Source organism: Ambystoma mexicanum, chromosome 1p, assembly GCF_040938575.1.
Source record: "Ambystoma mexicanum isolate Mex_15411 chromosome 1p, UKY_AmexF1_1, whole genome shotgun sequence".
Classification (NCBI taxonomy): Eukaryota; Metazoa; Chordata; class Amphibia; order Caudata; family Ambystomatidae; genus Ambystoma; species Ambystoma mexicanum.
In genome coordinates this window covers 819,592,244-819,664,332 of record NC_090921.1, presented here as the reverse complement: position 1 = coordinate 819,664,332, position 72,089 = coordinate 819,592,244, and positions in this window count along the sequence as shown.

The following is a 72,089-nucleotide window of genomic DNA, read 5'->3' as shown; positions in this document are numbered from 1 at the left end:
TCCTGCCCTATGCTATGGGGAAGTCTGAGATATTCATAGCTATTGAAATAGATGTTCACACAGCTCATTGCCTTACTCACCTTGCACTCTGCCTTAAAAAAGGTCAATTTCAGGGCCGAACAGCATCTCTGAAATGGCTAACAGAATGGTCAGCACCAGATGAAGATGGTTATGTGCAAGATATAAAGACAAGAGCAAGAGCACACACTCATGTGAGAAGATATGAACAGCCTGGCATGAAGGGAGGAGTAATTAAAATGGGAAATAAACAGAAGACTCAATTGTCAAGGAAAAACTGATGAAGAGGTTTGAAAATGCAAAGAAAGAGGCCAGATGCAGATCTGCGGAACAGTGCTTTCTCCAGATGGATGGGAAGAAGGTGTGGCTATATGCAAAGCACATGCAACGCAGGGATCGCAAAAATCAGCTGTAGAAAACGTGGAAAGATTATGCAACCCTCTATGGCCAAAGGTTGCATAGCTTCTGACATGGTTCGAAGACAAAGGAGGTCCATTGCAGATAGTACCTTTGCCTAGTGCAGAACTATGTTTCAGAAACAATGGCACGAGAAAGGTTGGAGAGAATCAGCAATGCAGATGAATCTTTGATGTGCCAGGAATGAAGGTCGGGACAGCAGTGATAATGGATCACTATTGGGCCTGGGGATCCAGAGCTTACATGAAGCTGCCCAAGGATTGGGGAGGACTATGTTCTATAGTGATTGTTTATGTTCCAGCATTGGTGATCCCAAAAAGTGACCTGAACATTGGTGAATTTCCAAAAGCAGATGCTAACCTGAAGAAGAAGAGATCTGCTGAGCTCCTGAATCGGATGAAAACGTTGATAACAGCTTTTGATGCCATCCTATATAAACACAGATTGTTCAGTCAGACTTCATCAATATTCACAATGATCTTTATTCCCAGAATCCAGAGGGCAGCAAACAGTAAATGGTTACAAATAACCAGATGGGAGCTTTTGCAGACGATCAACACCACGGTAAAGGGATTCAATGCATTTGAGGAGATGAGAGCCATAGGACCGATGACTCTTCAGAACAGATATGTCTTGGACATGATCACAGCTATGGATGGAGGTGTTTGTACCAAAATCAGAGAATCATGTTGCACGTTCATACCTTCTCATGACGATGAGAATGGCACCTTGACAGAGGCCATAACATTGCTGACAAACCTACATGTCAGAATGAAAGATGAAGTGGAAGATATTGGTGATGACAGCTGGTTTGGGTACATTTTCTCATGGGTTCCACAATGGAATGCAAACATTTTCAAGTTACTTGGAGCCCAGTTGGTGATGATCATGTTTGGATTCTGTGTGATCAGGATAATAATCACACAATGTAAGAAGACTGCAAAGAAAGCAGTGGGAATGAAGATTGTAATTGATATTGAGTGAGGAGTGGAACATAAAGAGATGACAAATGAAGAAATCAGAGACTACATAAAGACCAGCATCCATGCACCTGAGGGAACGAAGTTCCTGTATCCAAGGAACCACAAGAAGTATGAGGGAAGATGGATCTACTGCAGCCAGAATGGACAATGTGTGCTTATGACCAGGAGTGTTGATGAGGTAATGACAGTGGGAGTCAATGGGCTTCCACTATCTGTCTTTGCCCTAACAGTTATAGCACAAAATAGACAGTAGTTTTTTGTTTTGTATTGTAGTTGTATTGTTTTGATAGGGTTAAAATGATGTATTGTACTTATTCGAGCCCTCTCCTCAAACGTATGTTGTTAGGCTGATGACCACAACTCCGAGTCCCTTTCCTCAAACAAGGATGTCTTGTTGTGAAGATTGATGAGAGAGTGGTTGATGAATCGCACAGAGGGGGGAGAGTAGAGGTGGAGTCAAGCACACCCATCAAAAGCTCCGCCCCCATGCTGCCTATATGATGAGAACCGGACATTGCAACATGTGCAGTGCCAGTAAGGATGCCTTTATGGCAGACAATCCTGGAAACAAGTTATCCATTAAGAAAACCGTATCTGCATTCACAAAGAAATAGTGGCCTTTTGAACAGAGTCCTGGAAGAAGTGTGAAAATGAGTAAAAGAGGAGATTGGTGACATTATGCGGAGCAGAGCTGATGCCCCCAGAAGAGATGAATGAGGAAAAGGAACATAGACATTCTATAAGCTCTGAAGAGGAGATGATGAAGATGAGCAACAGTTCGGGCTCGAGATAAAGATGCCCATGCTACAGAAACGCTGAAGAAAATGTACACCAGTTTACACTTGTACAGATGCAGTAACGCAAGTAGACAAAGTGGTCTTGAGGCTGGCTACGTAGTGAATAGTTTGCGGTCATGCGCCAACGTATATACATAAGAATGTATAGAAACTGTACATTCCACAATGCACTTTAGCAAGGCATGAAAACCCATAATTGGAAAGTGTTTTCAGTGTTGCGCAGTTGGAAAATTACTGATGGCGAAGGAGAAATTCAAGAAAGGCTTGGCTGGCCCAGCACCAAGAAGTTAAGGCCACCGTGAGCCTGGTTGTCCATCCAGCAGTTACATGGAATGTGAGAAACAGACAAACTTATGTTTGAGTTGGAATTGAAAAACACTGAAGGCGTCAAGAGTTCATCATTTAATAGAATTAAATGCTGCAAAAGGCTTGAAAATGCAGTCTCCCAGTCACGTGGTGAGATCAAAATAGACATTGGGTCAAGCTACACCGACAGCAAGAAGATACTGCCTTTATTTCTCAGGCACAGAGAGCTTCTGCAAAGCCGAGTTCAAAGCCTTAATTGACTAGCAGAATGCAAGAGTGATGATAGATGTTGGCCTAATTGGGAGCGGGGGCATGATCACGCCGACCTTCCCTGCACCTGGACCTGGAGTGGTAGCCTGCGTGCTGCTAGCATGTGGAATATTCCAGAAGGGTACAAAGGTACCAAACCACTGGTACGGGCCATGTATCAAAGAGCCCTATAGTTTGTATAACGAATAAAGTGTTGAGTATTATTATGACATGGAAGATGACTTGCACTTGGGATGGGCTTAGTTGCCCACCTGACAGTAGAGACCCACTGTCAGTATGGAACGTATACTTAGGTGGCCCTTGTAATCCTATCACATCCCCAAGTAGGTTTCTGTACTTTGCCACATAGTGTGACGTCACTTATGACGAGTTTTGACTATAAAAGTTGTGTTTTATATAACATGTGCTGAGAGAAATCGAGCAAACGTCAGTTGATGTCTGTTGTAACTCCCTGTTTTAGACGATTGCAAATAAACACACTAACTTTTGCCAACTTCCTGAGTCGGTTTGATTATTGATGTTTGAGTAAATTCTGTATCCCCATCTATCTCAAAGTATTGCTCCCTCATTTTAAAGGGCTCTAGGTAACTGGGTTCCGAGTGAGTGTCGATAGTAGAGAGAGTTTTACTAGAAGGGATTCACAGTTAGCATTGCATGGCTGGCTTTCTGTGAGTGAGATGGAGAAATGATGTTTATGGAGGATTGCTACTCTGTCACCTCTGGAAGGTCTGTTGTGGGAGATAAACAAGTAGCCTGGGGGGAAAGCCTCTTGTACAACTGGTGCAAAATCGTCAGAGAACCAAGTTTCAGTGATGGAGATGAGGCCTGAATTGTCAGAGGATAGGAGGTCAAAGATGTTGTGTCTGTTTCTCGCCATGGAGCTGGCATTGAAAAGGAGGCAGGTGACTTCATGACGCATGGCAGTTTTCCTGACTCTAGTGGTTGGGAGGGCTTGTTGGATTGAGAGGCAGTGTGTAAGGTGTCAGTTGTTGCAATGCAAGGTGTGGTCAGAACAGTCTGGGTTGCTGAGGCTGACTGAGGGGTGGTTGTGGGGTTTCGGGACACAAGTGCTCTTTGAGGTGGGGGTGAGTGTGTACGGTCGATGGGGAGCAGGAAGAGTAGGCAGGCGGGGGTAGGTATTTGTGAGATGTGTTGGGGTGGATCAGGGTAGGGAGAGTGGGCGGTGAGTGGTGCACGTGTGGTGTGTGAGGTCAGGCGAGTTGTTGAGTGTGGTTCGTGTCTCGAGGTAGCAAGGGGTTTAGGTGTACTGGTTGAGATGTCGTGTTCAAAGAGGTGGAGATGGGGAGTGACAGGTGGGGTGGGCTTGACAGCAGGGCTGGGAAAGGATAGGAGGTTGGACTGATGAAGAAGTGGTTATGTATGGAGACTCGAGGGAGAGGACCAGTCACCTTTTCCACATTTTGTGCATTTGGGTTCAAGAGAGTGTTGGAGGGTCAGAGGGGAAGGGGGATGAAGCAACGGTTTTAGAAAGGGCAAGATGTGCTACTTTGAGAGAAGGGAAAGGGGCTAAAGGGAGAGGTGTGTGGGTGGGCGTTGAGGAGGAGCAGAGGGTGGGGGTTTGGGGGTGAGGGGAGTAGGGCGAGACGGTTTTTCAGGTGAAGCAGGGGAGTCGCCGAGCTGTGCAGAGTTTGGGGTTGCAGTGATTCTAGTGGGTCTGTGCTGTGAAGGAGGTGTGGGATTGAGGTGGGGGGATGGATGGAATGCGTGTTGGTGGAGGGTTGACGATGATGGTGCGACGTGGAGCTCTGCATGAGTGGGTGAATGCTAGTGCAGGGGTCAAAGGGGTTTTGGCAGGGGCGGGGAGGGCTGAGGTCAGTGGGGTAGGTTGGGGGGAGTACTTGCGTGATCGCACCAATGTCGCGGTAGTGGTGGGGGGTAGTGGCAGGGGGCTTGCGTTGTTTGGAGCACCAGAGAGCTCCTCTGGCTTGTGAGTTGGAAATTGCGTGGGGTGTAGGAATGGGGGTTAGGGGGTTTTTCCAAATTAGTAAACTGACATTTGAGGAGGGCCATGTCCCTGATTGTATTAAGAATACATGGATCACCCCCCCTATTGAAAAGAACCTGGCCTGGGGCTCCTGATTCCATTCAATTATCGCCCAATTGCAATTTATTTCTTTATTTTTTTTTATTTGTATCGTGCCATGCGCTTGCAAGCATTGGGGAGCCAACATGAAGATGTGAGTGAGGACAAAACAAACAGGCAGGTCATAGGACAACATAACTCATGCATCAAGTGTCATGAGATCATTTAACTGATTCCAGGGGGCATTATCTGAAGAGATGGGTCTTGAGTTTATTCTGGAAACTGATGTATTTCTGTTCCAGCCTGATTTGCAGGGGAAGATTATTCCACTTGCTGGCAGCTTTGATGTGAAAGGCTTTGACCAATCCATTTGCTATCTTGAATTTTGCTATCTCTATTTGTGCCATTTTTACTGAAAATGCTTGACCGAGTAGCCTATATGCAAGTATTGGAACATCTTTCGAAAATAACAACATCTTCAGTTCATGGAAATCAGGCTTTAGGCCGGCTCTTGGGACTGAGCCATCCCTTCTGGACTTGAAGTGAAGTATTTTACATCCAATGGACAATGGCCAAGTTGTATTATTAATGCTGTTAGGTATCCGCACAGCATTTTACCTGGTGGACCATGCTTTGCTGACTGAGAAACTTCAGCAGTTTGCTGCTTTTTCCACCTCAGCAGCGGCCTGGATTACATTTTTTTTGGAGACTCGTTTAGCGAGAATCTACTGTGGTAGTGCTATGGCAGATGCAGTAAAAATCCAGTATGGTGTGCCGCAAGGCACATGTCTGTCATCATCCTTATACAATATATTTACCCTCCCATTATTCCAACTGTTAGAGGACAATGGATGGAAATTTACAAATTATGTGGATGATACACAATGTCTAATTCCTTTGACTGGTGTATATGAAGCGGATTTGGAAAATAAAAAATAAAGTGTACCCATTAATCCAACATTAGATGGTCAAGAACGGCTTAGCACTTAATGACAAAAAGACGAAGGTCATGACCGTTGGTACAGCAGGCAGGATATGGAAACTGATTTGTGAATATCAGCATTTTACTATAGCAGGATGTAAAATAGCTGTACAAGCTGGGGTAAAAACACTTGGTGTATATTTCGATCAAAATATGAACATGCAAGCCCAGGTCCATAGCCTTGTTTCCAATTCAACTTATTCAGCTTGTCCCGGGAGGATAGCTCAGCGGCAGCGTGCGCGTCTTGGAAGCAAGCCGACATGAAGCAACACAGGTTCGATCCCCGGGTCCGCGCTTAGAAACCTCTGGGTGTTTAAGCGCGTTATAAATACGTAACTAAGACAAAAAACTATTCCTGTAACAGCGCCTCGATGCCTGCGGGCTGTGTGAGCGCTTTATAAATGTAATTAATTAAATTAATTAATTAATATCAAACTGTTGACGCAGATACGGCTACGGCTGTATCGGTCGAAAAAGAACTGTGCCAACCGGGTTAGGGCCATTATTGGCAGTATTCTGGTGAGCATCAGTAAGGGTGACGGCTGAAGGTTGCCGGTTAGTCAGAACAGCTCAGTGAGAGCTGTGGAAGGCTTGAAGAAGAATGACCATGTCTTCCAGGCAAGGACAAACCTGCACTGGCTTCCCGTTGAGGCTAGCATATCTCACCGTTTGCTGATGATTACTCACAAAGGTCTAGTCAGAGACCATTGAAATCTAATGATCAGAATTTACTGTGCGTTCCAAAGACTAAATTGATGATGGTAAGCAGAGGTTAATTCTTTGCGGGAATGCGCTACCCCTGGATCTTGGAGGCATTGGGACTCATTACACGGTAGGCGGTAAAAAATGTGATTTACCGTCATGGCGCTATTAGCGTGTCCGCCATCGTAGGAGACCGCTAATAGCGTTCCATTACGAGTTAGCGGACACGCGCATAGGGCCATGCCGGTAAATTACCCTACCGCCATGGCGCAAAAGCACCTTACCGGCTCCGACCAAAGTGCTGATAGCACCTCCGCCCTCATGCTGCACGCTATTAGCGGTCACCGCTGTTAGCGGTCACTGCTATTAGCGGTCACCGTAAAACACCGGAACCGGAAATAGCGTCATCGCACCGGAACGGGAAAGAGCCCGGCGGCCATCTTTAAAAACACAATCCATTGCCATCCCCTGCACTCAGGACCTGCAGCAACACCACGACTGGCAAAACCACATCCCACAAGAACAAACCATGCCCAAGGCCCTAAAGAAAGCCGATGCGCGCCAGCGCAAAGAACGCTTCTCAAACGAGGAATTGAAAATGCTGGCAGACACCCTGGCTGCAAATGCAGACGTAGTGTTCGCTAGCGACATGCCGCGCCCGGCACTCCTGAGAAAAAAGGAAATCTGGGCTGAGGTGGCGCAGAAAGTCAGTGCGGTGGGCTCCACCCCCCGCACCGTAAAGGACGTGCGCAAGCGGTGGGATGATCTGCGCCTCCGTGTACGCAGCATTTTATCGGCCAACAGGAATCTGGCCATGGGCACAGGAGGCGGAGGTGGATCCCCGATGAAGATGCAGGAGTGGGAGGAGACATGTGCCAGCACCATTGGCATAGAATCCATCGAGGGAGTGGGCCGAATGGAGTGTGGTGTGGCAACAATGTCAGACGGAGGTGAGTGACCACGCAAAACACAGCAATGCTAAGCATGAGTCCCTCCCCCAAATGTGAAATGGGAATTAGCTAATGGATGGGGTCATCACACACACATGTACACAACCCTGCATATATGCCGTGCACATCCCCACACAACCACATGCATGCAGCACCTCGCACACATGTCACCCTGACACATGTCCGGATGACCCACCCATCTGGCCAACAACCTGCAGGCCCAAACTAGATGTCCAAATCCAAAGAACTGCAGCAACAACAACATATGCATGATGCACGTTGACCCATCACTGATGTTATCCCTGTCTTGCTCCCCCACAGGGTCACATTCTGACAGTGAGGAGCTGGACTCTGCAACGCAGGCCCCACCACCCAAAAAGCAGGCCAAGGGAAAGGATGCAGGCACCAGGCCCAGTACATCGAGGGGCACTGGGATATCTGGAGTGGCCCAGCGTTCAAAAGCCACACACGCAACGACCACACCAAGGGTCGAAATGCCATCCGACACTGTGGCAGCACCCCCACCACCCACCCCCACCACTCAGGAGCCAGTGCCAGAAGGCACGCCGTCCGCAGCCAATAGCTCCGTCGGGGAAGCAGCAGCCACGGCACCTATGAGTGATGTGGACGACCCATGTCCGACACCGGAAGGGCAGCGTACACCCAGCACCCAGCTGTCCCCACTCCACAGCCCATGCAACACATCCAATGGCAGCATCCATGAGGTGCATGCCGGAGATGCAATGGATGGGTCATTCAGTCCCGTGGCGAGCTCACCTGATGTCGGCCACATGCAGCAAGCTGCGCCGAGGAGTAACAGGGGCAGGGCCGCAGACGACACCATGAGCCTGATACGCCAGCGCCAGGAGGAGCTCAATGCCCTGGTTGCCCGGCAAGTGAGCGAGGCTGCCTCGACCAGGGAGGAGATCCGGGTGTTGTCAAGGGACATGAAAGCTGCCATGCACAGCAACACGACGCGCCTATGTGACGAGATGGCCGCTTTGAGGCAGGTCCTAACGCGCATTGCTGAGGCGATGGAGAGCATGCGTCACTCACAGGGAGCAGATCAACCAGCCACCCCCTCGTCTACTAGCTCCGACCAGACAACCATCCTGCGCAGGTCCAGCCGGTCCTTGCGGTGGTCAGACTCACAACCCCCCAATGGTGGTAGTGGAGGAGGGAAGTAGGGCCAGCCTGTCCCTGTTGACACTTGGGAACTAATGCAGCACTGATGTGCACACCATGTTCGGTGGAGTTGTGGGGGGAGGGGGGTGAGGGTGTTTGGGGGAGTTGTGGGGGGAGGGGGGTGAGGGTGTTTGGTGGAGTTGTGGGGGGATGGGGGTGAGGGTGTTTGGGGGAGTTGTGGGGGGAGGGGGTGAGGGTTGTTGGGGTGGAGGGTACATGCACGTTTGAATGTCATAATGCTCAATACACACGTAATGGCATGGATAATCACATGACTGGACATTGATCATTGTGTATGTGTGCTTTATTGTTGAAGGGTGCACTGTGTTTATGTCCTCCATACCCCCCGTGCCCTGAGCTGAACACCAATTGCACCCTCCTAATCCATGTGCATCAGAAACAATGGTCTATCAGGTGCTGCCGCACAGCACGTCCCTCATCGGCATCGCCACCTGCATGACCTGCAGCCCCCTCTCCTCCATCCTCATCCCCGTCATCATCCTCAGACGGTGGTCGCAGTTCTATGTCAGGGGGCATTGGCACATTCCGTCTGATACACATATTGTGAAGCATGACACATGCCATGGTGATCTTGGCCACCTTCTCATGCCCGTACAGGAGTGCCCCGCCGACCTGCTGAGGCACCGGAAGCGTTCCTTCAATAGGCCGAATGTCTGCTCGATCACCACGCGGGTACGGGTGTGTGCATGATTGTAGTCCTCTTCGTGCCTGTTCTGTGGGTTCCGCACAGGGGTAAGGAGCCACCTCTTCAGGGGATAACCTGCATCACCTGCATGGGTGCAACAATGGGTATGTGTAAGTGTCTACATAATGTGGAGCGTGCACATATCACACAAACAAACATTGCATATTCAACGACATCCACAGATCCAAGCACGCATGGCAATCAGGGTAACTGCAATGTGGGAAGGTGAGGTGGTCCTTGCAAGTGGACATGCACCATGCATGCATACGGCAGGGATTGCCATGTCCCGCCTGAGTTTAAGTGATTTGTGTTTCCTGGCCCTGGAAACGTTAGTGCCACACTGCTAGTACACTGCCATTCCTTAGTTGATGTCCCCATGCTGTTTGATGGCAATTCTGTGGTGGGGTACGGGTGTGCCTCACCACAATGGCTACAGGGGATCCATTTGTATGCACTCATGTGCGCGGACCATTTCTGATGTTGTTCAGCGTACATTTCAGTTGTGATTTTGATATGCATGTTGCTGAATTGTGTAATGGGGGAATGGTGTGTTGTGCGGTGTGCATGTTGTTTGGAATGGCCTGTTTGGCGTAATGGATTGATATGTTTGTCGTGGCACTCACTTCCAGCATGTGGTTTTGTCTCTGGTCCATTGTGGGCTGCCTCACTGTACAGTGATGCAAATATGTATGTCCATTCTTCTCATGACACCAGTTCACGCCCAGTTGGAGTATGCATCTCCCCCCCCCCATTCACGCCCAGTTGGAGTATGCATCCCCCCCCCCCTTCATGCCCAGTTGGAGTATGCATCTCCCCCCCCACTCACAATCCACATCACACTGACATGTGGTCGGCCTGCTACTCACCAAGTAGCCACGAACGTTGTCCAGCATGTCGCTCCATGTATCGTGGTATTGTCGAGTTCCGCAGGACCATTGCATCATGGGTTGAACCGGGATATCGGGCACAGCAATGTGTGATGATCTTGTTGGAGTCACATACCATTTGGACGTTGATGGAGTGGTATAGCTTTCTGTTACGGTACACTGCCTCATTGGCATGTGGGACCACCAGTTCTACATGGGTACAGTCGATGGCCCCGATGCAACTTGGGATGCCTGCCAGTGAATGGAAGCCAACTTTGGTGTTGGAGATCTCCTGGGCAGTCCGTGGCATGTATATGTGTTGACTTGTGTGCTGCAGGAGGGCATCGAGCACCTGGTTCAGTGTGCGTGAGAATACTGGTTGTGATATGCCATGCATCTGACCTACCGTATGCTGGTAGGTGCCTGTGGCCAAGAAGTGGAGCACTGTTACCACCTTCAGTAGAGGGGTGATGGCAGTACGGATGTCAATGAGACTCACAATGTCGTTGTATATCATGTCTACTATGGTGGTGATGGTATCCCAGTCCAGACGGTACAGGGTGTGTATCTGCTCAGGGGTTAGGTTGACTGGACTGGCTCTGATCCTGGGAATTGGTGGCTGCCTCTGTGGTATCACTAGGTGCACTGGTGGTGCTTGCTGTGCCTGTCTTGCCCTCCTCCTCCTCCTCCTCCTGCGTCTCCTCTGTGCTGCCTGTTGTTGTAGCTGCTGCACTGCAATCATGTCCTCTAGCCCATGTAATGCTGCTAGTATTGCATCCATCTTGGTGTGGGAATGGGTGTGGGGAGGGGTGTGGTGTGCTCTTTTGTGCTGCCAGTCTCCATTGCCTCCACCTGTGCTGATTTTGTCCACCTGTGGCAGGTGGGAACTCTGCTGTGCTCTTTTAACGTGTGGTTCGCGATGCCGGTATTAGCGCCTTGCCGGTAAGGGTTCTTTGGGTCTACTACATGCCGGTATTGCCATGTATGCATGGCTCGTGATGCCGTGATATTAGCGCTATGCCGCTATTTCCGGTCTGAGGGGGCGCGCGCTCACGGACTTGCCGCTAATAGTGCCACCGTACTTAGCGGTGCCGCTAATAGCGGTATGTCCGGTTCGTGATTGGGGAGGGGATTTACCGATACCGGTAATCCCTTACCGGTAACGGTATGTCCCTACCGCCTACCGTGTAATGAGGCCCATTGAGTCATTGGACTTGTTCAAGCGGAAATTGAAAACACATCTTTTGTATGATGTGCCTCATGCGACTGTGCCTCGGTGTATTGATCCTACTGGATGATTGTCTTGTGTGTCTTTATGTTTTTGTAGTGCAAGCGCCCTTATGCCTTCGGGTCTGGTTCTGGTGGCGCTACATAAATAAATGAAAGGAAATCAATAAATAATCTTCAACGATACTATCATCAATCAGGTGACACGCGCACATGTAAACAGGGGTGCAGGAGTTGTGCAGGAGAGCTGCTGTCTACCAGCGCGCCATAGTTCTACACATGCCCTTGCAGCGGTATCTGGTCATTGCATCTAATGCCATTCCATCGAATTTTTTCCATCTAAAAAATGTGCATCAAATGCATGTTTTTGGGGGGTAAAGGGTTAATTTTTGTTCAGGAGGATTTTAAAGGGTAAAGAACAGGGGTTTGGGGGGGGGGGGTTCCACCCCAAAACAACAAAAAATAAAATAAAATGCATTAGATGCAAATTCTTTAGATGGAAAAAATTAGATGCAAATGCATTTAGATGCAAGGAATTCGTTGCAATAACTATAAACCCCTTGCAGTGGAGTATGGGTATGTGAATATGTGCGCTATGGGAGGCTACACTGCTATTAGTCAAGCAGAGAAGTAATGTGAGTGAGAGCCCTCAGCTGCTTATTTGTGGACAAATAGACGTCAGCTTTGGCAGTGCTTAGAGTCTTGTATTATAAATACGCCTACTCGACTTCTTAGGCATAAACAACCACAAAAGATTCTATGGGCAGGAAGACTGAATGAAACCAAGGGCATTGTCAATTTACATATAAGAGCATCCCATCATGCCAGGCGATAACATAGCATAACACAAGATAACAACATAGCATTCCAAAGCATAATAAAAGAACAAATATTACCAAGCGCAAATAAACTAGCATGACATCTTTGCAGTGACCTTAAGGAGGTGGAATGGACCATAAAGGGGATTTTAATGCTAAAAAAATAAACATACCCACATACAAACATGTTATTTCATGTTATTCGTTGTATAGCATTCTGCTGACATGTGTTTGGTCTTCTGGCACTGCAGCGAATCTGAAAGAGAGGGGTCAGGGTTAGTCTAGTGCAAGACAAGGCAAGATAGCTTTGCTGTTGCATTGGTAGGTACAGACCGAAGTATCCTGGGCTCCATGTGCATGTCTGCACATAGGTGTTCTGTGTCAGGAGCGTCGAGGCGTTTGTGTCCAGAGAGGAGCCTGTAATGCTGACATGCATTGGCCAGGGCTGGAGTATGCAAGTTGGCTGTGGAGGTTTGTTTGATGTCTGTTGTGAGGGATAATGAGATGCCCTGTGTGAGTGGCATAATTGGTCTGTATATAGTGTGTTTGAGCATAGAAGCTCAGAATGTTAGTGGAGGTCCCATGGAGCAACTCAGAGCATCCATCCGAACATTTCGTGGGGCGGTGGGGGGTTGGGCGACTTCCTGGTAGCTGTGCCCTTTGGGTACTTGTGAAGAGGCATCATGATGCACCCTGTAGTGAGCTGGTAACTCTAGCAGTGGGCAGAGTAATGAGGGCCCGCATCTGAGTCCCTGGCAAGCAGGGTCACTGCCATATCCATCTGGGGCCCATCTGTAAGCTAAGATGAGAGCACCTGCAGCACAAAGCATTTAGGGCTGGTTCATCAATCAGGCAATCCTAGGCATGGGGCTGGGTTGCCACCGTCAAAGAGGAGCACGTGGGTGTTATACTGGTCTTGGGATCATCAAACCTGGACCCATCACAAGAAGGGCAGGTGCTGAAATAAGGCAGTACTAGACAGGTGTCTAGAGAGACAACCACAGAGGGGCTGTAGAGGCTCTGAAGCATCCAATGTGGTCCTAAAATAAGGCATTGGGGCAGGGAGCTAAAATGACAGTTCGTCTGAAGCAGCATGAATCCTTGTACTAAACTTTTATGCATTGCGGTTTCTTTGAAAATGGTGATTTCTATTGTGTAGCATTGATGGTTTCTTCAATCTGAGGCTTTGAGTCATGCATTTATATATTTTGTTAAATGCGTACCATACCAGTGCAGTTGTAGTAGATCTTCAGATAAGCTAACCATCTACTGGGCCAGGCAAAAGTCAGTTTCAGACCTATGAGAGGGACTGAATCGACACTGCTCTCTATCTGGGATGATCTAAAAAGAAATCATGCTCCAGCACCACCTCTGCACTGATCCCATTGGACCTTGCAGTGGCTTTTGGCACAGTCAACCATGCAACCCTCATACAAAGAATAGAAGACACAGGTTAAGAAACATTGCACTACAATGGATGCAACCCTTCCTGACAGAAAGAACAGAAACCACCTGGCTATCCCCTTTAAACTCAACCTCACGTGTATGTGTAGAGAAGGTCCCAGATACGGCCTGCACTCCAGCCCCACATTTTGAGGTACCAGGAACATACTCGCCAAGATATGTGATGTATGAGGAGAAATAAACCAACAGAGAGCAGTGCTAGGGGTCTGCCCAGTGCCGATCAGAAGAGCAATACCTGTTGACGTGCCTATAACCAGACAACAATGGGCAGCACGGTACCCATTGATACAACCGTACCAGCAGCTGACATGAAATGAAGACTACTTACAAGCTGTCCCCGAAGAGACCCAAAGGGCCTTAATGGAAGGCAAATGGTGATGACACAAGGCCCTTGACAGGCGTACTAATGAACAAAATAATAAGCAAGGAACGACACGTAAAGACGAAATGTAAAGAATAATGGTGTAATGGACTTAAAAGAAGAAACGATGTTGCAACACAAAAAGAAGGATGAAAATATGCAACTGGCTAAATGCCTGTAAATAGGCTTGGAACGCAGGAAGCTAAGGAAACTGTACTACTTGCAATGCTTAGTAGAAGAATAGAGCGGCAAGTGCCAACTACATATCTACCTAAAAAGCACATTAAACAAGTGCGACTCCATTTTGTAAAAGCAGAATTAAGCCCTGGATGGTGGAGGACAAACAGGCCAGGATTCAGATACTAGCTCAAAGCCAGACGAAAGAGCAGAATCGAAACTCAGTAAGAAGCAGCTCATGCCTGGGAATTCGAGGTCAACCCCAGGAAGGGAGGAGAGCGGCAACTTCGAAGAAACGAAACTTTAGAGCATAGCAGCCTGCCCCGTGAAGGTGGAGATAAGGAGGCCCAGGCAGGTGACAAGGCTAAAGGAAGAATCAAATACACGAAAAGAAGGAAAATGAAGCAGATTCACAGTGAATTGACATGTGACCAGCCAGGCGCGAAGAGGTACCAACGTCTGATGTCACCCAGAACCCAAGGATGCCATAACTTTTCCTGATAAGAAGCTACAGTTTCGAGGCCAACCTCAGCCAACTAATTGACACATAGCCCTAAAGTACTGAGTGATGGAAGGGAGGCAGGGTGAATCTTGGGGCACACCGCATCTGGGAGTCCATTCTGCATGCTGCTAATTAAAGTGGAGATTTATGTCTAGGGGTGTAACCTACCCAATCACAATGGACCAAATAATCTAGGGTCCTATAGCTAGTAGAACCAGTGAAACGTCGTACTTGTAGTGACGTCTATCATGAGTGATGTAGAGGGATGGGCGTAGATGCCCACCCGATAAGAATTAACCAATCCTCACACTCTGTTACCATATACAGATATAGCACCTATACTTAAGTTACCTTTCCCGACCAATAGAATTGCATGACAAACTTTGAGTTTTACACGTCAATGATGACGAATTTTGCCTATAAGAGTTGCTGTCTGAATGAAGATGTTGGAAGTTGAAGCAAGACAGGTGATCGCATCACTGTTGATTTCCATTGTTTCCCCGTTTTTTGTACTTGTCATTAAACAGACTTCCCTTTGCCAAACTACTGAGTTGTCCTTATTGAATGGTGTTGGAGTAAGAGAATCCTGCACCCCATCCTCCTCAAGGTGCAGCTATCTCGTCTTAAAAGTACTTCAGGGCGAGCTCTGATCCCATGGGCCCGTCAGAGTTCGCTCCGCCCTCCTGTACATATGCACAAGTGGTGTTCCACAAGGCCGATTAATCTCACCACTACTCTTCAGCGTCTGCATGGCTCCTCTCAGGAAACTCGTCAAACGACATGGGTTAGCATGCTACAGCTACACAGATGACACGCAAATCATCTACAAAATCGCAACCAGCAAGGAGATAGACCGATCCCTCGTCAAGTGCCTCTCACAAATCAATGCATGGATGAGCAACAACAATGTTTAACTCAACCCAAATAAAAATGAAATCATGATCATGCCCAAAAGCACTTCTATCCAACTGCTCAAACCATGGTTTATGGAAATAAGAACCAGACAAGAAGTCTCCAATGTGGTTATAAATCTCAGAACCCTGATGAAGAATTAGCTAACACTGAAACCTCAATTTAACACAGTAATAAAGAAAAATGTCTTCCACTTACGATCTATCAGATTGATTTTGCCATTACTCACTTTTCCACACAGAATACTCACCATTATCTCAGTTGCCATGTCAAGAATAGACTATGTCAATGGCATCTACCTTGGCATGCCTTACTACTGCACCAAAAATCTACAATGAATCCAGGATGCAGCAGCAAACCTCCCAATACTCAACTAGAGGGAACACATAATGCAAGCACTAAGATCACTACACTGGCCACCTGTCAAGAAGTAAAGAATCTATTTCAAAGCGATCTGCATCATTCAAAGATCAATTCATGGCCAGGGAGCAGAATTCCTGCAAGAACCAATCTCCATCTACAGACCAAAAAGAGCACTGAAGTCTACCAACGACATACGCCTCAGCCCCAAGCACTATTCAAAAATGAAATATGGTGGATAAACATTTTAAAGCATCTCCACAAAACTCTGAAATCCCTCCCCACAGGAATAAGCTCAATAGAGGAATACCTGACCTCCAAGGAACCAGTAAAAATGTGGTTGTTTCATATGCCAAGCTAACTCACAAGCCCTATGCCGCTGTCAAAGATAGACCAAACATAGATGACCATGGCACACTGAGTTTCAGTGACCCTAGAAGCTACTTGCGCGAATGAGACTTAACCCGCTGCCATGAGGATTGCACTCTTCACCCACACAACCATATTAAAACCCTCCATCCTCCTGCAAACATACCACATGCATACTATGTCACACACAACCACCTATACCATTACCCAACCACCGCACACAATGACACGGAACCGCAGCATACAAACATCCTGCAATAACATATTCAATCTCAACACAGCCAATGCATCCCTATGCTCCTGGCACACAAGGCCTGCCGTATGAATGCGAATGCCGAACACACCCACCAACCTAGACCACCTAGAAGCAAACCCACACACTCTGACCAGTTTTCCCAAACTGAAGCTACCAACACCAGAGGAAAAGCCCTTGGGTGCTCTCCCTCTTCTCCCACTAACAAAACAACTCCTCTCATACTTTTAGATCTGCCAGGGTGCCCGGAGACCATGAAAATGGCAGCCCTGTGTGGCATAAACCCTGCTAGCAGAAACATAATCTATGAACTTTTGTCTCATTAATTACACATGACAATACTTATCGCTTAGTGGGTCATCTGTCCCAGAAAACGAACCCGCCTTTCACCTTCCTAGGTTGCTAAAAGGAGTACCACTGAGGTGATTACTAATAATATATGTTATATACAGATTTATGAAGCCAAAAGACCGTGGGAGCAGCAGCTGTATGAAAAATGAGTCCTTTTTGAGATAAGGCCCAAACTAGCGAAGTGTCTACGTCATTCTTTAGGCACCAAAAACACTTGGACGACCCCAAAAGAGCTTGTCCTATTGAGACCCTTTTAAGCCATGCAGCCGGTCAAAGGGGGCTGTAAATAAAGTGCTCCCCATAATTGGTCATAAAATCTTTCCCTTGAAATCCATTATTCTTCCCGGGCAGAGCTGAGGGGCCGCCAGCCCCATACATTTGTTTTGCATCCATTTGAGGGAAAATTCATTGCCTTCATCCGTGGAAGCAGATTGAACACGATTCAAGGGGGAGGGGGGCTCGATCTTCCAGGGTCCATCTGGGAAGAGAGTCGGGGCGCGCCCCAACACGTGATTAACGGCCCTGGGCGGGGGGCTCGGGGCAGGCAAATATCCCTGTGTGTAACTCACTGGGGGATTTATGTGCACGCCTGGGCCTAAAGCCACACGCTTTGGGCCCGTTCCCTAAAAAATGATACCCTCGTTAATTATAAAAAGTGGAATTATAATAGAGTGAGAAAATTTCATGAATGTGTATTTATTCCAAACGTAAACCAGTTAATTTTACAACATAATGAATGACCCTGTGCAAGTGTGAAGCTCTTGCGTGTGGCACTAAGAAGCCATAGAAGGCGTTTAATAAACAACAGGCCTTTTTTTTTTAAGCGGAGGTACTCTTTTTAAAAAAATTGTTTTTTACCCCAGGCGTGCGAAAAGGCATATCTGAAGGAGGATATCTCAGGGGCAACGTGCTCGCCTTGGAAGCAAGACGACATGAGCACCACAGGTTCGATCCCGGGTCTGCGTTTAGAAAGCTCTGGGTAATAAGATATCGTATCAAAGTGGTGGATTCCAAGGCTCATCACACTGCCTGCCATTATGCTTTCTGGGGCGTACTAGGGCTGTGCAAAATGACTTTCGACTGGGAATGTCAAAATGGCAGCGTGCAGGGCTGTGCCAAACTAGGACCACGCGGCTGGGCTTTGTAACCGTCGCTATACTTGGAGTTTGTAAATAGGCAGTCAAGTTGTCAAACTGGGAGCACACAGACTGGTCATTCATTAGCCTTTTGCATGCTGAGACTATTCTGCAGGTGTGTATCAGTGAAGTCAGAGTGTAGCTTAGAGTACAACGCTAAACTAGGAGTATATAGGAATTCTGTAGTTATAAACGGGGAGTACACTGGAATGGTGTGTACTGGGGTATCAGACGAAAAGTAGAAACTACGGAGATTGTAAAAATGTGAATGTACTGGAATAGTGCAATTTGGGAATGTGGAAGTGCTGTACAACAGAGCATACACCGTGTGTGCTGAGATTGTCGCAGTTGTTGCATAGGGGCTGAAAGAGGAAGTGTAAGACCATCGGCATTTACACTGTAGGAGGACACAATATGAACATGCACAGGTAAATGTGAGAGGACATGTCGCACAGCTACTTGTTCAAACATCTTAAAACCACAGAAATATGTTCACTTTCTTAGTTCCTTACACGAGCAACCATTACCCTAAGAACGCCTCCCCCGTTACGTTCCCAGCTCTAGAAGGCCTCACGCCTCCCATGTAACCCCCCTACCCAATTACGCTTTCCTTGGCGTCAAAACCCACACCCTCCTCTTACCTGGCTCTATAAGGCGCAGGGTGACCATGGCACATCCTGTTTGTTAGTTCTGTTAGAGGTTGGTCCGCAGCTGGGCACACGGACCCTCAGCAAATGCCGGCATTGTTTCGTTGGGCCAAGTGTTTCGTGTCTCCAGCAGTGTTCTTGGCAAAACTGTATCGCATGAAGCCGCTGTTGAATCACCTATAGCAGAACTGGGATCTCCAGTCAGTGGATTGCGATCACCTGATTCCAACTACATTTGCCACATAAATTAAAACAGTGGATCATAGTAGGACAAGAAGAAAGAGGAGTTCTTCCCGAGCAACTCTCCAAGAAGCACTGACTACAGAGCCAAGCGAGATTGGATGGGTTGCGACTAAGAGAGAAAAAGAGCCACAGACCTTGGGCAAGCCTAGAGATTCCCCAGTCCCACTTCCAAGTGATCGTCGTCCACTGATGTAATAATGCCAGGCCATCAAAAAAGCTCTTGCCAATGTTCATTCTTTTAGAAGAGGGCTGGATAACTTGTCTCTCAGTTTCAGTATTATAGCTTGGGGAAAAAGACTGAACTTTCTCTGAGCTGAATTGTGCATCTATAAAGATCAGATCCCCACAAGGACTCAGAACAGACCTTGATACATTTATCAAAACTCTCAACTCTTTAAGCTGCTGTGTTTTTTTCACTTGTGTCTTTCTGCATCTCCTCCTTGGACCCTGCGTCGATCAAATAATCGTCTAGGTAAGGATGAACTTGTATACCATCTTGATGCAGTAACCCTACCACAGGAACCATCGTTTATGTAAGTAAAGACTCTTTGGAGTGACACAAGTCTGAAAGGCAGAACGGAAAAAGTGAAAATGAATTTTTGCAATGGCAAACCTCAGGTATTTCTGCTGATCTCTCCCTATTGACATGTGATGGTATGCATCCTGGAGTTTGATGCAAGTCATAAAATCCCCTTGATTCATCAATAGGTTTATCAAATGAAGGGTCACATTTTGCAGGCCAGGGTGTCCATCTATTGATTGAGCTCCTTCAAATTCCTTCAAATTCGAGTCTGTGATGGTTTTCTAAGTCCTCAATTGTGGTTTTCAGCAGTTCCATATGTATCTTTGCGTCTGCCGATTAAGACAGACGAGGCTCTGATCCACATGGGTTGGCAATCTCCTCAAAATGTTCCATGACCCATCTGGTCCTACTTATGTGATTACCAACACACATGATTCCCATTACAAGATTATCTGTAACACAAGATTTATGTTTTACTTAACAGTTAAGGGAAGCAGGATGTTGTTGGAGTAGGAGAGTGAGGGCATTTTCCATGGGATGCTATATGAAGTCAATTCCAATGTCTATATACCACAAGGAGGAGATTCAGAGTTCCAACTACAATAACCTTTAAAATTCAAACGGTTATCGTATAACGCGAAGGGGTTAAACTCCCTAATAGAACAATACAATTACTACAAAGATTAAAGGAACTTCAAGCATGTGTGAGATGTCTGCAGGAGACTCACCTGCTGCCAAATGACACAATAAGATTAACATCTGGAGTATTCCTATTTCATAAGTACACTACGAATAAGAAAAAAGGTAGTGATGGGTATCCTAATTAGTTGCATATTAATTTTCACTCTTAATGATGTCAAAAAAGATAAAATAGGCCCATTCCTTTTTCTAACGGGGAACATGGATGGGATCCCTCTAATGCTAGCTAGTATGTATGGCCCAAATGAAAGACAGAATGGCTTCCTCTGTTCTGCAGTACAGGAATGAATGGCCTTCGCAAAGGGGCCTAGTGTTATGGCGGCATATATTAACTTAGACAAAAAGGCTCTTATTTGAGATTCAACCAAGCAACAAAGAAAGTAAAGGACTTACTGAAGGACTCAGGCTTGGCAGACTCCTGGAGATATACACACCAAGATGGTAAGGCATGTACCTGTTACTCCCACCGCATCTACTCAAGGCTAGATTACATCTTTGTGGAGCAAGGCCTTCATTAAAATACACAGGAATCAGAAATGAGTCTTGCATACGAGACCAAGTTACCTGCCTCAGGATTGTTCCTCATTTCATTTAGAACGAGAGGTGGTATTGTCATGTATCCGCCCAGGCACAGTTACTGAGCAGGAACCAGCATTGCTTATGTTGGATGAGAAAAAAGCTATGTTATGCTACTTGGAGCGAACCAAGACAGTGAGGAAGTGTACACATTGCTTATTGCTTTTGAAGCTGGCCCTAACGAACTTGCAGGGAGGTCAGATCATTGATTGCCTTGGCGTAGGAATCGCGTGAGGTGCAACTTCCTCCCACTGTGCAGGGGTCTGCTCCTTGGAATGTTTCAGCTTCCTGGGCAGAAACTCTGGGTTTTCTTTGGGGGATATATGTCACGCCACCACATGCGAATCTCCTTACATTTTAATGTTCCATTACCAAATGGTGGTTTGGTCGCTCAGAGGCAGCTTCTGTAGGATCTGCCATTCTTCAAGCCATCTTTGAGCACTCACTTAGTTGTCACCTTTAGTTTGAATAAATATCCCTGTATATGCTGTTCTTTGTTGGTGTTCTGTAAAACACTGCAAGGTTTATTTGGTATATCTTGTTAGAGTGAGGGATGTGACAAGGGAGGAGGTCCTTGGGTAATCCTTAGATTTCATATGGTAATCTCCATTACACCGGGCCTCCTCTCTTGTCACAGTACACTCATTCTTCTTGCTTTGCCTGGAGGAAGTCACATCTTTTATATATGACTGGGTAAGCACAGCATGCCCCATGGCGCCCCTAACCCCAATTTGGCCAGGTAAGAGGAGGGGAGGTGCTAGTGATGCCATGAGAAGACAATTGTCTGGTAACCGGTGTGGGAGCAGTGAGGCCTCATAGAGTGAGGGGTGAGAGGAGAGAGGAGGTCCATTGAAGTCCGAATTACTATAAGTAATTTAGACATTAACAGGCCACTGAGGACGCACACCTTTTCTCTCATGCTGGATATGGCGAGATAACCAACTGTGTTATCTTATTTCCTCCCAAAGTTTTTACTCTGTCTTTCATCTGAATTCCTCAGAATGTTTTTCTACAAGGAAATGTCTTTTTTCCAGCGACCTTAATATATATTCTCTCATTTACTGGCCCACGTGTTCCTGAAAATCAGAATATACTGGTAGTGTGCAAATTTAGCTTGTACTGATTTTGTGATACTCGGAATATACTTTGTTTGCCAAACTGGGAGTAAAGTAGGGTAGTCAAACGCAGAATATATTGAGCTGAGTTTGTCAATCTGTTACTATCCTGGGAGTGTGCACATTAGACATATACACATGAGCAGAGTGGGAATGTGCTGTAGCTGTCAAACTGTGCATTTCTGTGATTGTGAAATTTGGAATAGATGGAGATTGGCAAATCAAATATATAGTGTTGTTGGAAAAACAGCGACTACTCTGAGATGGGCATTCTGAGAATATACTGGGATTGTGCAAACTGGGAATATACCATATTGTAAATATCAAGGGTATGTTGGTTTTTCATATACTGAGATTCTGTGCAAAAATGAACACTGATGCTACTGTCAAACTGGTAATATATTAGGGTTCTGCCAACAGAAAATATATCTGGGTAGTAACTAGGAATATACCACTTACGTGCAACCCTGGGGTATGCACAGGTGGTGAAATTGGTAATAAACTGTGATTGTGAAAGGTAGGGTTATATTAACTTTGGCATCCTTGCCACATACTGGGATTGTGCAAATTGGATTTGTACTGGGATTGTCAAACTTGGAGTGATCAGGTTTTGTTTAAACTATAAATGTATTGAATTGTCAAACTGGATATAAGGGATTATTTAAACTGGGAGTGTACAAGAATTGTCATACAGGCATCATGCTTACATTATCAATACGAGATTGAGCAAAATAGGTGCATAGATGGATCGTCACAGTGGAAATATTTTGGTGATGTACATTTCAGAGGATTCCGAACCTGTGAAGAACTGTATAAACTGGGTTTGCCAAGTTGGCAAAATACTGGGATTGTGCAGACATGTCACATGCTGAAATGCAATAATCGGAAATATTCTGGAGTTGTGACACTGGGAGTTTAGTGGGATTGTCAAACTTTGAATATCTTTGGATTGGCAACCTGAAAACACACTCTGATTGCACAAACTAAGAGTGTTATTGGACTGCCAAATATGGAATATACCGAGACTGATAATCGCAATATGTTTCCAGTGAGTACGAACTGTGAGCATACTGGTTTAGTCAAACTATTAATACACTGAGATTTTAGGATCTGAGGGTATATTGCATTCGTCAAAGTAGAACTATGCTATGTTATTTCATGTATTATACTGCACTCATCACCACTGTAGTGGTCCTAAAGCGCTGAGCCATGTCCCTGTACAGGCAAACTGTGACCCCCTTCCGGGTTGGCAGCCGAAACGGGTTCAAGGAGAGCGGGCAGGGGAATAGGAAAAGTCAGGGAGACAAAAAAGTACTGATTTAACACACAACATATAAGGAAATGTAATCATAAGGTTAAGTGATCATGGTTGTTGGGATGCATGTACAGGGGCACATTCTCAGAAAGAAAAGGTGGGCAAATCTAAGATGCATAACAAATGTTCAACAAATGCACAAGAAACAGATGTGCCTGATTCACAGAGGTGCACATTTCAGAGCACCGCCATCACAAAAGGAAAGTGCAACATGTGCGCAAAAGATGCACAAAATGGGCAGAAAACATGCAAAAAAAGAACGCATGCAAGACGCTAGTGTTTATCAAAAGTATGCAAAGATTCACCTAGAATCTAATTAACAAAGGTTGGACACATGGTTTGCACTAGAAGGTGTGCATTCCAGTTTCCTCCTAAAACCGGAACGAGTGTGCCAAAAAAGTGTGCAAAGGACGTGCCCACCCAAATAAGTGGCATGATCCCTTCCAAGCAGAGGACACCACACAGTACATAGAGCAGCGCATTGAATCAGCCACTCTTTCCCACACTGACTGACACTGCTGTGGGAATCACGCTGCTGCACTAACTCACCCGTAGGAGGATGAGGAGGAGGGCAAGGTTGAAAGCTCGGATGGTCACCATCCAATTGGAACTGGGAGAAGATATGGCCACCTCGAGTCACTCCTTCCCCACCCCATGTAATGCTGGAGATGCACAGGCAGTGGGGAGGGGCCTTTCATCACCTACAATGCGCGGGCGCGCCACCCCACCCCCCAAGGGAAGAGCTTGCTGAAAGTGGTATCACACGCTTCGCTATCTGTTGCAGCAAGTTCCCATATTAATGGCGCGTGTGCATGCATGGTGAGAGCGTGTGTGGGCAATTTGCCTGACACAGTATCAGACATGTAATCTCTCCCCCTGTCCTAGGTGTGAGCCTCACTTAAGCAGGGCTCTTTTTTTCTGTGGCAAGACAGTCAAAATGTTCCACTTCACAATTATGAAATCGTGGAAATTGGAAACGAGGATGAAGATTGTAAAGGAGTGGTGATTAGGTGTCTAATTCCAACTCACAACTAATATGTTATCTTATTGTATGGTCTTTTGGTTGGTGTTCACACATCGCATATCGTTCATGGGTAGTGCACACAGCACCACCAATGAGCTGGTGGAAAATGCAGCTGCAACCCAACATATCTTGACACAGTGAGGAGCAGCAGTGGGTGGCAAGCTGCCACTCAAACATGGCACTGTATCCTCCTATTTAAGCACTGTATCCTTCTATTTCAGCACTGTGTCTTCCTTTTTGTGCCCCCCTCTTCCTTTGGTAAGAATTATGCACCTCCCCATTCCACTGGCAAGGGCCATATGCACCCCTATTCTGTTACTGAGGTCCAGAAGCATTGCCCTTTTGATCGGAGAGGCTCGTGTATGTCTCCTTAGTTTCCACTGGTGATCAGGGGCGTAGGAGACACATAAAATCTGGGAGGGACAGGGCACATCTTGGGGACTTTGCTTTATTTATTTATTTTGTTTTAGTCAAAGAACTCAACCTTTCACAAAATTAGAATTAAATTACAAATATCACTGTATAAAACAAGAGAAAAGAAGAAAAGAAAACAGAAAAATTAAAGGATGCAGCCGCAAAGAACATGTCTTTATATGTTGCATTTCTGGATTTTTCATCTGACTATGAGCTCATGGTAAGAGAGAGGAAATGACAATTACTTCCGGTGGGCCACAGCTAGGACGCCAGCTCATTAAGAGGCAGATCACCTGTAATTGGACTCCTGCCAAAGAAAGGAGTTGAAGCCTTTTCTACCAACTGCAAGTTGCTACTTTTTTGTGTGGGGCAAGGAGACGTGTGTCTCTTGGAATGGAAAGATGGGGTTTCAAAGAAAGAGGAAATCTTGTTTGTACCTCTGAGTAAGCCCTGTTATGGGAGTAGAGGGACCAGGTGTGTTATGTTACTGCTTTGACTGTCCTCTGTGGGTGGGGGGGGTGTACAGCAAACAAGGATGAGTGAGCGTAAGCCCACCCCCTTTTAAGCACTCCCGAAGTCCGTGGCCGGATATGTCGGACCCGGGGGATGCCTAGTAGGTGGGGTGTATGTGAACCCAGGGGGGTGGCCAGAGTGGCAGCCCGCTATGTGGTTTTCCCCTCTAGCACCCCTGCGAGGGCCAGGCTAGCCTCTCACGATCAGTCTGGTCCCTCTTATTCCATCTCATGCTGGCTTCAGAGCCTAGCCTTTCTTTGCCTTTGTTATTCTGAATGCAGGGCTGGACTTTGTTCCTTTCCCGTTTAACATTTGCTGCAAAGCCTGATCTATTTGATTCTCTCGTATTTTACTAGGATGGCAGAGCATGGGTTCTTTGCCCTGTTACATTATTCAAAGAGCCCCTCTGGCCTTTATTTGCCTCTCCCTTGTCTCACTGCTTGCTTGCTTGCTTAATAGATACCTCCTTGCTTGAACACTGAACATATTCTCCCTAACACAGCAAAGGCAGCTGACGTCTGTCTTAACTTCTATTTGTTCTGTGTCTTGAATTGGCCTCTTATTTCCGCTTTTCTGTCTGCAGGGGAAAGGCATTTTCCAGTCACTGCCATGATGGTTCTACCTGGCCATATGAGGGCAACAGCTAGCCAATATTGAAAGAACATGGGCATATTATGCCAGAGGCTGGCAACTGCCTTCCTAATGCCTACACAAGAGACACAACTCTTGCCTTTGTTTCTAACAGTAATTCAGTGGATGAAGAAACGCAAGAGCACACATATTGCTTATAAATGAAGGGGATGATGTCACACTTGGTTAAGACATTTTGATCACACCAGGGGCTAATTTCCAGCTGCAATTAAGCGATAAACATTTAGACTTCTGGCTTTAAATAACGTTAGTATCACCTGGAAAGCACAGAGGTTGCTCAACAGGGTTCCTGGAGCACGAGGGGTACCCTACTCGTGGGAATGGATGATTGGGGGGACATTCCTACCCTGTTTTGGAGCCTGGCCCCTACAGCCATGATGGGAGAGGGGCCTATTACTTTTGGTTGTACGTACCCTTTGAGGGTGTGCAGACATTGCCTCCTGCTTTAGCCCACTAACAGCTCTGCTTTGCAACTTTATCACACATACCTGTCAGGTGGCATGTAACTCAATGCTACTAATGTTATCAGCCTCAGAACTCTGGAATGCTTTGCCACATCAACTAGGGTACAGGCTTGCCACCTGAGACTTAACCATGTCTGAGTTAGCATCTGTCGCCCTGTGGGGAAGACACACACAGAAAGAGCAGGGCACAGTGCCCTTGTGGGTTTTCATATTTCTTCCTCGAGGTGGGCACAATTCACTCCGCAGAGAAACTTTGACAATGTCACCCAAAGAGCAAATTGGCCATTTGAAATACCTCTGTCGACTTATTATTGCCTAATCCACAACGATGGGTTTTAGCACCTGCTTAACGCGAGATGGCAATTAAGGGCATTTGCCAATGTACTCAAGAAGCACAGGACACCCTCTTACCAGCGACATGCCATGCTCACCTATTCTGATCACGAATTGGCATTTATCTGGGGTCATGTTAAATGTATTTATTTATTTATTACATGTGTAGCATCACGCAAAACCCCCAAGCATCAAGGCGCAAAGTAAACTGCATGGAGTGGACCACTTCCATTGGCGCACATTTTTACTTTTCTGCCACAAAATGGAAGATTTTAGCGTAAAAGGCAGGTGAAATCACATTGCTTTTCCACTTTGGAATAGTGTAAATACCTCAAACAATTAGCGATTGCTGGTGGAATTGACAATGGCTTCCTCTGGACTCCGCCTGCTTTTACCAGGTTTAATTTCCAAGCAGATCCCAGAGGAATCCCTTTCCTTATTTCCAGCATGAGAATCCATGCTGGCAGTAAGGCCGCATTTGTCTGGTGGAGCGGGAAATACAGGGGGTCCTGGTGTGTCCACTCGGCTCCCAAACTTCACCCAGAAAATGCACGAAAATCTGGCCAATTAGAAAAAGCGACAGTAATAGTGTTTTCTACCACTTTTTCTGAATTAATTGACCTGGAAAATGTTGTGTTGCATCGGAAGCTGAATGCATTCACTCTGCCTATCATCCCACTGGAAGATTAAGCCAGGTGCTGAACACAGGTGTTACATATTCTTGTGCACAATCTGCATTTGGAGAATTAACTAACTGAGCTACCTTACAAATGATATCTCCTCTGGGGCTTTACCATCTTAACCCCTTAACTGCCATGTGTATTTCCCCCAGTGCCAAGACCTTTTTTGGTGATTTCGGTATGTCGCCATTCAATCCCTTGTAACGTCTTTGTTACATGAGATATCTTGGCAAAAGTTGGCCCCTTTTTTCCCCACATGTAAGTGGTCGTAACGCCACCCAGGAATCCTAGTTTGCTGTAGGGGGGGGTGAGAGAAAATAACCAAAAAGGAGAACATTTGGGTTTTTTTCAGAAAATGTCAATACAATGTTGTACAAAGAAGCCTGTGGTGTTTTCCCTGTAAGAGCTAGGAACAAATGGTTTGCTGTGCTGGATTCGCCATTTTCCAGGCTTTCAAGAACAGATTGAGTGGAAACCAAAATAACATATTTTGATATGCTAATCAGCCGTTTTGTTAGAGTTAGGCGATTTTGGCGTTATTTTGTCCAATAGGACATGTGTGGACGGAATGGAAGAAAAGGGTAGGAAAGCTGAATGGGAAGCCAGAAAGGCATACATTTATGAAAAGTAGACAATATTCCAAGTTTAGGAAGGGGTGATTTGCACAGGTCAGGCAACAACTATGTAGGGAAAGATTCCATAGTTTGGGGGGAAATCGGGAAAATGACAGAAAAAACCCACAATTTCTGCACATTTCACTCTGGCCACCCACCGAAACACACAGCCAACAACACATGGTCTACCTTCCTGCGTACCCATAGGGTTCCCAATGAAAACAGTACTTCACATGTGTGGGTGCACCTACCTGGGTGCAAAGGGAAAAGCCTAAAACACTGGTAACCCAAAGTCTTTTCGGACAGCAGATTTTCAGGAATTTTGCTTATGTGGACAACCGACAGATTTGGGTCCAGGGTGTCGAAGCCACAAAGGAAAACAGGGAACCCCATGCATTTCCGAAAAGAAGACACCCGTGCGAATCCACAGAGGTCTGACTTGCGCGAATCGCCCCATAATTTATGACCCACAATCCCTGACAAAGTCTGAAATTTAGTGGAAAAAACACAATGTTCACTTTGTCTGGGATTGTGGGTAATACATTCTGGGGCGATTCAATCAAGTCAGACCTATGTGGATTCCCACGGGTGTCTTCTTTTCAGAAATGCATGGGGTACCCTGTTTTCCTTCGTGGCTTCAACACCCTAGGCCCAAATCTGTAGATTGTCTCCCCAAACCTTTTGGGGGTTATCAGTGGTTTAGCCTTTTCCCTTTGCGCCCAGGTAAGTGCACCCATACATGTGAGGTACTGTTTACATCGGGACACCTGTGGGAACGTGGGAAGGTAGGACATGTGGTGTTGGCGGAGTGTTTCAGTGGGTGGCAAGAGGGAAATGTCTGAAAATTGTAATTTTCCCCCCAAATTTCAGACTTTGCCGGGGATTGTGGGTAATACATTCTAGGGTGATTCAAGCAAGTCACAAATGCATGGGGTTCCCTGTTTTCCTTGGTGGCTTCGACACCCTAAGCCCAAATCTGTATGTTGTCCACATGAGCAAAATCTGTTCTGCCAAAAGGCTTGGGGTTACCAGTGGGTTAGCCTTTTTCCTATGCGCCCAGGTAGGTGGTAGGTGCACCCACACATGTGAGGTACCGTTTTGGTCAAGACACCAACGTTTTTCCGAAAGAAGACGCCCATGGGCACCCCACTTTCCACTAAAAATATCCATGGTGGTTTAGTGACCCCCACACCTACCCAAAACAAGTTATCATTATTTTTATTTTTGTTTTGCCTCTTCCCTAGGGGAAGATTGTGCTAGCAATCTGCCCCAGGGGGGGGCTACATGAGATGCCCCCATCCATTTTGGGTGGGGGGGAGAGGGCCACCCCGCTTTCCACTAAAAACATCCATGGTGGTTCAATGGCCCCCCACACCCACCCAAAACAAGTTATAATTTGTTTTATTTTTGTTTTACCCTTTCCTAGGGGCAGATGCACACGTGTGTGGCCATCTGCCCCCCGGGGGGGGGGGGATGTACTGCCACAGGCTTGGGGGGTGGCTCTGCCAATATTTGCAGTGGCCTCCCCACCACCCCAAATGGATGGGGGCATCTCATGTACCCCTTCCTAGGGGCAGAAATCTGCCCCCAGGGAAGGTTACATAAGGTGCCCCCATCCACTTAGAGTGGGGGGAGAGGGCCACCCCCCCTTTCAAACACAAAAAATCCTGGTGGTCTAGTGGGCCCCCCACCTCCTCCCAAAACAAGATATAATATATATATATATATATATATATATATATATATATATATATATATATATATATATATATATATTATATATATATATATATATATATATTTGTTTTGCCCTTCCCTAGTGGCAGATGGCAAATGGATGGGGGCATCTCATGTACCCCTACCTAGGGGCAGAAATCTGCTGCCAGGGAGGGCTACATAAGGTGCTCCCTCATCCACTTAGGGTGGGGGGAGGGCCGTTCCCCTTTCAAACACAAAAAATCCTGGTGGTCTAGTGGGCTCCTTCCACCCCCCACCCCCCTGCCCCCACCCAAAACAAGTTATAATATATATATATATATATATATATATTTTTTTTTTAATTAAAAATGTTTCAGTTTAAATTTAAACTTTTCATTTTATCTTATTACAGTTGTTATGTTTTAAAACTTCATTTTAGTCAATTCATGTTTACAATTCTATCAATGATCTTCTTCCAAAAATGAAAGATTATGTAAGTCATTCGTTTCTCCGCCCCTGCCAGTATCCAGGCCCATCTTTGCTCAGCACTCAACATCTTTTGTATTGACTCAAAATAAGATCTGCATATAGTTCTTTCCTTACTGAGGGCGGGGCATGTCATCATAAGGTGATACAGACTTTCGGTCTCGTCCTGATTTTTGCATATCCGACAAAAAATTTCTTTTATTCACTAGCTGTTTAGTTCTTACAAGTCTTTCTCTAGTGGGTAGTAGATTAAGCCGGAATTTTAAAAAAAACATTCTTATTTCTTTGTCCGGAAATATCACCAGGTACGGTGGGAGGACGTTGATTGGTCTAATTTCAGCTTTACTTGCTATATTTTCTTTGTATCGAGTTATACATTCATTGGTTCTTATCCAATCTTGGTACATTAGTCGTTTCTTTGCATGTTGGGGCCTCATTTGTAGCATTTCTTCTGTTATCTCTTCATTTCCTAAAGCTCTTCGTATTTGTTGTTTCCATTTAGACAGGGCCCTAGCGTTTATTGCATTGTGCTTTGCTTTGAAAATTTCTAACGCCGGGATAGATTGTTCCCCAGTTATTTTCCGATACAGATCAAATTTCTTCCAAAGTGCCACCGATGCCAGTGATTGCACTGCAATTTCTTCTCGGTTATCGGGAACGATTTGGGCAGCCTCATTATTTTCCGCCAAAACGTTGCTTCCAACATTGGCCATATCTTGTCCGACAGATTAATCAGTGTTTCACTTCCATATGTCAGAAGAGGGATAACTTTACTCCTATAAAAAGCAATGATCGGTTGGTACGAGAATTTGCCATATTTTTCGTAATATATATATATATGTTTGTTTTGCCCTTCCCTGGGGGCAGATGGGCGCATGTGTGTGGCCGTCTGCCCCCAGGGGGGGTTTAAAACGTACTGCCCCAGGCTTGGGAGGGGTGGCTCTGCCAATATTTTCAGTGACCTCTCCCCCCTACCCCAAATGGATGGAGGGCATCTCATGTAGCATTTCCTAGGGGCAGAAATCTGCCCCCAGGGAGGGCTACATAAGGTGCCCCCATCCACTTAAGGGGGGGAGAGGGCCACCCCCCTTGCAAAACATCCCTGGTGGCTAGTGGTCCCACCCTCACCCACCACATCCAAAACTACGTTTAAAAAATAAATATCTTCTTTTTTTGTTTGCCCCTTCCCTGGGGGCAGATGATCACCCATCTGCCCCCAGGGTATTTCCCCCATGCTTTGGGGGGAAAGGGCGAGAGGGCAGTTTACATAGTAAGCAGCCCCTCCCCCCACTTCAAAAACAGATCCCTAAAGGACACACCAAACACATATTCTGGGGGAGATAAATGACATTACATCCCCCCTACTTAATTGTTGGGGGGATTTGTCCCTCCTCTACCCCCCATGCCCTATCACTAGTGGTGAAGGCTATGTGCAATCCTCTTTACTCTGATATAGGTCACTACATGCCTTCCTTTCCCTTTGAGAGATCCATTCAGGCCCCTCCTTCCATTGGTGAAGTCATTTCACGTCCATGTTCCCTTAATGAGACCAGTGCTCATCTCCTTTCTATCGGTGAGGTCCATGTTCCTCCTTTTCCTTGTCGTGATGCCAGGCTCGTCCCTCACCCCTTTCCATTTGTGAGGTTGCTTTTGTTCACTGTTTATATTCTTGAGGTTCACGTAAATCCTTTTTACGGGTGTGACCCATGCAAACCGACCTTTCCACTGAACCCAGCGCATCATGTTCTCATGTCCTAGGTCCATGTCCTTTTATCTTGCTGGTATTTGTTGTATAGTGCTCATTTTCTATTGGTATGAGTTTGCAGTGCTGTGCATTTTCTAGCAGTGCATACATGCATGGGTTAGTTACCCCATGGTCCATGCGAAGGAGGGATGATTAAACTCTGAAATGGGATATAAGTGATGCAGCGTGGCGTTGCGTCATGTGGCAATGCATCGAATGCGTGCACTCTCGGACTGGCCTATAGGGCAAAAGGGCAATGCCGAACCACAAACGCAAAATACTGTGCGGCACTTTTTTTTGGTGAAAGCAGCCAGTTTTTAGGTCAATGTGGACCAGTTTGTTGAGTTACTTCACAATGCTGCTAGTAGTTTTGACCATTTTTGCTGAATACATATTCTTTAAAATGCACAATTTGAATCACATTTTATCAAAAAACTGCCCCTTGGGTACTACTCAAAACAGTCTGTGACAAAAGGAATGAATTGTCATTTGCAACCGTGGGTCACTTTTTCATTGGTGCCCAAGACGATGTTATGCCCCATGTCGACCTTGAATGCTTGCTTATTTGGAGTCAGAGCACAGTGTCTCTAACCACATGGCTCTGAATTCTGATACGCGCGGAGTGTGAAGGAGAGTGTGTTCTGCTGTGGAGGCTCTGGCGGAAAATCACTGGCAGCAGTGTTTCTTCAGTGTTTACAGAGCCAGAGGAGGATTAACCAGTGCACATCCACATAATCACTCTCCCCGCGCAGAGCGCAGCGCAGATTGTGAAGGAGAGTGTGGTCTGCTGTGAAGGCTACAGTGAAAAATCCTTGGCGGCAGTGTTTCTTCAGTGTTTACTGAGCCAGAGGAGAAGTAATCAGTGCACATCCACATAATCACTCTCCCCTCGTGGAGCGCGGCACGCGGCATGGAGTGTGAAGTAGAGTGTTGTCTGCTGTGGAGGCTGCAGCGGAAAATCATTGGCAGCAGTGTTTCTTCAGTGTTTACTGATCCGGAGGAGGAGTAAACAGTGCACATCCACATAATCACTCTCCCCGCGCAGAGCGCAGCGCAGAGTGTGAAGGAGAGTGTGGTCTGCTGTGGAGGCTGCAGCGGAAAATCCTTGGCGGCAGTGTTTCTTCAGTGTTTATTGAGCCGGAGGAGGAGTAAACCGTGCACATCCACATAATCACTCTCCCCGCGCAGAGCGCAGCGCAGAGTGTGAAGGAGAGTGTGGTCTGCTGTGGTCCGCGGTGGCACCAGGACTGGGGGGGACCCACTTCAGGGAATATTAATCTCCACGGGAAGAGCATGAAACAGGAGTTGGTGAGAACGAACAGCAGTTTTGAGCTAATCGCGTGACTGTGTGAATGTGACAGTGTATAAATACATAAGCTCTGCAAAACACAGAGGTCTGAGTACCGCATTCAGGCGTTTGTTCACATAAGAATTACACCCTTGTTCAGTCCACCTCCTCAATCCTCCGTGTCGTGTGTCTTGTGAGCCGAGGATTGTGCTTGGAGACAGTGGAGTGGTTACGGACCGCAAGTTTGGCTCACACGGCTGAGTGGGGTCACTTGTAACTTAACAGGGTGCTCTAAGTTGTGTGCTCGAAACCAATTTGCACTAACCATGCCACACATATATCACTTGTGAAGTGGGGCATTATGGGATGATTTGAGAGCCCCGGAATTCGAGGACCTCACGTGGGTAGGAAGTCAAATGAAGAATTAGTCTCAGAGTCACTTTAAACCTGCCGCGTGTTTTCAGTTGCAAGGTTTACAAATAAAACAATTCTGAGGGTTGAGATGTGAAATAACTTCTCAGGATGCAACCTAGTGTGATTGACGATGAGCTTCAATGTGCCATGGCACGTGGCACTGCATCATGTGATGCTGCTTCTCATGTGTGCCACTTCTGGGTACGGCCAGAAGAAGCCAAAGGAGGGATTCGTTGAAGCAGACCCAGGCACTCCGAACCATGAGCAAACTCCAGGGGCTACATCTCCAGCAGGAGCAGAGCTGTACATCCACTAACAAATGACTCCATTATAGACAATCCTAAACGTTGTACCCATGTTATTGTTCCCTGTTACTGAATCCCCTTGAGGTGCAGCACTCCATTGCTTCACAGCTAGGTTTGCGCTATAGAAAACTTAGCAAATACACACACATTATTATCCTCCTTAAACATATTGTCCTGCATCACAGGATTTGTGCAACATGTCAATTGAGTGGGTGAGATGCCCACTGCCAGGCGAGGGAGTAAGGCCATGTAAAGAAGCTGGTCCACATAACTTCCCCTTATCCTCAACACACCGTCCTCCGCTACTCCCTCGGTGCAGGTGGCGCTGAGCATGAACCGTGGCAGGAAATATAAGACTGTATGTAGCTCCTGTATACTGCTTCGCGGCACTTGTGCCGTATTAAGGACTGACTTAGCACCATGCAAGGGAACTACACGCTCAGGTGATGAGCTCCGCCCTGACGAAGGGATCATCAAAGTCCGAAATGCATCGGCACTAGGGCCTGTACATGTATCTGTATTTGTGCTGAAGTCTGCCTCATCAAAGACATATTTAGTGAATGCAACTAAATAGAGTTACTTCAAAATTGAAATCTATGACTACGGCTGATTTATTACAGAAACCAACAAGAAATACGGAAATTATTTTCAGATCGTGATTGTAATGGATTTTTGAAACCCCATAGTTGGGACAATATTAGAGAGCAACTTACTAGCTGGATTTTTTTTATCCGGCTTTCCTGCCACACAGGAAATATAAGACTCCCATTTGATGTTCTGAAGTCCATGTCTGGGGGCACAAGTTAAAGCTGCGGTTCCTGTGCATCTGCACTCCCCTATCCAATGATGCGGTCCATGTGCCACCTCTTTTCCAATGGATACACTGATGGAGACCGTGCGCATCCAGTTCACACTGGAGAGCGGTTCATGGTCCTTCCCCTCATGGTTGGTGAGTTCCAGAAACATCCTCTTTCAACTGTGCATTCTCAGCCTGGCCTATCCCAAAACAGTGATTTCCAGTTGGGTTCTCTCTTCCGAAGATCCACGGAGTGTCCCACTTTGCATGGATATAGGCTGCATGTAGATGTCTTTCCCTACATGAGGGCCACACATATCCTATTTTCCATTGATGAGGTCCAGTATCACACTGGTTCCCGCTGCTGATGCTCATGGGAATCCTCTCCTCTGCTCATGTGCATCCTTCTTTCCATTGCTGCAGTCCATGCACAAGCCGCTTTCCGCTAGTTAGGTCTCAGTGTGGCATCCCCATTCTCACTCGGATGGCTCATGCTCATTCAAATGATGTGGCCCATCCTCATTCAAATGATGTGGCCCATCCTCATTCAAATGATGTGGCCCATCCTCATTCAAATGATGTGGCACATCTTGCCCTTGCTCATTTAAATGATGTGGCCCATGCTCATTCAAATGATGTGGCCCATATAACCCATGCTCATTCAAATGGTGTGGCCCATGTGGCCCATGTTCATTCAAATGATGTGGCCCATATAACCCATGCTCATTCAAATGGTGTGGTCCATGTGGCCCATGCGCATTCAAATGATGTGGCCCATGTTCATTCAAATGATGTGGCCCATCCTCATTCAAATGATGTGGCACATCTTGCCCTTGCTCATTTAAATGATGTGGCCCATGCTCATTAAAATGATGTGGCCCATATAACCCATGCTCATTCAAATGGTGTGGCCCATGTGGCCCATGTTCATTCAAATGATGTGGCCCATATAACCCATGCTCATTCAAATGGTGTGGCCCATGTGGCCCATGCACATTCAAATGATGTGGCCCATGTTCATTCAAATGATGTGGCCCACGCTCATTCTAATGATGTGGCCCCATTCGGATAGGTGTGTTTTCTGATCTTTCAGCTGTTGCTCTTTTCATCACGCAGAGTGCATATTACCTGCAGCCTAGGAGCCCAAAACGCACTGCACAAGGGAAGGAAGCATGTCATCCATCAAAAGGCACATTCAGAAGCATGAGCAAGTATAGATGGATGGAATGACACTGGTATTCGGAGGTATTGATTACTGAAATACCACCCAAAAAAGAGACATGACATGCCCTTTGCTTGGTGCGCACCTCCGACACGCTCCATCGATTTGCCTGCTCTGCTAAATGAAAAATAAATGAAATTAAAGCGCTGCTTGGTATGGAAATGTGTTCCTGCAGCACACGATTTGAAAATGTCATACTGCTGCTGTTGTTTTGGGGGCGGTGTCCAGACCATTAAAGCTACAAAAGAGCGAAATTGCCAAAATTCAATCTGCCCCCTAATTTAAAAAACATGCCCAAAGCAAATGGCCAAAGTAAATGAGAGGCCCGTTCAAGGATTTTGCACAAAAGCGGTGAACTCTGCTTTCCCACAACTGCTCATGCCTCTCTCCGCCTCCATATTAGGCTAGACTTGAAGAAAGAGTCACATATAGTTTAGATATCGGCTACCTATGAAATGTGCAAACGGTTTTCCTCCCAAAGTAAATGCAGGCAAGACATGTTCACTCCCTACACCGCTGCTTGGTTGGCTCAAGGGTTGGGCACATTATTCAGAAATGTGTTTATAACCCACATGTCACTAGTTTATATCCTCCTCCCACAGGAGCAGGTGGACCAGAAAAGCACCATTGAACTGGGTAATAATACCCAAGGCCCCATCAAAAGTTTGGTGTTAACAGTAAAAACAGGGGTACTTCCCGTGGTGCTTGTTTTTACTGTAGTCCTACATTATGATATCAGGTAAATTGATTTTCAGTTATTTATAAGTTTCCCAATTTTATTTGTTCTGTTTCTCTTGCCCTTTTCCCATACATGCTGACTGCTTTCCAAATGAAGTATGTTTTAATTGTATTCGATTTCTATGGAAAGCAGAGCTTAAAATAGTTCTTGGCCAGGAAAAAACAAATTTACAAAAGAACTGCTGTGTGGTTGCTAGGTAAATTCTACTGTACACTTGAAAAGAGTTTTAGAGTTTTTTGGGCTCCATTCACAGTGTGGAGTGTATCGTAATCCTCTATCTTGATTTATGAGTGGATCAATGTGTGGCCCGTCATCAAGTTCCTGATTTGCTGCTTGTATTTCCAGGACACAAAAAAAGCCTACCGGTTTCAGAGGTGAGTTCTCAATAAACCACTTTCATCAGGGCTATCTTGGACTAGCACTTGATAGTGTGCTGTCTTCTTATTAAGTTGCAGCATTTCTGTCTGCTGTTTGCAGGAGGCACCACCTGGAGTTGGAGAGAGAGCGGGTCAGTGGAGTGGGAGGGGACAAGATACATGTGTGTTATGGTTGGAGTGTATAGACCCCTAGTTTCCAAATGAACGGGGTACAGTCAAAACAGATCCGTGACATGTGTCTTACCCCATGTTCTATTTCTCCACAAATTGCGGTCCGTCTGGGCAGGAACACCATCTTTTTGTTTCCAAGCAGGTGCTCTCAATAGTCGTGCTGGGGAACCTACAGAGGTGAACACAGTACATAAGTCTCTAGGTCACGGGTATAGGGCGAAATGTTGGCATGTTGCTCACACATATTTTTGTATCAATGGCTAGTGTCAATTTCTCCAGGTCTACTCAGATTCGAGTGAACCCAGACATGTCGACAACCAGGTACTACAAATCATTTTTCAAGAGGAGCATATTTCAGAAGAAGTATTATTCAAACGGAAGAGCCTCTAAAGGACAGTGGCAGTCAGAATTTTTGCAGAGAAAACTGTTGCTTAGTACAGAGTGTGGCAAGCGACTTGTGTGAGGACTAAGCTCACGTTTCCCTGCAGCGCCTCCTCGTATTGTAACAACGAGCTACAACGCGTACTCAGCACAAGCAGCGTTTCGGCTTAGTTATTCGAACGGAAAACGTGTAACGTCCAAAAACACGTCAAAGAGCATGTGGCATGTTCACGTGGAATGTTTCAAAAACACTGAAAATGGACCATAGTCAGGGCGAGATGCTGCAGCGCCATGTTAAGGTGGCTATGCTGAGTTTGTTTAGACAATATAGCATATTCCCAGACCAAACCATTACATAGTTACATGTTATGTAACTATTGTGTCTAAATCTGCACAGGAACATGCAGAGGAAATGATAATAATTCCCAAGGACAACAAATGATGTAGCATCACAAGTTTGTAACATCAAAACAAACATGTCAAAACAAGTATATGCAAGGCTTGTGTCCCAAAATGTCCAGGAAACCAAAGTTAATAAGCACAGATGCATCAATGTGGATCAATATTATCAAAGTGCTACCGAGTTGTTATGGGTTTCTCAACAGTTTTTTTAAAAGGGGAGAGAAAGTCCATCAAGATGTATGGTTGGCTGTAGATTTACAGTGTTGCCAGTGTTCGCCAGCATGGTGGTTCATTCAGGCAGATGATATTGGATTTGAGCCTGAAGGTCCAGAGTTGTTCCCTTCTGTACAGTAGATCATGGAGGTTGCCTCCCCTTGTAGGGATGGTAAGCTTCTCGATGATGGTCCAATGAAACTCAGTTGGGCCGTTTTGTTTGTCCACAAAGTGTTCCACCATTGGCGCAGAACATGTTTTTGTGCAGATGCATCAGCGATGTTTGGCAAGTCTGGTTTTGATTGGATGGGTGGTCATCCACACATATCTCAGCCCACATGGGCAGGTGATGAGGTTAATAACGTTCTTACTGTTGCAATTGGTCAAATCTTTATAAATCCAGGGGTAGTGCCATCCAATGTGGACAGTTTTTGTTCTTGTTGTGCCAGCACAGGCCCTGCATGCTCCACGTGGGGCATGCCCTGTTGGTTTTGCCTGGTTCCACAAGGTGTTTGGGTTGGGACTACTTGGCTCCTTGTAAGTGTGGATCAATGAGTCCTGTAAGTTCTTCCCTCTCTTAAAAGTGAATCTTGGTGTTTCCAGAAACATTTCTCCTACGTTTAGGGTGGGCCAAAGTCTGAGCACTTCCTTATTGACCTTATTAGTCATGGGAGAGAAAGTGAATACTGCCATAATCTTGTCAATTTAGTTGTTCAGTTTCCCGTGCTGTTTGAGTGTGGTTTCTCTCTGGATGTTCCTTGCTCTCTTCCTGGCCTGCTTAATGGTTCGTTTAGGGTACCCCCGATTCTGTAATTTTCTGGTCAGTTGGCCTAATTGTCTTTCATAGTCCCAAATGTTGGAGCAGTTCCTACGGTGTCTTAAAAATTGCTCAAACTGTAAGTTGTTTCTCAGACCTGCAGGGTGATAACTTGATAAAGTCAATTATGAATTTCTATTTGTAGGCTTGTTATACACTAATGTTGCAACCTTGTTGTTTCATATTTCTAGTCTGAGATCTAGGAAATGCATAGAGGTCCGGCTAGTTATCTCCGTAAAAGTCAAGAAGTTATTCTCCTCATTCAGCCAGATCATCAATGCTGCCAGTATTGTGTATCATGAGTATGTCGTCAATATACCTAGTCCATAACTCGATGTAAGAGGTCCATGGGTTTGTATTACAATAGATGGTCTTCTCCTCAAATTCGCCTACATACAAATTGGCTAGGCTTGGCGCAGAAGTGGCCCCCATTCGGTACCAGATATTTTCTCAAAAAAGGGATTTTCATGCAGGAAGTAGTTCTTTGTTAGGGAAATTTCCGCCAGTTGCATGATCAAATTGACTGGGCTTTCTAGGGGGGATCCACATCCTTCTTGACTACTTGAAGTGTCTCCATTTGGGGGATTTTCATGTATAGCGATTCGATATCCAGAGTGACTAGTAAATGTAGTTCTGTATCAAAAAAGCTATCCTTTAGTAGGTGCAATACTACGGTGGTGTCTTTTAGGTAGGATCTCATCTTGCATACCCTCGGTTTTAGGAAGAAATCAACAAATTCGGACAAAGGTTCCAGGATGGAGCCTATGCCTGATACTATAGGCCTCCCTGGGACAGGTGTTTTCCATTTATGGACCTTGGGTAGTGCGTAGAAAGCTGGTCTCCTGGGTGTCTTGGGATTAAGGAAATCGTATTCTTTTGCACGAATATGTCCTTTGTATATAGCTTCTTCTAGAATGGGTATGATATCTTCAGTAGGATCCCTGCCGAGCTGTCTGTAGCTTGTCCGGTCTTCTAAAAATGTCAGCAGCATTTTGTTGTAGTCTTCTGTGTCTTGGATGACCGTAGCTCCCACCTTGTCTACAAATTTTATAACGATTTTATCGTTGTCAGCCAAGGTCCGTAGGGTCATTTTGTCTTTCCATGAAAAGTTGTTAAATGTATGGATTTGTTCCTTTTCAAATTCTACAACGTTTTTTTAGGAGCGCCTTTTCGAAAGTGATGGATTCTGGAGATATCCCATTGGAAGGTGGATAGAACGTAGATTTGTTTCTCAGGTTGGTTGCACATTTTTCCTTCTCCATGTTAGTTAATGTGCCAAAGTATTGTTTGAGCCATATTTTGCTGATGAATTGAGCTAGCTAACTCGTGTTTGTAGAGGGTCATGCTTTGTTGTTGCAATGAAGGAAGACCCTTTTCCAGAAGGACGTATTGATCCTGGTTCGATAAATTTTTTGAGAGATGCATAACTAGTGATGTCTCATTGTCTCCTGTCGAGGTCTGCTCGATGATAGATAGGTGTTCATTTTCAGGTGACTGTCTTTGGGCACCTGTTAGTGTCTGTTCACTAATTGTTGCATTACCATCGATTTGCCACGTGACTGTTTTCCTCCCGGGGGTGCTGCTGCCCATCTGCGTCCTCGGCTGCGTATTATTCCGGGCGACTGATTCTGCCACTGTGGCTGCCACTGCCATTTTGCCTTTGTTTCTTGTTTTGCCTTGGCCCCAATGAAAAAAACTGGGGTGCCGTAGTGGTATTCATATTAGGAAAATTGCTCGAGGAGCTGCTCGTGCTTGCTACGTTATTGTTGCTTTGATTGGAACTGCCTAGAAAGTCCAATTGGAGGGCTTTGGACGAGAGTTCTGGATACATTTTCTATTGTATTATTTGAATTGTTGGCCAGATGGCGTGGAAATGGGGCTTTGGTCTTCATAGTAAGCATTTGTGATGTATGGATATATTCTTTCTTGAGTAATGTTGGCTAGGTCCTTTCTGAGTTTAGTCATTTTCTTATTAAGGTTGAATTCTTTCAATTCTTTCATTGAGGCGTTTAAATCTTTGATGCATTTCTTTTGATGAGTCGACCCAGAGAAATTGACAAAAGCTATTGATACAACAAAATGTGTGACCAACATGCCAACATTTTGCCCTATGCCTGTGACCTAGAGACTTATGTACTGCGTTCACCTCTTTATGTTCCCCGGCACGCACTATTGAGAGCGCCTGCTTGGAAGCAAAAAGATAGTCTTCCTGCCCAGACGGACTGCAATTTGTGGGGAAATAGAACATGAGGGTAAAACACATGTCACAGATCTGTTTTGACTGTACCCCATTCATTTGGAAACTAGGGAAATATAAACTCCAACCATAACACACATGTATCTTGTCCCCTCCAACCCCACTGCCCTGCTCTCTCTCCAAATCCAGGTGGGGCCTCCTGCAAACAGCAGGCAGAAATGCTGCAACTTAATAAGAAGACAGCACACTATCAAGTGCTAGTCCAAGATAGCCCTGATGAAAGTGGTTTAATGAGAACTCACCACTGAAACCGGTAGGCTTTTTTTGTGTCCTGGAAATACAAGCATCAAATCAGGAACTTGATGACAGGCCATTAATTGATCCTCTGACAAATCAAGATAGAGGATCACGATACACTCTACACTGTGAATGGAGGCATAAAAACTCAAAAACTCTTTTTCAAGTGTACAGGAGAATTTACCGAGCAACCTCGGTTTGTTTTTTAACTGTGTTTCTATAAAATCACACAGCAGTTCTTTATTAAATTTGTTTCTCCTGGCCAAGAACTATTTTAAGCTCTGCTTTCCATAGAAATCGAATACAATTAGAAAATACTTCATTTGGAAAGCAGTCAGCATGTATGGGAAAAGGGCAAGAGAAACAGAATCCATAACATTCTGAAACTTATAAATAACTGAAAATCGATTTACTTGATATCATAATGTGGTTCTATGATGACTAGGGGAATACTCAGGTGCAAGACTCCCTTTTGGTTCAACATGTGTATGTTTTTGCTTGTTTTTACTGCCCACCTGTTTATGAGCAGGATTTGACATGAGGCGTTGTCACAGACGAAATAGTTAAAACAACAGCATGAAGAATCTTATGTTTACACTGCATGCAGAGCATACAGCATGAAGTGTTTCACACTGTTTAATTAAGCCCCATGGAATGCTAAACAAACAATACCCCAAAAATGTTACTCCTAGTCAAAGGGTCAGAATAATGGCTAGCAGATGAGTCAAAATGCAGCAACGGGCAATCATTGGGATTAGGTTACATGCACGCACAAATACCACATGGAAAAAAGCCATAGAATGTCAATACAATTATCGATTTGGCACTTAAGCATTGGATGACACCCTAGTACCCTCAAATATCATACAAAAAAAAGCAAGGTCCTCATCACCCCTGCACCAGCCAAGAAAGAAAAAAAGTTGATGGGAACCATAGAAGCCCAGAGACTGAGAGTCACTCTTTGCCATGCCCTTGATGTGAGAGTGATTAGGGGGAATGAGGGAAGGACTGAGGACCACTGCCCTGAGATGAGGTATAGGTTCTACCAACTGCACTGTCTCTAGACTCACCACTGATCAACCCGAATCCATTTAATGATGTAAATACATTTGAATAGAGACATTCTCATTGGTCTCACATCATCAGTGGATACTTCGGCTGTGACAATACTTAACCGTTCCACAATTCCTTATCCCATCCACAACCAGCATGTGGAGAACTTTCAATGGGTACATATTCGGAAACATGCTGCTCTACGGCACAATGGGGGCGGCTATTGATTCTGGAGCTCCCATGACATAGGAATAGACTGAAGCCTATGCCAGAAGCACCTCAACCTCTAAGGTCCCAGACATGTCCATGCTCATGGTAAGGAAAAAAGCTGCCCTCTATGTATCTCTGTGGATGGGCCACTGGGGTGCAGGTAACTGCGCCACCGTCGCCACTGGAGCAGAAAGCTACGGGGCCAATGGCCAGGAGGAGTTACAATCAACACACGCAGTATGCACTAGAGGTTGTGGTCGGGAGCGAGGAAGGGGACTGAAGCCAGGTCCTGAAAGTAAAGTGAAAAGTCCATACTTTCTGATGTTGCCTCGCTCTGCATGTTCTACTGCAGCCGTGGGTTGTTGGACGGTAGGAGGCTGCTTTGCCTAACCCTCATAGAAACCCAGGCTGTGTCTAGACTCCAAGCACTGCTAGCCGGACCGGAAAGGAAAGTCGACACTCAGAACACTTCCTGGCAGCACCTTGCCCTCCTCATGCTGCAGGTGGCGTGAGCCTTGAGGGTGGATCAGGTCGCCCTGCCAACATTCAGAGAAATGAATACAGTAACTTGTTTACCACACTTGGGGGGTGTATCCCTGACAAGAAATGAAGTACAGCCTGATCCTCCTAGTGGTGCTTGCCCTGGGGCAGCCAAGGCCATTGAGGGCAGGGAGTGGAGTGGTGGCTCCACGTGACACTTAATGAAATCAAAATAGGGGCAATTTCCTAGCCCAGGAACTTACCTGGGCAGAGCAGGATTATATCTGCTGAAGGCACAAGGTAGAGATCTTATTTGAGGCAGTGCGTAAACATTCACTGAGCCTGGAAACACTATTGTACCACCGTAGGGGACTGCTAAGCATCGGGAATATACTTGAAGTGAGACCTAACATCTGGAAATCTAGCACCATAATTTAACACAGGAGCACACAATTCAGCACAGATTCTTTTCCAGAATTGAAATGCGCTTCTTTTTCTGGAACATATGTAACAATGGTCTAAAAAAAAAACACTTTACGCGGAAATGATAGCCATGAAATTCCACACTCAATAATGGAAATAGTCAAAATAAATGGCAAAACCTGCTTTATTAACAATCCACTTAAAGCAGGGACAGTATCAAAGCATTCAGGATATCACATCAGTCTCAAAGCTTCTCATAAAAAACAACGGCTTATGAATCAAAAATACATCACACTGACATCATACTATGATCTTAGTTACAAAAACCTATGTGGTTGAGCGATTGGTTAAGGGGTTTGACTATGTATACATTGTATTGGGGTTAGTCTTCTAATTGGTTATTACCTATCAAATGGCTCCACCTGAGACCACCTCTAAATTGATAATAAAGAATGTATCTTTACACTACTTGATTGGTTAATGCAACATGTACTGGGCGGCATAGCATTGGGGGTTTTCATTGATTGGCATCCTACTGACCAACCTCGGGCAATTGACAGGTCGTAAAAACATAGGCCAGACTGGGAGTAGGGAAAAAAAGAGGCCCAGGAACTGCTTTCCTTTCAATTCAAAAATATACTATCCCTTATTCCTAGGCCACGAGCCAGAGCAACCTCTTTGTAGTCAGGCTTGCAAGTCACCTCGTTTCTGTGAATATGTGGGGGGTCGATGCAGATGCCTATCTGTGTCCGGGGCTAACTAATAGACAGTGTTCTTGAATTATGGGTCATGTGTGAAAGGACCACATTTTGGATTTCACCCTGCATTTATTGGGATTTTGGCTAAGATCAGTGCAAGTGTTAAATACTTTTTTGACTACCAGATACTTAGTCGATCTATTCCTTATTAACCTTTTAGCTTATAATTATTCTGCACCTGGTGTTCAAAGGCTGGTCATTCTTTAATTAATCTCAGAGAAATATGCCTTGTGCCATGGAAATTATTATCTTGTGTTCTCTCTGAACTGTTTCTGTCTCTGCACTCCCTAATTTCTCAGTAACCTTGGCTGGGTACACACAGCTACTGTCTGGGCCCTGCACGGGTCTGTATTTCAGTAAATTCAGCAGTTTGAGTTTCCATGAATCCTCGAGGCCTTTCATTCATTTCAATGCATGTTGTGACTTCCATTTTGAAAAAGATGGCTGTCCAGTGTTGCATTCAGCTTATACATTGCTTATCTTATGTTTTTCATATCTATATGGTTGCAAGAGATATTCTTTATGTATGAATACATATTTGACCTATTGTCTGCATTTCTTCATGGTGAGTGCACATTTGTTTCATGCCTATTGCATGCACGTGTGTCAGTTAACAGTGATTTTGCTTATTCTCGCCGTCTTTAGTAACATTAGGTGCATTTCCTCCTGTATCTGCCTGGGATAGTGTGGGTTTGGTTGCCTTAGTGAGTAGCACCTCTCACCAATGCAATATTGGGGTGGGGGAGGGGCCATAGCTAAGACTTACGTATTCATCTGTCTGTCAACATTCCCCCCTCTGGTCGAGTACTTGACCACATACCTTTTATTGCCCTCCTCCACATAAGCTACCTTGTTAGTCCACATGTTAGTCAACCCCCTAAGGTTGCCTGTGCACCTTATGTGTTCGTGCATACTCCAGGTCATATAGCAGCACCCTCCGTGTGATTTGCAAAACACCAAGCTGCCAATGTAATTGCACGGTTCTGGGGGATAAGTAAATGTTGACACTGGAGGTGTAATAGGGCTTTCCCATACTTGAGCGTGGGGTGGGTCATCTGTTGGGTGTACTTCTGTGCAGGAGCAGTCAGGTCTATTACTATCTCCATTCCAACTACTCCTTTGGCAGCTTCTTTTTACCCATGTATTGCTATTCTTAGAAGACTGAAGGCCAGTAGTATGAACACTACTGTGGCAATTATTATTTTAAATGTATTGGCCAGCCAGGAAGGTATCCAGGAGAACAAAATCCCACCAATCATCATTTTCAGGATCATCCATTTCCTTCTCAATTTTTGCATGTCATTCTGTTAAAGTGGCTAGGGCCTCTGAGAGGGTCCCATTTCCCCTATTTTGGGTGGGTATGCATGCTCAGGAAGAACACCTGATCATTGCACACACGCCACCCTCCATAGCTGTTATAAAATTGAAGACATACCTTTTCTGGAGAGCCATGTGCCTGATGGCTGTGAGTTCCTCCCTAATGGCATTGACGACTTTCACAGTTGCATCCATTGTTTGCAACAACTCCCAACTTGTTATTTGCAGCCTTTTTGCATTCAGAACTGCCTGCAACACAGGCATAAGAATGGATGTGAAAATCATTTCTATCTTGCTGAATAACTTGTGCTCCTCGGGTATGTCCTCATAGGTTTTTATTGATAAGTGTAAAGGACCACATTTTTCTCAGATGTGTATTCATTTTGGGAAAATTGCTAATTTGTATGTCTCCCTGGGTTATTGCCCAATGTGTATGTCTCCCTGGGGTATTACCACAGCTGGTATCCTTAATTGTACTATGGAACATAGGCCTCCCCAATTTGGGGCAAGTTGCATGTATGCTTTTGAACCACAAACCAAATAGTGGTCCATCAGCATTAATGTTCCCGTTTTCATGCCTGGTCCATCAAAAATATTTTTACGCTCAGTATTGTTTCCCAACATTTATTGTACCATTATTTTGGAAGCATAGGGTGGCATTTTCCGGGGGTAGTATCTGTGCTGGCCCCCCTGCATTAGTGACCCATGTGAGTAACTTTGTGATTATGGGCCATAGTTCAATGCATGCTGCATTTTCAGTTGCCACAACCTCTTGACACTGCTCCAATAGGGCTAGTGCTTAGCACAATAATAGCCCTCCATTCCATCCCACAGGTGTGAGCACAGTTATTTATATTTGTAACTGGCCCCTTTCCCAACGTCCGGGTATTTCTTTCCCATTCTTAACATTACACTGGAGCATTTGATGTTCTTCTATTCTAATCCGTGCTCCATTGGTTTCAGATGGTATATGTCTTTTCATCTTATGCCATATCTCTGCCTTTCTCGTCATCTTGAATCCTTGTATATAGTTACCCATGCTAGTGAAGAAGTCTGCCACTGGAACTGCCCGCTAGTCAGACAACGTGCATGGTGCATTAGGCAATGTGCTGTGTTCACTGGCCCTTCTGTAGCTATAAAAACTCTGAACGTGATGATGGCATGGGGGATAAGAGAGCATACATAACAGCTCTCATCAGACGTCTCTTGTGCGACTAGGGTCATGTGCTGTGTGAGACAGGCATGGTATCAATAGAGACACAGACTCACAAGTAACAGTTTGAAAACCTTAACTATCAAACTTTGTGTGGTTGGTGTAATGCCTACCTGGTCCTAAATCTAAGAGGATTGTTCCCTCAATGGATGTTTCTAAGAGCCGTCATTGTCTGCGAGTCCAAAACCAAAGTTCATCTGTGTCCAAACCTATGCTTGCCCTCACTCTTTAATCAAATGTGATAGGGATCTTTTTAAAGGAAAAATGGTGATTCAACAGGAAATGTAAACCACAGCTGCTTTCAGGTAGTCTTACCCATGGGCGTAGTTCTGCCAGTTCAAAGTAGTTCAATTCAACAAGGTTGCCCTTGGAACCTTCCACGTAGGCCTCTTGCAGCAAGTCAATAGAGTTCACAATGATACGATATAATTGGTTATTTATAACGCACTTAATACCCAGAGGTTTCGAAGCACAGACCCAGGGATTGAACCTGTATTGCTCCGTGTCGTCTTGCTTCCTAGGCGAGCACATTGCCCCTGAGCTATCCTCCCAATGTCTCTGTGTCTCATGGGGTTCCCTTCCCCAAGCTCTGATCCTTCCAGTTCAAAACACAGTTCCTGTTATGGCTCTCAGGGTTCCTTTTCACAAGTCTAGACCTCTTTTCACAAAGTTGAAGAATGTCATTCGTGGGCTTTTTTAGCGTTCCTTTCCCCGAGCCTAGGCCCCTTTTTACGCCATTCAACAAACAAATAAAAAGTTCCTCTTGTCAAGATGTACCTTTAAATGTACAGTTCTTTCATGGGGTAGTATCAGAGACTTTCAAGAATGCTAGGTTCTTTGCTCCTCCAAGGCGTGCCCACTCTGACCTCCAACCGCTCTCCTTATTCTCTAGCACCTCTTCTTCTTCTTCTGTCCGTCTTCCACTCTGTCCTTTTCCTCTTTACTGTGCTTCCTGCACACCTTCCTTTTCTATTGTGCACACTTGCACCTTCTTTCCACTTTTCCGTTCTTCTTGCACACTCCTTACTTTTCACCTTCCTGTGCATCTTGCACACTTCTCTTTGCTTTTCTACGTACTCTCTTGCTCTCTTGCACCTTCATATTCTCATCTACATGTGTCTTGCACTCTTTGCATTTATTTTGGGTCGCTTGCACCCTCTTTCTCACTTTCAGGTTGCATGCATTCGGCTCTTAGCTGTCCGTTTTCCTTCCATCTGTTTTCTTTACTGTCTTTCTCGGTTTTCGGTCATTTGCACCACTTTTCCTTACTTTCGGGTCATTCTCACCCACTCTTCTCTGTTTCTGCACCCCCAGGGCATTTATTATGTCTCTCTTTATTTCTGCGCCTCTAGCACAATTTTCTGTTACTCTGCTTTGCTTTCTTTCATCTTTTTTTTTGGTTTTTGCTTGCTTCGCTTTCTCCGCTTTGCTTTCATTTACTTTGCTTTGCTTTTTCCCTTTTCTTGCTTTGCTTTTTCCTACTTTCACTCACCGGGCTAGTCACTGTTCTCAACCTGCTTTCACTCACCGGGCTGTTCGTTTTTCTCAATGCACCTGCTCTCGCTCCAGCCATCTGGACACTATTGAGTTTAATTCCGGCTCACAAAACTCACCAATAGTAGCGTGGCACTGACAAGCAGGTGAAAGGGTTGTTGGGTCGAGGTGAGGGTCTCCCCATCTGACCCTCGGACGCCCATGAGACCGGCACACATCCCAGGGGAATGAGCACTGGTCTGAACAAGGCCAAGAGACTGCCTTCCGCCCGCTTTGATTTCTTGAATACACGGCTCCGCTACCACGCTGGAGCTCCTTACACACACTGGGCCAGCGCCTCAGTGTCCCGCACTCCACTGGTCCTTCTGGGCTCCTCTTCCTGCAGCCTTCTTCTCCTTGGCTCCTCTGGTCCAGTCAGCTTTCCCAGCTCACTCTCTGACTCTGGCAGAACCACCCTTTTATATCGCATGTGAGAGTCAATTGTTAATGTTAATGGTAAAGGATATGTGTACCGCGCATTATCACCACCGGAGTGGTCCCCTGGCGCTCTGGCGGCTCTGAAAAAGGGAGAAAGGAGGTTGGGGGGTTAGTTAGTGGGAACAAGCTGGAAAAGTGCGAGAGAGCAGTGATGTGCTGTTGGCAGCCTCAGCCCGGTGGGTCCGTTGGCTGGGCTTGGAGTGTAGTCATCGTGTGCTGTTGTGCAAGATTATGGGGGTCATTATGAGTGCGGCAGTAAGGCGTCAACGGCGCTGGTAAGGATGCCAGTGCCGTTAACCCCTTACCGCCACATTAACGGCCCGTTATTAGCTCCCTCCCCATTCCCATTGAGCCCTATGGGGGCTCGAATGGGAATGGGGATGGGTATTTTGAATTGGGACCTACCGGGTCCTCCAAGGTTGGAATTACCCGGTAAGTCCCCATTCAGGGAACCCGGACCCGGACAAGAGTTTGGAGGCAGCCATGGCGCTAATAGCACCATGGCTGCCTCCAAATTCGTAATGTCCCCCCTATGTGTGGTTTGTTTTGTTGTTGCAATGTAGTGAAGTTTGTGCGGATTGCTGAATTTAGGCTTGTGGTTGTGTTTGGTTAGAGTTTGAGAGGTGTATGCAGAGGGCTGAAGTTGTTAGTGCATTGGTTAGTTGGCATTGCTGTCCTTGCAATTGTGTCAATGTGTGATGCCCGCTATCATTCACTATTCCATCCGGGTGTGGCAATTGTCATCACTCACAGTTTCATTCAAGTGTAGCACATGCTAACATTCATAACCCTGTCTAGGAGTGACGGAAGCTAGAATTAAGGATGACGTCAAAGTGTGGCACATGCTAACATTCCCATTTCTATCTAGATTTGACGGAAGCTAAAGTTAGGATGACATCTAAGTGTGGCACATGCTAACATTCACATTTCTATCTAGATTTGACAGAAGCTAAAGTTAGGATGACATCTAAGTGTGGCACATGCTAACATTCATATTCTATCGAGATGCGATGAGGGCTAAAGTTAAGGATGACATCTAAGTTTGGCACATGCTAACATTCATATTCTATCTAGATGCGATGAGGGCTAAAGTTAAAGATGACATCTAAGTTTGGCACATACTAACATTCATATTCTATCTAGATGCGATGAGGGCTAAAGTTAAGGATGTCATCCAAGTGTGGCACATGCTAACATTCAAATGCTATCTAGATGTGATGAGGGCTAAAGTTGAGGATGACATCTAAGTGTGGCACATGCTGACATTCACATTTCTATCTAGATGTGACAGAAGCTAAAGTTAGGATGACATCTCAGTGTTGATCATTCTCTATAGGTGTGGCTTGTATGTTATTGTGTGATGGAATGCAACATTTACAGTTCACCCAAGAGTGGATTTGGATTGGTGGTCACAAATATTTCCAAGTAAGCATGGTGTAAGTCTATGGCAGTCTACATTGCGGAAGGTAAGGTAGAGTGGCGAGGGCTTTCTGGAGTAGAGTAATGGCTCTACACCCCACCCATGCCACACTTACAGTTTTGCTGGTGTCTGTTGGCTTCCTTTGTGGACACCGGCAGACACATCCTAGAGCTGCCAGTGCAGGAGCTGCCCTTTTCCTTGGGACCCTTGGCCGCAGAGCTGCCAGGCAGAGGGCTGCCTTGGTTGGTTCAGTTAAGACCAGACAGTCAGCCAATCACGGGTCCGGGAGGTGGGCAGAGGGAGGGGAAGAGGGAAGCCAGGGAGCACAGGGAACGAGAAACACGAGGAGGTCTGGGGCCGCAAGGGGGCATGACCATGGTCACAAGGTGGCAAGAGTGGGGCAGAGGGGCTCTGCAGCTCACCTGGGGTCGCCGTGCTGGTAATGGCATTCTCCCACGGCAAAGCTGCAGGCCCTCACACAGTACAAGGCCTGAGAGACCAATCACGGGAGGAGGGAGAACCAGGAGGCGGGTGGAGGGAGGGGAAGAGGGAAGCCGGGGAACGAGGAAAGCGAGGGGTCTGGGGCCACCAGGGGGCATGGCCATGATCACAAGGTGGCAAGAGTGGGGCAGAGGGGCCCTGCAGCTCACCTCGGGTCGCCGTGCTGGTAATGGCATTCTCCCACGGCAAAGCTGCAGGCCCTCACACAGTACAAGGCCTGAGAGACCAATCACGGGAGGAGGGAGAACCAGGAGGCGGGTGGAGGGAGGGGAAGAGGGAAGCCGGAGAACGAGAAAAGCAAGGGGGTCTGGGGCTACAAGGGGGCCTGACCATGGCCACAAGGTGGGAAGAGTGGGGCAGTGGGGCCCTGCAGCTCACCTGGGGTCGCCGTGCTGGTAATGGCATTCTCCCACGGTGAAGCTGCAGGCCCTCACACAGTACAAGGCCCAAGAGGCCAATCACGGGAGGAGGGAGGTCCGGGAGGCGGGCGGAGCGAGGGGAAGAGGGAAGCCGGGGAATGAGGAAAGAAAATTGGAGTCCGGTGTGTACAATTGAGCAAATGTGCTTGTCCTTGCCTGACACTATTAATGGCACAATTAAAAGGTGTTAGATGGTAGGCCTCCTTTGTATCCCTATGTTGTATGATGGGTAATCTTCACTGCTCCCTATTACCTCCTACTTGTCCAAGTACTTATTAGAAATGGTGAGGGGGAAATGGGGTGAGAGGGGAATACTCCATGACGACTGAGGGAGAGTGGGTTGGTGGACAATTAGGAAGGGGGTGATACCATGCATCACCATTTGGGCATTCTCCTCCCAATACCCAGTGACCCTTAATTCAGGGGATCCTGCCTCGCTTGTCCAACGCCAGGGTCGGGATCCAAAAGCAATGGCCCTTCTCTGGCCACCTGAATGGAAGATACCTGGGGATTAGATGGGAGATTACCATCAGGTTTCTCACAGCTGGTTCCACAAATTATTAGTGACTTGAGTGGAATTGGTCATATATGAGTTCATGTGTTCCAAGACATTCATCGCACTTTGTTTGAGTATTTTCATTTGTGTAGTGACTACAGAAAATTCTTGGGTCAGCATTTAATTTGTCATGGTAATAGGGGTTACATTGTTATATAGTGGTCTAGCTACAAAGGACCAATTCTCATAGTGCCATGAGGATAATGAAATAGAGGCTGCAAAATATTTAAAAAAACATTGCTACAAGAATTATTGCCAATATGTCACATTTTTCCTTTCCACTCTCAAAAGTTTCTCTGTGTTCCTTTGCAATGCCAGTGTTCACAGAAAAAAATGCGTCAATACAGAAAGAAAAATTCTTTCAAAAATAAAATATGCCTTGCGGTTCACTAGGAGAACAGAAAGAGTTGCATTTCTCACTCCTTAAGAAGGGTACATATTCACTAAATAGGATAACGCCCAAAGAAATATAAGGATTAGAGGAAGTATTTAGTGCATATATTTTACCTTGTTGTTTAAGTGCTACTTTTTGTCTTATGCAGGTATAGATTGGATAGAAGTGTCCACTAAATCTATTCTGTTACTGTATATAAACAAAAGGAACACTGGGTCTCATTACAAGTCTGCTGGTCCAGAACTAAGGGTGCCGGTAGCAACGTATCAGCACCCTTTCCAGACTGGCAGACTACAACTCTTCCTGCCGGCACAACTGACAATGGTGCCGGTGCTTCCATGCACACATTCCCATGGAGTCCTATCGGAAGGTTACCGCCAAACTTGTAATGAGGCCCACTGTCTCTTTATAGTGCTGATTGCTGGTTCGCTTTAGTGGCTGGTCTTGTCTACATTCGTCTCATCTCTCCTTCACTTTTAGATTCAGGGGGTTGTGACAGGAGGGTCTCTCCTTTATAGGGTTTGATGTCAATGAGGTGCAGACATGCCCATCTCCCTTGCACCTTTACAGCTGTTGGTGCCGCTTCTTTGACAACATAGGGTCCTTCGAACCTTGGCTTGTGTCAAAGGCTGGTGAAACTCCTGCACAGTAGTTTATCGCCCGCGTACAGAGCAAGCGGTTTTAGAATTGCTGTAACATCAACTTGATCATTGTCTCCATCAGTCTTCTTTTACCTCCCCTGTCGTGCACAAAGCTGTTGAGAAGACATAAAAGTAACACTCACTGTGATAGCAGTGAAATAATCATGCATTTCAGTTTCCAATACATTTGAAACACTATGGGCATCAGTTTGTGCTTGAGTGAGAGTAGACACATGCAGCGTACCATCACCAACTCGTGAGGAGTCAGGTTATGGGCTGGTTACTTAATGCAAATAAGGCTAAAGGTAGGCAATGGAGCCATCCTTTTTTCAGGGTCATGTTTAGCTTGGCACTGCATTCCTTGAGGAGGCCATTGAGGCACTCACAAAAATTCTGTTTGCTTGTGGGTGGTAAGCAGAAGAGAATGTGTGCTTAATACCCAACAGAATGTTGATGTGCTCAAAGACTTCATTTACAAAATGTGGTCAATTGGAGCACTTCACGCACTCCCCACATTGGAAGACTTCTCATATGAGGAACTTCACAGCACATGTGACATCAGGATGTGTGCATGGACTGGCTTTGATCCAGTGGGAAAACGGACATATGATTACTAGAATATACCTGTAGCTGTTACAAACTTGACCCATATCTACATTGCCTATAGGCAAATGTTGAACAGGTCCAGTAGGATGGGGTATTGCTCCTCTCACTGTTTGCATGTGCCCAGCAGTACATTGCTGGCAAGTCAAAAAAATTCACAATGAAGTCAGCAACATGCTCTGCCAGGTTGGGTACACATCAGTGTTCTGAGATGAAAGCTGCAAGACACTTGTGTTGTATGTGCTGGGTAATATAGTTGATCTAAAGCTACTTAATGTAATCCCAAGGGCATAACTGGTGTCCCAGTGCTGTCCTGCCACCACATTGTATCTCTGTGGCACAATGAGCACCCCCTTTGTTTCCATAATTCCTGTTCTTCTGGTGATGCTCTTCCCTGCAACTCAGTAATTTGGGCTATAGGTAGTGTATTAAAACCATCCTTCATTACCTTATTACATGTATGTGTGTGTTTATATGGTGCAGAATCAAATTCAGATATTTCAGGAAAAAATACATTGTTCTTTTGCTTCTAAATCAGCAGCCTTGTTGCTGTAAGAAACTAAATCTGTACCTTTAGAGCAGGCTGCACACTTCACTGCGGCGATTGCCGATGGGAGTTAAAGTGCGTTTATGAGCCTGTCCAATAGTGGGGCATGCTGCACTGGTGTGCCATCTGTGGGCAAGAAACCATGCCTCTTCCAACATGACAGGCCTGTGTGTACTGTTGACATCATATATGCGGATTCGGAATACAACGTTAGTGCCTCCTCTTCATGTGTTTTGAGTGCCAAAAGGCATGCTACCATTTCTGCTGCTTGTGTCCAGAAATGCAGAGGCAATCTCACACTTACTACTGTCTCAAAGCTGTCATTCAGTTTCGCTTTTACTACTGCTATCCCAGCATGTCTTTCGCCTGTGCTCTGATCAATTGACAAGGAACGATCAATAAAGAGGATTGTCCCCCCCCTAGGGCATTTTCTCTAACATGTGGCATCTCATCATGATATTCAGTATATTTGGTGCAATTATGCACATTTGCGGTCATTACCAGTTTGCCGGTCTGGAAAAAAGTGCCTGTAACAACAGTCACAGGTACCTTTTCCGGACCGGTAAACCGGCAGACTCATATGAGGGTGATTGTCTCCTTCTTCTACTGGCTCTGCTATTAATCTTGCTGGATTCACTGCCCTGCATCTTTCAATTGTAGGTGATGGGTTTGCTATAGTCTCAACGTAGCCAGAGGCTGTGTGATTAGTGTGCTTTTAAGCTTTTCAACATATAATGTTACTGTACAGCCCATTGTGATGCTGGAAGATTTCTCAATTGCAAAGGCTGCTGCCACCAATGCTTGTTCACACTGATAATGACCGATCATCACTGGATCTAAGATCCCACTGTAGAATGCTAATAGTTTGTGTCCAATGGTAGTTTTTTGCTTGAGGTCTACTATTGTTACTACTCCATTCGGATGGTAGAATAAAAGGAATTCTGAACTGTAATCAGGGATCCCTATTATTATTATTTAATTTTTTTGTAACATGGGTGCTATGCTAATTGCCATTTTTAACTCATCATAGGGCTCTTTTGTTTCACCTGTCCATGCTATGTCACTGTTGTCCTTTGGTGCTTCTTTGAATTACTTTAAAAGTGGTCGACATACGTACTGTAGTCAAAGACCCATGCCCTGCAGTAATTACAGAGACCCAAGAATTTCTGCAATTCCATCACTCTTTTTGGTCTGGCTATCTCCATAATTGCTTCTGCTCTCTCAGAGTTCGCCTTTCTTCCTTTTTGGGATATTAACTGACGTATATATTGTACCTCTTCCTGACAATATTGAATTATTTCCATGTCTACCTTGTATCCCTTCTCTGACAAAACTGTCATCAACTGTACTGAGTCTCTCCTGCACTGTTCTTCTGTCCCTCTACACACCAAAAAGCCATCTACATGTTGTATCATTGTGCTTTCAAGGTGTATGTTTCCCAGGTCCATTTGGATTGCCCGGTTGAAGATTGATGTGTTTCCCAGTACCCCTGAGGTAACCTTTTATGTTTCAGCTTGGTCCCTCAATACGAAAACACAGTAAAGTCTTGGGACTCTTCATGGAGGGGGATTGATCAGAAGGTGTTCTTTGTATCTTTGGGTGGAATATTGCATAATAATAATAATAATAATTGTGGCTGGGTTTGGAATCAATGGGAACTCTGCTTCAACAATATTGTTCTGGGGGCATACATCCTGAATAAATCTCCATGACGCATCTGTTGCCTTTTTAACTGGGTACACAGCCGTGTTACATGGGGATTCTGATGGCACTAGAATTCCTTGTTGCACTAGAGTGGCAATGGTGACCTAAATACCCTCATCTACTTCTTTTGCCATTGGGTACTGTCTCACCCATGGTAAAATAGCTCCTTACTTCAATTTAATTTTAACTGCCCCATTCCTTTTAATAGACCAGCATCATATAGACTAATAGTCCACCATATGGTGAGTAGTTGTGCCAAATCGTCTTGGAGGAAATATGTCATCTTTTTTACCAATCATATCTGTGTGTCCCTCATCAAGAGCTATCACTGTCCTCCAGTTTATTACCTCATCATCAACTCCATGCAAAATCACCCTATCTTCCCTTACTATTGCTGCTTCTAGCTCTATTGTAATCACTTGTCCTTCTTCTTCATCCACAGGTACTTTCGGTCTAAACAAGAACTCTGTGGCTAATCGCAGAACTCTACCCCTTATTCTTGGAAGCCATGCTAACAGTATGTGTACTCCGTAAAGGAATACCTCTGGGTATAATGGCATGCCACTTTGTGCTTTCTTGACATAAAATGCTGATATGAATTATTGTGAATTTACATAATGGATCCCTTGAAGACAACATAGTATCCCCTGGTCAGTAAGTGATATTGTCATGTTCAATTTGTTCATCAAATCACTCCCCAATATGTTAACTGGTGTTTTGCAGGGATACAATGATCGCATGGAAAGATCATTTTATCCTATAGTAATAGGTAAGTCCTCAGTAAAGGGAACCTACTTGTCAACCCAGAAAAACCTTGTGCATTCATGGCAATGCCTGATATTGGGTATTTACCCTCCCTAACGGAGGATCAGGTTGCCCAGTATCTACAAGAAAGGAAAATGTTTTGTCACCAATGGTTACCCCAACTCTCGGTTCCTGTTGTGGGATTGGTGTAACTTATAGGATGGAACACATCAAGTCTCTCTGTGGGATGTCCTTTTGTGGGAACGAGTTCATTTTCATGCCGGTGAAAGGGTCATACTACTGTCACACCCCCTATCCTGGGTGTGGGTGCATGGGAATTTGCATTTGCATTGGTATCTGCTGTGACTGTATGGGGGCTTGATGTACTTGTGTTGGTGCTTGTTGCATTTGCATTGGCTTCCCTTATTGCATAGGTTGCATTTGTGGCACATGTGTCTAATATTGTGTGTGATCTTGAGCATAATATTCAGGTAGTTTTGAGCTATAAGGCGGAGTATATGCTGCCACCCTCTTTGATCTGGCCAATTTCGTTGCATCTCTCCCCTACTTCTACACACCTGGGAGATGTGCCCCATGTGTCCACATGTAGAACATTGCTGTATCTGTCCTCCAAACCGTGGTTGCCCTCCATTAAATACTACTCCCTGTGGAGCATGAAATCCAAACCCTCTGCCTCTGGGCACACCCCCTCTTCCTCCAAGGAAATAATTAAACTCTCCCCTTCCTGTAAAATATGTATTAGCTATTTGTTGCACCTGATGTGCTTCCTGTGCAATCACCTCTCTCCACTGGTTAACACTGCTCCTTGCACTGAGAACTTTGATTGTTTTTTCTGAACTAGTTTTGCTACCTCCAATTTTCTCTCCTCCATTTTGTTTCTAGGTTTTTCTTGTTCTAACCAACAATGCTGAACTCTAGTCAACTGAATCTCTGGCCATGGTTTCGCTTCCATTCCCTCTATCTTTTTTTCAGTGTCTCTGCACTGCCTAGGGCAGCCCCTGATACTATATGTGATTGGAAATAGATATAGTTTTATCCCATGACTCTTTCATTTCAAGGTGCCATTTCTCTTGAATCTCCTGAATGTAAGCAACCAGGTCTTCGTGGTCAGGCATTTTACGTGTCACGATTGCACTCATGTCTGATGTGTCGAGATACTGTACCCTAAGTGCCCTCCATACACCAGCCCTACAAATGTTGATAGGTGCTCTGTCATATGTGGTGTTCTATCCCGCTCATTTCCAAATGTCATCTGCCCTCTCCCCATCATAGCAGCAAGCAAGCTGTTTATGTCACCCACCGCTAACGTCATTCCCGCTGTCATTCTTTCTGATTCATAACTCCATTTGCCCGCTCCTGATCTCAGCATTGGTAGCCCACAGAATACATTATTATTGTCCATCTGTGGCCATGGGATATATTTTAGCCACCCTCCCTCCTTCTCCAACAATGGTAATTGTGTCAATGTTGCCCCTTGTCTGAATGCAGCTGCACCCTTAGTTTTTGTAACTGCATCTGTAATACTAACTTTTTTCTGCTAGCAAAGATCGCAATATATTCACATATGGGGTTCCCTCATTCAGACTGCTTGATAGCATTTTTGGACACCTGGGATAGTCTACAGGTTCTGTCTTTCTCCCTTCTGGCTCTTCCAAATCTGACCACGCTATGGGTTTCCCTGTTCTTGCATTTATATAGGAGGCTCATGTGGCCCTTTCCTCTTCATCTTCCTCCTCATCTATAAACATTGTTTCTTCACTTCCATCTCCTTCATCATCCTCCCTCTTCTAAACATCTAGTCTTCTAAAGGAACTTGTTACATATGTCCCACTTCTTACCTCCTCCAACACACTCCTTCCCTCACTTTGTGGAGGCCCCTCTCTTGTCTTTGCTATATTACTTGCCCCATCCCTTCTGCTGCTGTACAAATTGTCAATCCTTCTTCGCATGCCTCCTACCTCATCTTCATATGGAAGGGAATGATTTTTAAGTATCTCATCCACTTCCTTACAGTGTTTTTCCCAGCTCCTTTGTCTCCCTCTCAGTTCCTGTGTTTGGTCTCTCTCCTCATCCGGGATGGTATGTCCTTTTATAATCTCATCTAGCTCTCTTTGTCATCTTTCCTTGCTCTTTTCTATTTCAAATTATCTCTCCTTATCTCTTTCTTTCTCTCTCTCTTTTCTTTTCCTCTCCTAGTTTTGTCTCCCTCTCCCTGTCTGCCTCTCGTTTCTTTTACTTTTCCTTCTCTTCTTTGTACCTTCTATTTTATTCGCTTTTCTCTTTTTCTCTTTTTCTCTTTCCTCTTCCTCTTCCTTCTCCTGTTTTTCTCTAACTTCCCTTTTGTCTTTCTTTAACGTCGTCCACACTCTTTCCATCTATTTTAAGCATTCTTTGTCCTCCAAGCCATTTGATTGGGGCAATTGCCATCTCCTCTCTATTCAGATCTCCTCCTTAGCCTCTGTCAGTTTGGCCTGCAACTTACAACGTTCACCATACTCATCGCACGCGGACACTCAATTTTGTGTACTTATTTTTACTCCATTTATAACAGTGCTTTAGGCAGTGGGCCCATATGTGGGATTAGTGTATCCTTCCTCTGCTTTTAATTATGGTAATGTATATAATCCCTGTGTTTTGGAGGATGGATCAGTGCTCTGGGGAGGAGGAGAAAGACCCGAGGGAGCTGTGCCCTCCCCTTAATGCCGATTAAGCATCCACTCTTTTGTGGGTGGCTCTTCCGTCTCATCCCCATACATCTTCCACAGTTCTAGAATGGCTAGTCATTTTTCTACCTTCTTCTCTTTGCGTGCGGCATGCAAATATGTTGTCATGTGCTGCAGTACTGATCTCAATAAAGTGCCTTCCTGTGGCCAAGGGATAAACATCTTTGCCCACAGTGTCCCTCACCCACTCATTGTGGTACTTGACTAATTTGTCCTTGTACCAGGGTAATGCTTTAGATAATGAATAAGGGGAGTGTCTCCCATGATGGTACGTCACAATTTAGTCTGCTGATACCACCTATGTTTCGGTTCCAGCTTACGTTCTATCCACCCCTCCTTCACACTCTTCTCCAGCAATATTTCCCCGTACTTCCAATGCTTCTGCATCTCTCCCCAACACCTCACCTTCTTCGTCACCACTACTACCCAGTGACCACCACAAACAAAGCTAAAACTGTGGACCACACCCTTTGGCCAAACCACAGTTTTACATCCTCCACAATATTCACCAATAGGGACAAAGATTCACTTTTCACAAATCTAGGCCATTTTAGAAGCTACCGCTGGCACCGGGAATCACTAAACAGACAAATATACCACAAATCCAATATGGCTGTCTTCCCAACTCCTGGTGAGGTAAACCAACTTTATCAATATTACCTTAAAGTTGGGTGTGCTGCGCAATCTTCTGCGACCTTGTCCCTGAAATCTTGTCACCATTACTACCTCATCACAAAGTGTATTGTGCAGTCCTCTGCACCCTTGCTGCAGGCTATTCACCTTTATCAATTGTGAGAAACCTGAAGATATTCTCCCAGGTAAGGCCTGAGATTCCTCTATTAAAGTGGCCTGGGGAGGGCATAGCTTTTGGATCCCAACACTGTGGGCGGAAGGCGAAGGAGGATCACCTGAGTTGGGGCGTCTGGGATAATAAATCTGGGAGACCTCAGGTGAGACATGGAATACAATTAGGATAACAGGGGGTAAGGAAGACATACCCGAAACCAACACTCGGGTCTATCTCTCCTGAATAAGGAAGAGAAGTCCAATCATAGTTGAATGACATCGGTGGGGAAGTACGGGAACCAGAGGGAACAGAATCTGTTTGGCTGTGACATCAACCTGTCCTTCCTCAACTCAAGTAAAAGGACTTCTTATCCATATCCATCCAACCATGCCAAATCGCCAGTAAAGAAGGATAATATGGGGAAAATGGAATTGTTCCGGTAATATAAAAATCACGCTGGGTGTTCTCCTTTTCCCCAATTTCAACCACCTTATTACCCTTCACCCTGCAAGATCCCTTATTGGTCTCGTTCCGTTTCCCCCTACCCATTTCCAATAAGTACTGGGACTAGGAAGAGGCTATCGGGAGAAATTAGGGTTACCCATAGAAACAACATAGGGATACAAAGTGAGGCCTACCATCTAACACCTTTGAATTGTCCCATTTATAGAGTCAGGCAAGGTCAGGCACTTTTCCCCAACTGTGTACACCTGACTACAATTGACTCTCACCTCCAGTATAAAATGGCTGGTTCTGCCAAAATCAGAGAGCGAGCTGGGGATGCTGACTGGACCAGAGGAGCCAAGGAGACGCTGGCCCAGTGTTCGTAAAGGTGAAGGGCTGCAAAGTGGCTAGGGAACCGTGTCTCCAGGGAGCCAAAGCTAGGCAGCCTGCATACTGCCGACGGTATTCAGGGAAATGCGTGTCCCCTTGGGATGTGTGCCAGTCCCAAGTGTGTCTGAGGGTCAGGTGATGAGACCCTGAACTCGACCAAAACCCATTTGACCTGCTCTCCGGCACCGTGCTACTGTTTGTGAGTTTCATGAGACAGAGAGAAACTCAATAGCATGCGGGTGGCTGGAGCGGGAGCAGGATCATTGTTGACAGAAGAGCTCAGTGAGCGAAAGTGGGATGAAAGCAAGCGAAAGCTGGAAAGCGGTGAAAGAAAGCAAAACGAAGCAAGAGAAAGGTCAAAGCAAAGCAAAGCAAGTGCAAGCTGGAAAGCAGTGAAAGAAAGCAAAGCGTAATGACAGAAAAAGTGCGCTGGAGGCACAGAAGTAATGAAAGACAGCAAAGGGTGCTGGCGCCACGGAAAAAGCCAAGAGTGGGTGCAAGACATACCCAAAAGTAAGGAGAAGGGTGCAGGCGACCCGAAACTGAGAGAGACAGCAAAGAGACAGTAAGAAGGAAACCGGACAGTCAAGAGAGGGTGCATGCAAAAGTGTGAAAGAGTGTGAAACAGATCTGAAAGAAATACAGAGAATGCAAGAGGCATGTTAAAGGGCAAATGAGGGTGCAAGAGAGCATGGTGAGAAACTGAAGGTGAAAGAGACCACAGTGAAAAGTAAGGAGAAGTGTGCAAGAGGCACAGAAAGTGGAAAGATGGTGCAAGTGTGAACGACAGAAAAAGAAGGTGTGCAGGAAGCACAGTAAAGTGGAAAAAGACAGAGTGAAAGAAGCGCAGAGGAGGAAAAGGTGCCAAAGTATAAGGAGGGGGGTTACAGGTCAGAGTAGTTGCGCCTGGGAGGAGCAAATAGCCCGGCATTCTCGAAAGTCTCTGATACTACCCCCATGAAAGAACTGTACATTGAAAAGTACATCCTGACATGAGGAACTTTTTTGTATGTTTGTTGAACTTTGTTACGAGGGGCCTAGGCTTGGGGAAGGGAACCCTAAGAGGCACACTAATGACATTGTTGAACTTTGTGAACAGTGGCCTAGTCTTGGGGATGGGAACCCTCCATCTGTGGTTACATTTCCTTTTTTTTGAGTCACCATTTTTCCTTTAAGAAGACCCCCTATCACATTTGGTTTAAGAGTGAGGGCGAGCATACGTTTGGACACAGACAAACTTGGGTTTTTGGACTTATGGACATTGACGGCCCTTAAAAGCATCAGTTGAGTGAACAACCCCTTCAGAGTTAGCGCCAGGTAGGCATTAGACCAACCCCACAAAGTTTGATAATAAAGTTTTTCAAACTGTTAGTTTCGAATCTGTGTCTCTCTTGAAACCATGCCTGTCTCACACAATCCTTTATTTTACCACAATTCCCCTAATATACAAATACTTTGTTCCCCCCGTTTTGCCAAGCCAATGCTATATACTTACACCCGTGGATCAGCCAAGGCCTTCAGTATTGAACTGCCCACAATCTGCCAGCCACCCTCTGATTTACAGGGCACCGCTCGGGGATCAGGCAGGCCTTTCTTCAAGTTGCTCCTGTCGACGTTTCTCAGTTCATGCGTTATACCGGTCTCCCCAGGTCGCCTTGCAGTCTTCAGGCCACGGCAGGAAAACCTCAACATGCCGAGTGCGCTAGCCAACCAAGCAATCCTCTACCATATGTCTGGAAAACCTCAGTTTAGGCAGAAATGATAGGCCGGGAAATCCTGGAATCAAAAACAGAAATAGTCAAACTAAATGGAAAACCCTGCTTTATTAACAATCCACATAAAGCAGAGACAGTATACACGCATTAAGGATTTCACATCACTCTCAGAGGTTCTCAAACAAAACAACGGTTTATGAATCATAAATACATCACTAGTGATGTCATATTACAATCTTAGTTACAAACAAATATGGGTTGAGGGATTTGTTAAAGGAATCGACTATATATAGATTGTATAGGGATTAGTCTACTAATTGGTTATTACCTATCTAATGGTTCCACCTGAGACCACCTCTAAATTGATAATAGAGAATACATGTAATTTTTACAGTACTGGATTGGTTAATGCAAAATGTACTGGGTGGCATAGGATTGGGGGTTCTCATTGGCTGGCATTGTACTGACCAACTTTGGGCAATTGACAGGTCGTCATCATGTGAGCCAGCTTGGGAGTAGGGGGAAGAGAGGCCCAGGAACTGCTTTCCTTTCAATTAAAAAATATACTATACCTTATTCCTCAACAAGCCAGAGTGACCTTTTTGTAGTCGACCTTGCAAGGTTCCTCGTTTCTGAGAATATGTGGGGAGTCGATGCAGGTGCCTATCTGTGTCTGTGGCTAATGAATAGACAGTGTACTTGAATAATGGGTCACGTGCAAGAGGACTGTGTTTTGAATTTATTTCACCCTGCATTTATTGGAATTTTGGCAAATATAAGTGCACATTTTATTACTTTCTTGACCACTAGAGATTTAGACGATCGATTCCTTATGAAAGTTTTGGCTTAGAATTTTTCTACACCTGGTGTTCAAAGGCTGTTTGTTCTTTAATTAATCTCAGAGAAATATGTCTTGTGGCATGGGAATTATTATCTTGTGTTCTCTCTGAACCGTCTCTGTCTCTGCACTCCCTAATTTCTCAGTAACCTTGGCTGGGTACACACAGCTACTGTCTGGGCCCTGCACGGGTCTGTATTTCAGTAAATTCAGCAGTTTGAGTTTCCACAAAGCCCTGAGGCCTTTCATTCATTTGAATGCGTGTAGCGACTTCCATTTTGGAAAAGATGGCTGTTCAATACTATCATGTTTCCATGTTAGTGAGCTATATGCGTATATTGTTCGTGTTGCATTCAGTTTATGTTATGTTTTTCATCTCTATATGGTTGCAAGCGATATTCCTCATGTATAAATGCATATTTTGCCTAATGTCCATATTTCTTCATAGTGACTGCATATTTTTTTCATGTCTATTGCCTGCACGTGTGTCAGTTAACGATGAGTTTGCCTATTCTCACCGTGTTTGGCTACATTAGGTCCATTTCCTCCTGTATCTGCCTGGGATATGGTGGGTATGGTCGCCTTAGTGAGTAACGCCTCTCACCTATGCAATATTGGTGTGGGGGAGGGGAGATAGCTATGAATTACATATTCATCTGCCTTTCAACACATACAGACATATTTACCTTCCTGGGCAACACAATGTCTCTGATCACGTTATATGGAGGCACCGCTGGGCTCACGATTGAGATCATGGCAGTAGGATCTCCTCTTGAATCAATGGCGATAACTGGTATAAATACTCCAGCTCTACAGCTGCGGAGACACAGAGGTAGCACTGACTCCCATTTTACACGCAGGAGGAACTTCCTTTTTAAAATTATATGTGCTGTCTTTTTGGCTAGCTGCATAAAATGTACACGCCCTCATCACAGATACTTAGCTATAGACATTCTGGTCACCACCTTATTGACATTCTTCTAGCTGACAAAAGGTAAAGAACAGCCAGCGATACCCATCCACCCTGGCAGCTTAAGGACTTAAAAGGCTCATCCATCAAGGATTTTACAGGAGGGAAAGAGAAACCAATGATGCAACCCAACAAACATGCAATGCCAGAAGAACATAACCACGAGAGAGCAGTCACAGATGCGAAGAGCTTTAACTCTTCAGGACGTGTAGCAACTGCTTACAAACTTAAAACAAGACATGTCAAGTGAACTGAAAGTGGTGATGTGCTCCCTTCAAGCAAAATGGAGAAAATAAAATAGCGGAAATTACAGATCGAGTTATGACCCTGTGCAACAGGATCACGGAGGCTAAAACTTCCATCACAGAGGTGACTTTTAACCAATCTGAAATGACATGACATTTTCAGGCAATGGAAACAGTACAATAGCATCTTCTACTAAAACAGGAGGATTAGGAAAACATCTTGCAGCAGAATAAAGTTTGCATCAGAAGCATTCCAACTCAAGTATCTCTTGGCAGCCTTGAAGGATATATATAATTCCTCATTAACCCTCTAATACAATGCTCGAAAGATTACATTTGACTTACTCTCAAGCACTAAAAGGTCAGATTCCTGATACCCTGACAAGAGTCCTATATTTTAAAATGAAGGAGGCATTTCTAATGAAGACACAATCCCTGTTCCGTAATTCAACACTAAAGATTTTCCTGGATCTAAATCCAATGATACTAAAACGTAGAAAATAATTATGTGAAATCACAATTCACCTTCAACAAACGTTTTTCCCATTTTGTATTATCTTCCCTTGCAAAGGATCAACGATCTGCACATCAATATAGTTCCCTAGTTCCTACAGTCTCATCAACTCATCTTTGTTCGAAGAGGGCGCAGATTTGAACTTCAATCTCAAAAACCAAGCAATCAAACCAGAGGAGAAAGCGATGAAATCAAGCAAAGCGAAATCATGAGAACAGAAAAAAAAAATGTAGAAGAGGAGGGAAGGACGTAATGTTAGTTAGCATGTTTTGCTCTTCTGTCTTCCTATGCTCTCCTCCTGTCACCTCATGGTATGAATAATTATACAGGGACATGTTCTTTACATGGTGAGATGCAAGCTCTGCTCTCATATTATTCCCTCGGCCCGCCGCACCTACACCTGTTCACTTCAGTCGCATGGTGCCCTGAATTCACTTTGCCCTGCAATAGTGGTAAACTAGGGACTACTCTCCCCTCGAGGATTTTCAATCTTAGGTGGCCTCTCCACTGGGTACCTGTTATGCATTACTGTGTTCACTTTGATCTGCATTTGTGGTAAACTAGGGCTTGTCGCTCTCTTCCTGCCTGCTTGCGCTTGTTCTGTCCTCCCCCGCCCCTCCCTCCTATCCCATGGTGCTCTCTATCTCCCCTATCTTTTCTAACTGCTTCTCCATTGACTATCCTGCTCCCCTCACTAAATCTGGTAGGAAAAAGTTTAAAAAGGACATCCTGGTCTCCAACCCAGGCCTCCCTATCGCTGACACCTACACCAATGCCTCATCTAAGGAAACTCTCACTGACATCCTTTTTTTCGTGCCTTCGCCAGACCTATGGACCCTTCATATGGTCTCTGTGCTCTCTCCTTTCTCCTCTTCTCCCATTAATGGCGGCATCCATTGGGATGTCCTTTTGGCCTCCTTCCACTGCTCTAAGGCCATCATTAATGTCTACGCTAATGGGACCGTCTTGGTCCAAGGCCCTCAGGCCAACCTTCACCTCTTTGATAGATGCTTCCCGCGCCTCATCAACTTCCTTTCCTCTCCTGCTGTCCCCCCTCCTCTGTCCTCGGCTACCTTGCCTCTACCCTCCCTCCCTGCCCCCTCCCTTGCTCCTTCTTCACCTCCGCAGGGCGTACCTCTGATCTGTACCCCTCCCCGGAAGTCCTTTAAAGATGGCAACCTTCTCCACATTGCCACTCTTGACTCTCGCTCTGCCGTCAAACATTCCTCTGATATCTGCCGCCTTCTTGAGGAACTGGACCTTGACATACTCGGTCTCACTGAGACATGGTTCACGGCCAGCTCTGTCACCAGCTTTGAAACACTCCTACCTGACGGCTACAAGATCCTCTCCATGCCCAGGCCCAGCCGTACTGGAGGGGGTGTGACCCTTATCTTCCCTGAGTGGATACCTGCCACTGCTATTCCCATGCAGACCTACTCCTCTTTTGAATGTCTTGTCTGCCGACTCTCTCTTTCTCCTAGCCATTCCCTTACCATGGCTACTATCTATCGGCCACCTGCTCAAATGTCCTCCTTCCTCTCCGAGTGGGTGGACTTCTCCTCCTCACTCCCGTCCTCAACCACTCAACTCCTCATTCTTGGAGACTTCAACATCCACCTGGATGCCTCATGTCCCCCCTCTGGACTCTTTCGCGACCTCTGCGACTCTCTCTCACTCTCTATTCTCCTGTCTGGGCCGACCCATTCTGCAGGGCGCACTCTAGATGCCCTGATCTCTTCTGACCTTCCCCTCTCTGTCCCTCTCTCCACTCCTCTCTTCTGGAGTGATCACTTTCTCCTTTCTTCCACCTCACCCTCCCTACCCCACAGGCAAAGCCACCCTCATCACTGCCACCTTCCTTCTCGGTCATCTGACCCATGAAGCGTGTGTCAGTTGAGGCTTTCGCTGCCACCTTCTCGGCCCCTCTTCCCCCCTCGGCTTACTCCCATCCTGACACAGCCCTCTCCTCTCTCCACTCTGCTATATCTGATACTCTTGATATCCTTGCCCCTGTCATGAGAATCCGCCTGAAGCCCAAAGCCAAATGCAACTCCTGGTATGACTCGAATCTCGTCACCATTAAACGAAAGTGCAGGGTGGCAGAGAGGAAATGGCGTGCTTCATGTTCATCCTCTGACAAACTGGCCTGTCGCCTGCTCCAAAGGCAATACCGGCTCTCCATTCTCACCAAGAAGAGAGCCCTTATCCAAGCCCGCATCACTGCGGCATCTAACAATTCGGCCGAACTCTTTAAAATCTGCAAGGAGCTGGCCAACCCTGCTGCAGTAGATCAACAGTGGGGGGGTTGTTCTGTCATGTTACATTTTTGGAAGGCCTATTATATGACTTAAATAGGCCTGGGTTATTTTTTATGTCAGAACAGGTACACAAACACTATAAATGTGAGGATGTACCAGAAGAGGTTTCAGACACAAATCAATAATAATTTTACAGCTTTTATAGTTTATTTTGCTGCTAGATGCAATTAAACATACTGCATCAATAAAAACAGAGGAAAAGAAGGAAAAAATTAACATTTGTTAAAAAGATACATTCACAGGTTGCACAAAAGTTTCATTTCAAAAATTACAGAGTTTTTTCAAAACAAAGGAAAATAACTGTTAATCTTAATTTTTCTTTATGCATCTGTTTTTGACAAGCTGGGTTTTCAAGACATGCCAAAGTAGTGTTTAAAAAGAAACACTGTGAAACCACCACCTTAGTGATAAGTGATTTGCATGTAATTTATATATGACATCCAAGACACAAGCACTTAGTAAAAGAGTTCTTGGATAGGTGTAGCCAGGCTGGAGGGTTACCTAACAAGTGGTCGACGTCTAGATATTGATCTACATAAAAGTTGGGACCAGGAAGAATTTAGTGATGCTGGTCGATGAGATGTTTCGGCTGGATGCCTTCATCTTCGGCCTGGGGTAGGTCTCCCTGAAAGGAGAAACAGGGGATCTCTGTTAGTGTCTGAATAGCGAAGTATAGAAGTGTATATATTTGGAGTATGACATAATAATTCCCTAATTGTGGTACACCACTAAAAAGTAAGAAACAAGAGGTACACGGGTCTGACCTTGGAGGATACAGGATTCCCTTGGTCTGAGACAGTTGTGGCTTGCTATGATGTAAAATGGTTTTCTTTTTTCTGTAGTTGACTGCAAGGTTTAAGGAACATAATGTTCTCAATTAGAAAGCTACTGAGACCAATAAAAATTAATTACGAACAGCATAGTAATAGGCTAAAAGTAGGCAAAAAACATTTCGGGGGGCTCACCTTATATGTGTTGTAACTGGGCGATAGAGCACCGGAAGAAACGTGGTTCCAGTGGGATGGCTGCTGACTGGCACGTAATGCAGCCTTAATGGGTCTTATTTTCCATAATTGCCTGTGGGGGACGAGAAGTGAGCCCTTCGTTAACACTGGTAATAGTGCTAAAATCATCTGAACAAACTGGTCCAAGACGAATATTTACCTTGAAAGTGACAAAAACGCAGCTCAGTGCATGCTAGCGAGTAACTGTATCCGAGGCTGCGGCTGAAGCACTCTCGCGAGGCTTGGAGAATAATGATGCTGCGATAAACTCGGATGCCCAGACTGCGCATGCGTGCCGTAAGTAGTGTTATGATTGTCATTTTTATTTTTGACGGGTGCGCATGCGTGGGCCCGGTAGACTGTAGTGTTAACATATGAAAGTAGTCCGGAAAAGCACTATTATCGTGTTCATAACCGTGCTCTCTGACCAGTAAGGTATTTCATGATTCATTATAAGTATTTTAGTATTTATGATTAGCCTCAAGCCTATGTGGGCTGGGTGTCGGTCTGATATGAATGAACAGTTTCAGTTGGGTCTATAATCAAAGAGAAAATAAAGTAGCAACTGAGTAAAAATGTAAACAAACTCCCTGGTGGCCCAATATTGTGGATTGGGGGATTACATGGAAGGACTAGGGCGCCTAAAAGTGATTGTATGGGTCGCCACTGTTGTTATAGGTTGGGTTAGGCCCTTAGTTGTGGGGTCCCAAGAGGGCATGTGAGTCCCGGATACTGAAAAAATTAATAATTTGGCAGGAGAAAGTAACTAAAATTAAGGATTTTTTTATCTGCTGAACTGCAAGGGGTCTATCTCGTTAAGCCCAGTAGTAGTGCTTTTCAGCTTAAAAATCCACCATGCTTCTTAATAATTAAGTGAATTGGTGGTATTGCTCGTATTGGGTACTGCATCTGCTATCCACCATAGGATGTCATCAGGACCGTGATGGTTTTCAATGAAATGTTGAACCATTGGTGCAGCGGCAGATTTGCATCGGATCCGGGATCTGTGTTCTCCTATCCTTTTGTTGATCTGTCTGGTTGTTTTCCCAACATACCGCAAGCCGCAAGGACACTCAATAATGTAGATTACATTGGCCGTTTTGCAGTTGGTGAATTGCCTAAGCTCCCAGTCTTTTTCACCAATTTTGAAAGACGACATTTTTCTGGTAAAGCGACAAATTGTGCAGTTGCCACAGGGGTGATGTCCTCTTATTTCTCGCATGTTCCAAAGTGAAGATCTTTGTGTTTTCTTCTTCAATCTTGCATGTGTTAGTATGTCTTTCAGGTTTTTTGAGCGTTTTAGCGCCATTCTAGGTGTTTTCTCTTCTGGCAGGCTTAGTTGAACCAGGGGCCAGAATTTCTTCAAAAGTCCTTTAAGTTTGGTTGTGTCAGGGCCAAAGGTGGAGACAAAAGTGATGATATCCTCTTTGTCCGGGTTTCTTGTTTTGGGTGTTAGTAAGCTTTCCCTAGGAGTATATTTTGCTCTTTTTGTCGACCGGCTGACAAGTTTTTTGGGATATCCTCTGTCTAGTAGTTTGCTTTTTAGTTGTTTTGCATGTTCTTGAAATGAATTCATTTCAGTGCAATTACGTCTTAGTCTTAAGAATTGGCCATATGGGAGATTATCCCTTAGGTTTTTAGGATGATGACTTTTGTAATGGAGTAAGGTGTTTCTTTCAGTTTCCTTTTTGAAGAGGTCACATTGCAGTACACCATTCTTAACTAAAATAGTTAAGTCCAAGAAATTAATGGCACGTCTACTTTTTTGCATAGTGAATGAGATCTCCTGTGTCTGATTATTAATCCACTCAAAGAATGAGGCCAAGCTGTTTTCGTCCCCTTTCCATACAAAAATGACATCGTCAATGTACCTGAACCAGGAGGAGATTTTGTCTTGGAACGGGTTGGATGTATTTATGACATGTAGCCTCTCAAATTCTGCCATAAAAATTATGGCCAGGCTCGGAGCAAACGCAGCACCCATTGCCGTGCCACTTATTTGGAGATAGTATTCATCATCAAAAGTGAAAAAGTTGTTAGTGAGGGCGATTTCAAGTAGTTCCACTATGAAATTCGTTGGAACTCTTGTTTGGGTCATGAAGTGAGTAAGATGTTGTCGAATACACTCCACCGCTGCTTCTTGGGGAATGTTTGTGTACAAACTAACTATATCCATAGTTACCAGAAGGTCCTGCTCATTATTAAATTGTCGTCCTTCAAACTTAGAGAAAGTGGACATCGTATCTCTAAGATACGTAGGTGTTTTTTGGCTCAAGGGTTTCAGAAAGTAATCTATAAATTTGCAGATAGGCTCAAGGATTGAGCCACAGCCCGACACAATAGGTCTACCCGGAGGATTTTGGCTGTTTTTGTGAAGTTTAGGAAGAGCATAGAAGGCTGGTATCCTATTCTCCGAAGTATTCAAGAAGGTTTCCTCTCGTTCTGTAATCCACTCATGCTCTAATGCAAATCTAGTTGTTTCCTGGATTTTTTGTTTAATGGTAGCTGAGGGGTCCCTTCTTAGTTTTTTGTAGTTGCTCTCATCATTTAATAAAAGCATCACCATTTCTTTGTATTGTGAAATATTCTGAATTACAATGCCGCCTCCTTTATCGGCAGATTTTATAATCAGATCTTTGTTTTTGGCTAAGGTAGTTAAAGCCTTGCGTTCACCTATGGTCAAGTTTTGTCTCAGTTGCTGTTGATTAGTTTGGAGTTTCCTTATTTCCTTAGTAATGCATTTCTGAAAAGTGAGCAAAGAGCCCGGTACTTCATTGTCCGTGGGATTAAATGTGGATTTAGTTCTTAATCCAGTGTCATTTGGTTCTGGGTAAAGATCTTTATCCTTGAAGTACACTTTCCTTCTGATACTTCTGAATAGATTAGATAGTTCAGAGTCCAATTTGAACCAATCAGTGTGTTCCGTTGGAACAAAAGATAAACCTTTTGTGAGGATGGAAATTTCGTTTTTAGAAAGCACGTAGCCAGACAGATTGAATATTGGTATATCATTTAGAACCTGCGATTGGTTCTCCTCCTCCAATTGCGTGGTCCCCACTGTGGGTAGTTGTAAAATGGCATTGTCTGTGGGTGCTGCATTGGCCCCCAGTATGCGCCTCTGGGGGCCATTTGTCCTAAAAAAGGCATCTGATTTGAAGGTTGATATTGTCTTGGTTGTCTGTTTCTTTGGCTGGAGTCTCCTGATGAGGAGTCCGAGCTTGAGGTATCGGAGAAGGAAACCCATTTACGTCTATTTCTGTTGGCTGAGGTTTGGTTCGCCAATCTTTCCTTTTCCTTCTTATCCTTGTATTCAGCTGAAAGGTAGGGATAGATTAATTCTATTTTGAAATTGCTTATGTCCTTTGCCAATTTCTTGTGTTTTTTCTCCAATGTGGTAGCAGTAAATTGGTCAAAGGCTTTGTTAATTTCTTTTAATTTATCTCTAGCATTGGACAAACTGTTGTCATTTAGAAATTTCGTTTCTTCTTCCTTGAGTTCTTGTTGTATTTTTACGTGAATGCATTGGGCTGTTGTAATGGTCAGAGCCATTAGATCCCTGCTGCATTTCGTTGAGATTTTGCTGAAACCCAACATATATTCCTTGTCATCCAAAAACAGTGCTGGTTCATTTCTGACCAGGAGACCCATG